The following is a 72,089-nucleotide window of genomic DNA, read 5'->3' on the forward strand; positions in this document are numbered from 1 at the left end:
GCAACAAACTAAACGATCAAGTGCTAAGCTAACGGAATGGGTCAAGTCAATCACATCATTCTCCTAATGATGTGATCCCGTTAATCAAATGACAACTCATGTCTATGGTTAGGAAACTTAACCATCTTTGATCAACGAGCTAGTCAAGTAGAGGCATACTAGTGACACTCTGTTTGTCTATGTATTCACACATGTATTATGTTTCCGGTTAATACAATTCTAGCATGAATAATAAACATTTATCATGAAATAAGGAAATAAATAATAACTTTATTATTGCCTCTAGGGCATATTTCCTTCACCCCTAGGCGCGCGCCCCTGCCTCGTGGGCCCCTCGGTGGCCCTCTGTTGGTGTCAAAACCTGCGGATCTCGGGTAGGGGGTCCCGAACTGTGCGTCTAAGGCGGATGGTAACAGGAGGCAGGGGACACAATGTTTACCCAGGTTCGGGCCCTCTCGATGGAGGTAATACCCTATGTCCTACTTGATTGATCTTGATGATATGAGTATTACAAGAGTTGATCTACCACGAGATCGTAGAGGCTAAACCCTAGAAGCTAGCCTATGATTCTGATTGTTTTTGTCCTACGGACTAAACCCTCTGGTTTATATAGACACCAGAGGGGGCTAGGGTTACACAGAGTCGGTTACAAGGGAGGAGATCTACATATCCGAATTGCCAAGCTTGCCTTCCATGCAAAGGAGAGTCCCACCCGGACACGGGACGAAGTCTTCAATCTTGTATCTTCATAGTCCAACAGTCCGGCCAAAGTATATAGTCCGTCTGTCCGAGGACCCCCTAATCCAGGACTCACTCAGTAGCCCCTGAACCAGGCTTCAATGACGATGAGTCCGGCGCGCAAATTGTCTTCGGCATTGCAAGGCGGGTTCCTTCTCCGAATACTCCATAGAAGATTTTGAACACAAGGATCGTGTCCGGTTCTGCAAAACAAATTCCACATACCATCGTAGAGAGTATAATATTCCCACAAATCTAATCTGCTGACAACTTTTCATAACGTGACATCACGCCATGGCCCGGTCATTATTCGAACCGTTTTTCTCAACTAGCTACTACGTGTATTGCGAGGCGGTTTTCTGGGGACGTCTTGTCGAAGCAGAGATGGTGTCCCCTTACACAGGATTCTCATCAATAGGGTGTGGGTAACCCAATCGTGCCATCAATTACGGTGCTTGGGGAATAAGCGAATTTACCAGGCAGGTGGGGAGACGCATAGCTTCTTCCGCCCTTATAAAGGGACAAGGACTCCTCCTTTTCACCCACGCCTTCTTCTTCCCTGCGCATCCATTCTTGCGCACTCGAGCTCCAGCGCCCAAGTTCGCATTTTCTCCGTAAAACCACTCCAAACATGTCCGGAGCGGGAGGCAAGTGGATGGTCTCCTCCGTTACAGAGGAGAACATTGTGAAGCTCCGGGAAGCCGGATACCTGGCTGCAAACATTGCGCACCGGCTCCCAGACGAGGGGCAGATCGTCCCTACTCCAGGACCCCATGAGAGGGTTGTATTCCTCCCCCACTTCGTCCGCGGGCTGGGATTTCCCCTCCACCCGTTCGTCTGAGGGCTCATGTTCTACTATGGGCTGGACTTCCATGATCTGGCCCCCAATTTCATCCTCAACATTTCGGCGTTTATTGTCGTGTGCGAGGCCTTCCTCCGCATCAAGCCCCACTTCGGCCTATGGCGGAAGACCTTCAACGTGAAACCGAAGGTGGTGGTCAGCCAGCAAGCGGAGTGCGGAGGCGCCATGGTGGGCAAAATGCCTAATGTCACCTGGCTCGAAGGCTCCTATGTGGAGACCGTGAAGGGGTGGCAATCAGGGTGGTTCTACATCACCGAGCCACGCGACACCAACTGGGCGGTGGCCCCCGAATTTCGATCCGGCATCCCCACGCGGCTCACCTCCTGGAAAGAGAAGGTCCTATCCTGGGGTTCATCGGTGGAGCTGACCGGACTCCAAAACTGCGTAAGAAATATGATAAGCAAGAAAATCAAGCTCGTCAACGTGGTCCAGGTCATGCTCTTCCGCCGGATCCTTCCGTGTCAAGGACGGACATTCAATATGTGGGAGTTCGACCCGGCTAAGCACCAGACGTTGCGAGAGCTTTTTGACACGACGCACCAAGACGTCTGGAGGGTGCTATTCAAGGCCGTCGAGGTACCTCCTCCCCTTACCGAGGATCGCGGACTCAGCGCAAAGCGCCCTGCCAATCCGGTAAGCTCTTTATATCTCATAAGATGTTTCTTTCCCCGGTATAATAATGTGGGGGATCTAAGCCTCCATGCCATTTAACAGGAATGGGTCGCGACAGCGGAGCAGATCGACTGTCCGACCCCACTGCCCGAGGATCCAGCAGGTGCTCTCTTAACGGAGATGCTGGCTTCGGCGCCCTATGAGGCGCCAGAGAAGAAGGCCACAGGGACCAGGAAAGGTCTCCAGCGCAAGGTCATATCAGAATCATCGTCCGATAACACTGTCGGGGGTTTGGTGCGACATATGCCAAAGGATGGCTTATCATGGTGGGGGCGAGTAGAACGTCGCCGGTGCCTGGAAACGGGATGAGGCGAAGGCATGCACGTCGGCGAATCTTACCCAGCTTCAGGGCTCTCCGGGGAGATAATACCCCTACTACTGCTCTGCTGGGTCTCCGCATGATCACTATGGCAAAGTGTTTACACGGTTGCCCCTTGAGCTGTTTTCTGGTGGTAGGAGAGGGCGAGGCTAGCTCTCTCCCTTCTATATGATCTGGTCTAGAGCTAATGGGTTCCAACCCTTTGCATGGGTGCCCTGGGGGGTTTATATAGGCCTACCCCCAGGGGTACAATGGTAATCCGGCTGGACGCGGGCCCAGCCGTCAGTGCCTCTGGCCTCCGTCTTCTCTGCCGACTGCTGGGGCCCGCCGACTGGCGGGCCCCGCCGACTTGCCTGGTACGGAGCCGACAGGCCGCGTCCGCCGCGGGCGGGTCTTGTTGGCTGCTGATTACTGTAGCCATGCTTCTGATGACGCGAGCTTGACTAGGAGGTCGTGGCGACAGCCCCGCCGCCTGGCGGGCGATCACTATTGCCACTCTCCATCACATCTCGATTAATGGCGCGTGGGCCCCGGGGGAGGGCTCGGCCGACTCCCAGGGGCCGACTCCCAGCGGACCTGACTGGTGGTCCTCTTGCCGTCTCCTGGGGTCTCACTGACTGGTGGGACCCGCTGCCTCTGGGCCGTACAGACAAGCCGTCGTGGGTGCAGGATTCGGTCCTGCGATGCTGATGTCAGGGCCGGCATGGCTACAGTGCCACGCCGCACGGAGATCTTCCGGGGTACGGCGTGCTGTGGCCATGCCTACCCTTGGTAAGGGGCAGGAGCGGGCTTCATTGTTGCCACTCCCCTGCCCTGTCCCACTTGATGAGGTCGTGAGGGGTGTTTGAGTCGCAGGCTGACTCCCCAAAGCCGGCTTCTCTGGAAGTCGCCAATCAGGAGTCGGCTTTCCCTGAAGCCGTCCCTGGGACTCGGCCGTGAGTGGTCAGTCGGCCATCTTGCCGTTGACTTCTCGAAGGCGGCTCTTCGTCCTGGGGTCTTGAGGGGCGCAGCCTGCCCCGATGTCTTGAAAGGTTCTGGGGCTCGGGTTGGCCTACCCGTGGCCCATTACTCCGACAGTAGTCCCCGAAGCTGGTGAGGCGCCGCGGACGATCGGCCGAGAAGCCTCAGCAGTTTCTCTTTCCGGGTGCTCAACACATGGTCTTTGATTGACTTCTGCCGGGCCGACTAGAAGGAGTTGGAGTCGCTCAATTCGGACTTACTCGATATTTCGAACGTCGTGGCGGGATCCAAGTAGCATGCTAGCTAAGCCTCCAGGCCGCCGCCCGTTCTAGGCCTGTCTTGCGATGACACGTGGCTGGGCCGTCCTACCAGCCTACGCGCGCGACGGGACAGGCCCATAGGCGGGGCCCGCCACTACCGCACCTCGGCGCCCGAGCGGATCCGCTGCGGCCCTGGCGGACGGTTGGGATTCCCGTGGAGTTACTGCGCGCAGTAACTTTATCGTGGAACGTGGGGGTCGTGGGGCCGTGGGCACAGTAAATCCCCACATCCGCCCCTCGGCTTCGCAGCCCACGGGGCTATAAGTAGGGGGAAGAGGGGGGCACGCGCGCCCCTCCTTCCCACCACTCCTCGCTTTCTTCCTTCTCACTGCTCCTCGCTCTCCTCCTTCTTCTTCTTCTTCTTCACTCCGCCGCGCTCCCAAGCTCCGGCGAACGCCGCGGCGATCAGCTCGCGATGAGTTCTTCCTCCGCCGCCGCGCCTCCCCCGGTGCGCTCCGGCACTTGGGACGGTTCCGAAGTTCACAACGACCACATCGAGTTCCTTCGCCGGACTCGTCGGCTTCCCGGCGAGGATCACGTGCGGGTGCACCTTGCGCTGAAGGGGGAGATTTCCCCCGCGCCACAGGAGGGTGAGCGGGTCATCTTCCGCTCGCACTGCTTGCGCGGGTTGGGGCTGCCGGCCAGCAGTTTCGTCCGATCTTTCCTGGAGTTCTACGGCCTCCAGCCGCACCACCTCACCCCCAACACAGTGGTGCTGTTGTCCGCCTTCATGGCCTTGTGCGAAGGCTTCCTCGGAGTCCTCCCCACCCTCGAGCTCTGGGGGAGTTCTTCTTCTCCAATCTTGGCACCCAGGCCGCGGGCGTGCCGGCTCAGTGCGGCACTTTCATCGCCGTGCGGAGGTCGGGGGCCGACAATCCCTTCCCCTCCAACTCGCTGATAAATTCGGTGAAGATGTGGCAGAGATCCTACTTTTACGTCAGGAGCGTCTCCGCGAGGGGGGACTGGGTAAACCTGCCAGCTTTCGAAGCCGACCCGCCGGCTGGGCGACTGCCCAACTGGTCGTACCGGGCCAAGTCGCTGACGCCTACGGGAGCCGGCGCCATCGCGCGACTCCGAGTGCTGACGCAGTCGGAGGGTTTGACTGGTCCAGACCTGTTGGCCGCCTTCGTGGCGCGCCGAGTTCTCCCACTCCAAGGCCGCCCCCACATGATATGCCAGATGAGCGGGCACCGCGACCCGAGTCGGATGTGCACCAAGGACATGCCTCACGAAGAGGTGGCCTTCATGGTGAACTACCTCTCGGATAGCAAGCTCCTGGAGGATTGGCGGTTCGGCAAGGAGCCGTATCCCCACGCCAACCCTCCGCCCGTGGTGAGTTGCCTATCCTTTCTTTCTTTGGATTGTCTTCTCTCTCGCCGAGTTTGTTTTGACCAGTCGGCTTTGGTCAGAATCCCCTCCTCCACCCGCCAGCCAGCACCTCGGGGCCTGCCCGTGAGTTCCTCGCCGACCGAGCGGAGAGCAATGTTGACGACCCCGATCTGGGGGCGGCGGCTCTGGAGGACAACATCGAGGGAGGAGGAGGAACACCAGGCGACTTCAGGCCTTCGGCCACTTTCGCCGACTGGCCTGACGACGACGCCGAGGGGGAAGTCGCCCCCCCCCCCGCCATCGGCCAGGAGCTAGCCAGCCTGGCGCGGGCTCTTCTGCCGCGCCGGGTGCTCCAGGCGGTGGGAAGAAGCGCAGGGCCGTGCCGACCTTGTTCGGCAGTCGGCCGAAGAAACCCAAGGGTTCGGCTGCGGCGACCCGGCGGGACGAGGCAGCCACGAAGGCCATCCGCTTCCGTAAGGAAGTGAAGAAGCCACCATTGGTCTCCGCGTGAGTATTCTGTCTCAATGATTTATTATTTCTTTGTGGCTTTGTCTGAGTCTTTGCTTGCTCCCCTTGCTTCAGGGCTCCCCTCACTCTTGAGAGGGTCACCACCGCCTCCGTCATGGGGTCAGCCGAGACGTCTGCCACCACTCGGCGGATTGACCCCGCTGCTGACCTCTGGGAGGCGACGGAGCGGAATGCGCAGGAGAAGCGCAACGAAGAAGAGGCTGTTCGCCTGGAGAAGGCGGAGGCCGACAGGGCGGAGGCCTCTGCCAAGAAAAAACTGGCGGAGGCCGAAGCCGCCGCCGCGATGAAGCGGCAGGCTGAGGAAGCCGCACGCCGCCAATCGGCGGTGTTCGTCACCCCATTGAACTCTGCGCCGCCGCCTCCGAAGTTCACGGGGCAGACTGGGGAAGCCGGCGGTGAGAACACCGTCGTAGAGAGGGAAGGCGGCGACCCCTCTACGCCGGACGTGATTGTTCCGCCGCCGCCTCCGCCGCCGTCTGCGAGTGCGCAAGGGGAGCAGCCAGCGGACCATCCGGTGCCGCCGACCGAAGACGAGGCCGTGGCGAGGCTGCTCCTCCGAGTCGGCTCACCAACGCGCCGCCGTCTGGAGAAGGCGACTTCGGCGCCCCGCCCCCTGGAAGCCGGCACCGCCAGCTCGGCGATCCCAGACGCCGAAGCGACAAGCGCCGCGCCCATTGGGTGGGTGGGAGGAGGCGGCACAGGGCCGCTGAACCAGGCGCTCCTGGACGTCCAGGCGAAGCTTCGCACTGAGGGCGACGCTCTCCAGAGTTGCACCAAGGCGTTCCTGGCGTCGCGGGCAGCCGTCCGGGTATGTTTTTTCCTTTGGTCTTTGTTTTCATGTTCCTCTCTGTGGGGGCGCGCCAGCGCACCCACTGGGTGTAGTCCCCGAGTTTCGGGCTGGCTGCTGAGCAGGCGGCTCGGAACTCCAATTGATGAACTCTGGGTATTAACTTTTTGTCTGAAACATTTGACGCAGGATTACCACAACCTCCGCGTCACTGCCTTCAACCGTAACGTTGAAGAGCTGGGCAAGCGGACCGCCGATTTGTCGGAGAGCCAGAGTAAGTCCTTTTCCTTCTTTGCGGGGGCGCGCTGGCGCACCCGCGGGCTGTAGTCCCCGAGATTCGGGCCGACTGCTGAGCAGTCGGGCCGGATCTCCCCGGTGACCTTCTTTACTTGATGACTTAACGCCTTCTTTCTTCCTTCTTTTCAGGATCCAACACTTCTCTTCAACAGCAGCTGAGCGACGCCAACTCCGCTTTGCGCGCCAAAGAGGAGGAGTGCGGCAAGCTCGCCACGGAGCGTGACCTGCTAGCCACTCAATTGGCAGAGCAGAAGGAGCTACTTGTGAAGACGCAGAGGGAGGCGGAGGAGACGGAAACCGCCCTCTTGGCCGAGTTCGCGAGCGAGCGCTCCTCCTGGTCTGACAAGGAGGCGATGCTGGCCTCCGGCTTCCATGAGATTGAAGACATCGTTGATGGTGGGTTTCTTTACTTTCTTTCTTCGAGCTGCCGATTTAAGTCGTGCCGACTTTTGGTTTTTGACTTGCTTCTTTGTTTCTTCCTGTCTTTGCAGACTTCTTTCCTAGGCAGTCGCAGGCCGCCCTCCAAGCCATCGAGGATGACCATGAAGGTCGGAGGGCGGAGGGTGCAGAGATTGCCGCCAACGCCCCCCGAACTCTTGACGAGCACATCCTGAGCATCGAGGCTCGCCTTCGACCGGCTCATCGGATGTTGCGCCGGCTTCAGCGTGTCGGTGCCCAGGCGATTGCTGCCCTGTGGCCGGATATGCAGGCTCCGCGCACCCCCAGCCTGACGGACGACTGGCTAGAGGTCACGGCTGGTCGTCTTGAGGCCTGGAAGGGCTCTTCGGCCCGAGCTGGAGCATGCCGGGCCTTGGAGTTCGTCAAGGCATGGTATCCGGGGCTGGATCTAGACCGGCTGGCCACGCTTCGGTCAGAGGCCCAGCCGGAGCTGGCAGCTGCGGAAGACGCCCTCGTCAAGCGTACTGCGGCGATCGCCGAGTACACCGACACCAGTATCTTCGTCCCCGAGCGATCTGAAGACGGCGAGGAGGTACCGCCGGAGTGGTTTGGGATGAACCCAGACTACAGCGAGGACTCGGCGGAGGTGATTGGCTCCAGCGTCGAGGAGGAGGGCGAGGCGGAGGACGGAGGCGAGGCGGAGGCACCAGAAGACGGAGTAGACGGCCAACCTCAGCTCGACCGCGCCTCCAGCAATGAGCCGCGTGCGACCGAGTCGACTGCCACAGGAGGCGATCAAGCTGAGACTACCCAGCCGGCCGCTCCAACGTCTGACGCTGCCGCCTCCTCCGACCCTCCGAATCCGTCTGCTGCTTCCTAAGTTGCCGCTTTTTCTTTATTTTATCTGCTTCAGTAGTCTTTGAAGAACTTGTTAATTCGCACAATTCCACCCGCGTGGTGTATTTTGAACTTCTGCTCGAAGATTCGGCCAAGGGCCTATGTTATGTAAATATATTTATCCGAGTTCTATCTTTTCTTGCTCATTGCTCTTTTGGCTTTTTTCCTTTGCCGCTTTCTCTTAGTTGCCTGCCTTGCCAATCGGACAGCCGCTCTGCGGACTGTCGCTGGATCAAATGCTTGGATACTTTGAGAAGGCAAGTACTTAGCCATTTTTAAGAGTTTCTGAGCAAGTTGAATAGAAGGCGGCAATCCGACTATTCGAGAGTCGGTTTGCGAAAAAGGCTGGAAGCCGTCTTGAGCTATGTTTTATGCTTTGAGTCCTTAACCATTTTTCATGCGAACACCCATTCTACCTTACCTCTACCCACCGTACAGTCGCTCTGTGAGCTGCGACTTCTGACAGAAGACGGTTTAGGTGTTACACACTACTTGTCTGGCTGCAGGAAGCATTTCATAGTGCAAGGCAGCAAGTCCCCGGGCCGACTTGTCGAGCCCGGTGCCAAGCGGTATGACAAAGAGTAACATACTTGTAGGCATAATTTTTATCATGCAGACAAAAGAGGGCAGTCCCCAAGCTCGTCTCGGGGGGGCCCAAAGTCTTGGTACTTTAATACAAAAGGTAGCATGGTACATACTGCATCAATTGTAAAATCTTCGGAGGAGATTTGCATTCCATGGCCGCTCTGTCTCCTTGCCGGAGTTGTCCCTCTTGAGTGCTTGGGGCTTCTGAGCATCAATCAGGTAGTAGGAGTCGTTGCCTAGTACTTTGCTGATGATGAAAGGGCCTTCCCAAGGCGCCGACAGCTTGTGCTGGTCGGCTGTTCGCTGGATCAGCCGGAGCACAAGGTCGCCTTCTTGGAAAGATCTTGGCCTGACCTTCCTGTTGTGGTATCGGCGCAGGCTTTGCTGGTAGATGCTGGACCGGCTGAGTGCCAACAGCCGGCCCTCTTCCAGCAGATCGACACCGTCTTGTCGTGCTTCTTCTGCTTCCTCCTCGGTGTACATGGTGACTCGTGGGGAGTCGAACTCTATGTCCGTTGGGATGAGGGCTTCGGCACCATAGACGAGGAAGAAAAGTGTGAAGCCGGTTGACTTATTTGGAGTCGTGCGTAGACTCCAGAGGACGGCTGGTAGCTCATCGAGCCAGCAGCCAGCCGAGCGCTCCAAAGGCTCGATCAGCCGGGGCTTGATGCCGGATAGGATGAGGCCGTTTGCTCGCTCCACCTGGCCATTTGACTGTGGATGGGCGACGGACGCTAGGTCCGGTCGGATGCCCTGTGTTGCGCAGAAACGGGCCAAGGCGCCTTTGGCGAAATTTGTGCCATTGTCGGTGATGATGCTGTGTGGTATGCCGTACCGAATTGTGATATCAGCGATGAAAGTCACGGCAGTTGGACCGTTTAGCTTCTTGATTGGCTTCGCTTCTATCCACTTGGTGAACTTGTCCACTGCGACAAGTAAGTGAGTTAAGCCACCTTGTGCTGTCTTGAATGGTCCCACCATGTCTAGACCCCAAACTGCGAAAGGCCAGGCAATGGGGATGGTCTTGAGTGCGGAAGCTGACTGGTGCGGCTTGGAGCTGAACTTCTGGCACCCTTTGCATTTTTGGACCAACTCCTTGGCCTCTTCCAAGGCAGTTGGCCAGAAGAAACCGTGTCGAAAGGCTTTGGCGACGAGTGCTCTTGAAGCCGCATGGTGGCCGCACTTGCCTTCATGGATGTCTTTGAGAATCGATTGGCCTTGCTCTGGCTCTACGCAACGCTGGTAGACACCAGTGACGCTGCGCCTGACCAACTCTCTGTTGACTATGGTGTAGGCTGCCGCCCGGTGTTGTATTTGCCGAGCTGAGGTCTCATCAGTCGGCAGCTCTTTGTTCACCAGGAATTTGAGGATGGGCTGGGCCCATGAGGGTGCTGCTATTTCTTCGACTGCCAGAACTGCGACTTGGACGAGGGCGGTTGGGCTGGGAGGCGGCGGGTTGCAGTCAACAGCCGCTTGCTGGGTTAATGAAGTCCCCAGGCCGACTGGCGTGACCCTTGGGCCGAGTTCTGGAGTCTTCGAGTCCGCCGTCGCGGTCCCCGGGCCGGGTTCGACTGTGGCGGCTTTGGAGTCATCCGCCAAAATCCCCGTACCGACTGCCGGAGCTCTGGAGTCGGATCCGACGTCTTCGGGAGGAGCCAGCACAAAAATGGAGTCTGATTCTGGTGAAGGCTTGACAGACGGCTTGAGGAGGCGCTGAAGGGCGACGCCAGATGGTATTGCTTGGCGGGTAGAGCCGATTCGTGCCAAGGCGTCTGCTTGGTCGTTGTCGTTTCTTGGCACATGGAGGAACTCGCACCCTTCGAAATACCCGCTGAGTTGCTGTATGAGGAAACGGTAACTCGCCATGTTTGCGTCTTTCGCGTCCCAATCGCTAGATGACTGCTGGACCACTAAGTCCGAGTCGCCATAACACAAGATCCGGCGGATGCCAAGTTCTTTGGCAAGCCGGAGCCCGTGAATGAGCGCTTCGTACTCGGCGACGTTGTTGGAGGCGACAAAATGGATTTGCAGTGCATATTTGAGCTTGTCGCCTTTAGGAGAGGTGAGGACGACGTCGGCTCCGAAGCCGGTGCGCATCTTGGAGCCGTCGAAATGCATCCGCCAACGGGTGGAGTCAGGCGCTGGAGGTAGGTACCGGGTCTCGGCCCAGTCGACGAGGAAGTCGGCCAGTGCTTGTGACTTGATAGCGGTGCAGGGCTGGTAGTGGATGGTGTAAGGAGCCAGCTCTATGGCCCACTTGGCCACTCGGCCAGAAGCATCTCGGCTACCAATGATCTCGGCAAGTGGGGCCGTGCAGACCACCGTGATTAGATGCTCTTGAAAGTAAGGCTTCAATTTCTTGGCAGTAAAGTGCACGCCGTAGCACATCTTCTGGTAGTGGGGGTAGTTCTTCTTGGAGGTCGACAATACCTCGCTCAGGTAATACACCGATCTCTGGATAGGTAGCGCCCTGCCTTCCTCCTTGCGTTCCATAACAATGACCGTGCTGACTACTCGGCTGGTGGCAGCGATGTACAGGAGCATAGGTTCCTTGGGAGTCGGAGCCGCCAGGACGGGTGGAGCAGTCAGCATCTTCTTCAACTGGTGAAAAGCTTCGTCCGCCTTATGGTTCCACTTGAAAAAATTTGTCTTCTTCATGAGTTGGTATAAGGGGAGACCTTTCTCGCCCAGTCGACTGATGAATCGGCTGATGGACGCCAAACAGCCGGTGAACTTTTGCACATCCAACAGTCGGCTGGGTACCTCCATTCTCTCAACGGCCTTGATTTTTACTGGGTTGCATTCTATGCCACGTTCAGAGACCAGGAAGCCAAGGAGCTGGCCCGCTGGTACTTCGAAGACACACTTCTCGGGATTGAGCTTGATCTGGAATCGGTGCAGGTTCTCAAAAGTCTCCTTGAGGTCTTCCAGCAGTGTTCCATGCTTTTCTGTCTTCACCACCACGTCGTCCATGTAGACGTGGGCGTTCCTGCCGAGCTGCTTGAGGAGGCACTTCTACATGCAACGCTGAAAGGTGGCACCGGCATTCCTTAAGCCGAACGTCATGGTGAGGTAGCAGAAGGCTCCAAACGGCGTGATGAAGGCGGTCTTTAGTCTGTCAGCCGGGTTAAGCTTGATCTGGTGATATCCTGGGTATGCATCCAAAAAACTCAATAGCTCGCATCCGGCTGTGGAGTCTATCACCTGATCGATTCTTGGTAGAGCAAATGGGTCCTTGGGGCAGGCCTTGTTGAGGCTCGTGTAGTCAATACACATTCGCCACTGCTTGTTCTTCTTCAGTACCAGGACCGGATTTGCTAGCCATTCTGGAAAGAACACTTCCATAATGAAGCCGGCTGCTAGGAGTCGGGCTATCTCTTCTCCGACAACTCTTCTCTTCTCTTCTGATAGGCGATGCAGGGGCTGCCTGACCGGCTTTGCATCAGATCGGACATGTAACTTGTGCTCGGCGAATTCCGTCGGTACACTTGGCATGTCTTTGGGGGACCATGCGAAGATGTCCCGATTCTCACGGAGGAAATCGACGAGCTCGTCTTCCTATTTGCTGTCGAGGTTTGCACCTACGACGGCGTACCTCTCTGGGTGCTCTGGATCCAAGGGTATCTTCTTTGTCTCTTTGGCCGGCTTGAACGAACCCTCAGCCTCCGACTCTTTTGGGTTGGGCGATATCTCAGGCTGCTTGCCGGCCATCGCCACAACTCGCTCAAGGAGCCGCTTCTCGGCCGCGATTACCAGGGCCTCGGCCAGCCGACTGCTCTCAGCCGCGCAAGCAGACGACTTCCGGTAGTCGCCAGCCACAGTCAGAATTCCCCTAGAACTGGGCATCTTCATCTTGAGGTAGGCGTAGTGGGGGACCGCCATGAACTTGGCCAAGGCGGGTCGGCCAAGTAGCGCATGGTATGGGCTCTCAAGGTCCACCACCTCAAACCAAATAGACTCTCTGCGGAAGTGATCTTTGTCTCCAAAGAGGACGTCCATCAGGATCTTGCCGATTGGCGAGCAGGAAAGCCCAGGAACAATGCCGTGGAACACAGTTCGGCGGTTCTGAAGCTGTCTTTGCTTGATTCCGAACTTCTCCATGGTGTCCTTGTACAGGATATTGCTGCTGCTGCCTCCGTCTATCAGAACTCGCGAGAAACGCGTGGCTCATCTGTCCGTAGCAAAGGTGGCGTCCAGGACCAAGGCATAGGAGCCCGGACTCAGCATCACTTCTGGGTGGTCGGCCCTGCTCCAGCTGATGGGCTTCTCGGACCAGTGCATGAACTCTGGCATCTCCAATGCTATGGCATTCACCTCTTGTCGCTGCAGCCGCCTGCTGCGTCGATCATCAGCCACACTGGTGAACACCACGTAGGCTCCGTGCTCTTCAGGGTATTCGTCTTGTACTGCGCCGACTGGCCTGACAGCCGGCTGCTGGGGCGGAGGCGGAGGCGGCTGCCCAGCAGGCGGGGGAGGCAGGAGGCCGTCTCCCTTAGCGATCCTGGTGAGCCAGTGGCACTTCTGGGTGGTGTGATTCGACGGCTTCGCGCCGCTATGGAACTTGCAAGGTCCATCCAGGGTCTGCTCATAGGAGAAGGCCGGCAACCAGTTTGGCTTGCCGCCTTTCTGTCGCTTGGGCGGAGGCTTCTCATCTGGCTGCTGGGCTTCAACGGTCGCGATCTGCCGGCTGCTGGAAGCCAGCTGCGGGGTCTTGCGCTTGTGGTCGCCCTGCTGTTGTCGCCGGCTGGCGTCTCCTGCTGGAGTTCTTGGAGCTTGCGGGGCCACTTTGCCAGTTGTGTTGATTTGAATCTCCGCCTTCATGGAGGAGTCGGCCGTGGCGTACTTGTCCGCTATGATCAGCAGCTCGTCGAGGGTTTCTGGCTCGTCGCAGAGGAGCTTGTGCTTAAGGAGGGTGCCTTCTCTGCACCCGGCTGTGAAGTACTCGATGGCCTGCACCTCATGCACGCCCTCACAGGAGTTCCGAAGCTCGGCCCAACGCGTGAGGTAATCGCGAGTCGACTCGTCGGGGCCTTGCACGCACAAGGAGAGCTAACGGGGCTTGGGAGGACGCTTGTACATGTTGGTGAAGTTGCAGATGAACGCTTCGGTGAAGTCGACCCAGCTACTGATGCTGCGGGGCTTTAGGCTGTTCAGCCATGTCTGGGCCGTGCCCTGGAGCATGAGCGGAACGTACTTGACGGTGACACGCTTGTTGCCGTTTGCTATGCTGACAGCCGTGGAGTAGTCGACTAGCCAGTCTTCCGGCTTCACGGAGCCGGTATACTTGGGCGTGTCTCTTGGGAGCGTGAACCCTCTGGGAAAGGGCTCGTCTCGAATGCGGGGCCCGAAACAAGGCGGACCCAGCTCGTCTTCTTCTTCCAGCGCCAGGGATCGGTAAAGCCGGTCGATCCGGTGGCGGGCGTCATTCTCTCCAACTCCCTCTCGGCGGCCAAGGCGGTCGCCGAGAGTCGGATGATCAACAGGCGGCTGGGAGACTCGCCTCTCCTTGCGAGGAGGGGGAGGCGGACCGTCGTCCCATCGTTCCACTGCCCTCGGGCGGCCATCTCGGTCGCGCTCTATGGTAATGCGAGTCCGACTGTGGCTGACAGCCGGCTCCTTGTCTCTTCTTCCTCGGGCGCCACCAGTCAGCGTCTGAGACGTCGCGCCTTGATCTCGGTGAAGGTCGTCGTTTGGCCGCTGCGGCGCCTCCGTGCGGCAGCCGGCCTCGTTCTGCGCAGCGGCCGCGTCGAGGAGCCGCTGGACTCGCTCCATCATGAGGCGGCGTTCTTCGCCCTCGAAATTGTCCAGCTCATCCGCCGCTGCCTGGGCGGCTCGGATGTTGTCTGCTGGTGTAGCATACACAGGGCGGCTTGCCCCAAACAGGTTGGCGATGGCTACGCCGCGCTGCTGGACCGCACCAAGGCGGCTGGGCCCCGCCGGGGCCGGTGAGCCGCCGACGGCGCGATCCATCTCCCGCTGGTAGGCTTCTGACAAGCACCTCATGCTGGCTAGCTTCTTCGCGCCTTCAACGAGCTAAAGGCGGCGCGCCTCCAACGTCTCTGCGTCAGCGTCTTCCGGAATGGGCGCAGTTAGGTCCTGTAGCGCCGCGCCGAGTGAGTCGTGCGCTCCTCCGTCGGGGAGCTCGTCATGACTGATGACTAGCACCTCGGTGACGGTGCTTCCGTCGCTCTCCGCGTGAGGGAGGGGTTCGTCGTAGACCACCACATTGGTGGGGAAGGCGTCGAGCGACACGGTGTCGGAGTCGACCAGCATCGGGTCGGTGGAGCCCACAGACTCCAAGTCTACAGCAGGCTCGCCGGAAACGTGGAGTTGATCGAGTAGGCCCGCGAGGAGGCTCTCGGGGCCGCCCGTGCCTGCGTTGGATGCAGGTTCGTCGGAGAGGTGGACCTCGCCGACAAGCTCGGCCAGGCAGCTGGCTGCGCAGGCGATCTCAACGCCGCTTAGCGCGTCGGCGTAAACTCCGTCTGGCATGCCTAGCTGGCTGCGCTCGCCAGGGAGAAAAAGGGTTCCCGTCCAGAATAGGTCTTCGGACAGCGGTGCACCAGGCCCCACGGTGGGCGCCAAATGTCGGGGGTTTGGTGCGACATATGCCCAAGGATGGCTTATCATGGTGGGGGCGAGTAGAACGTTGCCGGTGCCTGGAAACGGGATGATGCGAAGGCATGCACGCCGGCGAATCTTACCCAGCTTCAGGGCTCTCTGGGGAGATAATACCCCTACTGCTGCTCTGCGGGGTCTCCGCATGATCACTATGGCAAAGTGTTTACACGGTTGCTCCTTGAGCTATTTTCTGGTGGTAGGAGAGGGTGAGGCTAGCTCTCTCCCTTCTATATGATCTGGTCTAGAGCTAATGGGTTCCAACCCTTTGGATGGGTGCCCTGGGGGTTTATATAGGCCTACCCCCAGGGGTACAATGGTAATCCGGCTGGACATGGGCCCAGCCATCAGTGCCTATGGCCTCTGTCTTCTCTGCCGACCGCTGGGGCCCGCCGACTGGCGGGCCCCACCGACTTGCCTGGTATGGAGCCGACAGGCCGCGTCCGCCGCGGGCGGGTCTTGCTGGCTGCTGATTACTGTAGCCGTGCTTCTGATGACGCGAGCTTGACCAAGAGGTCGTGGCGACAACCCCGCCGCCTACCGGGCGATCACTATTGCCACTCTCCATCACATCTCGATTAATGGCGCGTGGGCCCCAGGGGAGGGCTCGGCCGACTCCCAGGGGCCAACTCCCGATGGACCTGACTGGTGGTTCTCTTCCCGTCTCCTGGGGTCTCACTGACTGGTGGGACCCGTTGCCTCTGGGCCGTACAGACAAGCCATCGTGGGTGCAGGATTCGGTCCTGCGGTGCTGATGTCAGGGCCGGCATGGCTACAGTGCCACGCCGCACGGAGATCTTCCGGGGTACGACGTGCTGTGGCCATGCCTGCCCTTGGTAAGGGGCAGGAGCGGGCTTCATTGTTGCCACTACCCTGCCCCGTCCCACTTGATGAGGTCGTGAGGGGTGTTGGAGTCGCAGGCTGACTCCCCAAAGCCGGCTTCTCTGGAAGTCGCCAATCAGGAGTCGGCTTTCCCTGAAGCCGTCCCTGGGACTCGGTCGTGAGTGGTCAATCGGCCATCTTGCCGTTGACTTCTCGAAGGCGGCTCTTCGTCCTGGGGTCTTGAGGGGCGCAGCCTGCCCCGATGTCTTGAAAGGTTCTGGGGCTCGGGTTGGCCTACCTGTGGCCCATTACTCCGACAAACACTGAGGCACCCTCCTCCCACGAAAACAAGGAGGAGGAAGAGGAAAATTCTCCCCCCCCCCCAGCCGGGGGAGACAAGAAAAGGAAGGCCGCCCCGTCAGGGGAAGCCGAAGGGTCCAAGAAGGGAAGGACTCTCCTTCCGGACTGCTCCACGGCGGCCACTTTTAGCGACGAGGAGTGGTTGCCCAGGAACAAGCCCCTGGCGAAGTCGTAAGTATCCGGATACCATAATAGCTCTTGGTATGTTGTATTTTATTCTTTCTTATCATGCCGAACATGATGATGCAGCCCCTCCAGAGCCCGTATCGACGTATACTCTTCGGATGAGTCTTTGGGCCCGTCGGAGATGAACAGCGATTCACTCCCGACCGTCTCCTCCCCTCGCCATACGGACGATGTCGAGGTGCTGTCTCGGAGGGTACCGAACCAAGGGGAGGCAGTTTTGGAAGCGCCCGAAGGCGACATTCCGGATGCTGGGCGCACGAGGGGCAAGACTCCCATGGGCTCTCACGCCGGGGGCAGCAAGCCTGTGCCGATGGCCTCTGTCCATCCAGGGTCATCGGACAATTTGTTGGAAGCGCTTAGCGGCGCTTCCATTGACGAAGAGCACCGCACTATTATGAGTGCGGTGGTCAAGAAGATTCAGTCCGCCAAAAGCGGACTGACTGAAGCCTGTGCTAGCCTCCTAACAGGCTTTGAGGTAAGTAATCAAATTGTGAGAAAATGTTACAGCATAGACAGTAGCCCCTGATGCTTTGTTTGGTGTTCGGAAGAAAGGCCGAACAGAGGGTCAAATAATAATCACAGGAGTCTAATCAGAATATGTCTATGTGAATAAGCAGGCTTCACTGCTGGCCACTGCCGCTCACACGGCGGAGGTCTCCGCACTGAAGCGGGACCTTGAGCGGTCCGAGGAAGAGCTCGGCCTTACCAAGAGGAAGCTCGAGGAGAACAAAGGTAAGTGATACCTCATCTGTTCATTGATAAAGAAAGAGGAAACTGGCTATTAAATCACAGGATTGTCATGAATTTTACTAGGGGCCACGACCGAGGTGGCGACCCTGAAGAAGGCGCTGTCCGAGGCCGAAGGAAAAGCGGCCAAGGAGCGTGCCGAGCATGAGAAGCAAGAGGCCTGAGTTGGTGAGGTTCAGCAAGAGCTCCAGGAGTTTGTCAAGAAGTACGAGTCCTTGGAGCGTGACTCTAAGACGCAAGGGTCCTAGCTTGCGAAGGCCCTCGAGAACGCACAAAATGCTAAGGCCGAAGCCCAAAAGACCCTCCAGGACATTGAGGCGGTCAGGAAGATAGCGGCGGGTAAGGCATTCTTTATGCAAAGCAAGCATGTGAAAGAAACTTTCCTTTTACTTACCCAAATTCGGAGCTCTCCAGGAGCGTTCGCAGATCTACCCCGCAGTGTGTCGGATGCCACGGAATTCTACCGGGCCGAGGAAGGGAGCTCGACGGAGAAGTTGTTCTGGTCTCAGTATACTGGGACCGAACATCCGATGCCCTTGAGCGACCAGTTGAAGTAGTTGGTCGAGCTTCACAAGGCGGCCAAACTGGCCATGAAGGGCCTCATAGTCCGGATGTGGCCTGGCGAGCCCCTTACCGGCAGCTATTTTGGCCTGGTAAGGCGGCTTGTAAACACCTGTCCCGGGCTTGAAGTCATAAAGCGGTCCGCCTGCATTAAGGGTGCGCACAGGGCTTTTGCCCGGGCGAAAGTACACTGGGCGAAGATGGACGTCGAAAAGCTGGTGAAGGAGGGGCCACCGGAGGGCAAGGAGCATCGCCACCCCGAAAAGTATTATGACAGTGTCCTGAAGGGTGCTTGCCTTGTGGCAGATGAATGTGCCAAGGATGTGATATTTGAATGAATGTACTCTTTGATCCTGTAATATGAAACGAGTTTATGTGTGCTATGTAATGCTTGTTAATTTAAAATATTACCTTATGTGCGGCCGTTTATAAAATTTGAGAGTTGGCCAGTCGTCGGCTTCTGCCCCCATGTAACTAGTACTGAGGTGTTCGGGATAAACCTGATCACTCTTTATCCCAGTTTTGGGTCCTTCGAAGGAGGTGTTCAGCACAACGAACCAGATAATCGGACTATAAGGCTTTATCACTCTCACTTAACCATAGAAATCTACAATTTTAAATTTTGGTGAAGCCCCTAGTATTCGGAAGGCCGAGCTTGGGGCGCTATGTACGCCTAAATCGGACAAGGCCGACTCCTCGCCCGAAGCGGAAAAAGTCTTTAAGGATTTGAGACCTCTCGAACAGCGACCAGCTCTCGCCGCATCATGACAGTCAGTTTTCGGCTTTCTCTACTGAGGTGCTCGTCCGGAAGAACCCGGGCACAATCACAGTAGTTCTCCCAGTGCTACCTTAGCTGATATAGCGGAACATAAGGCACCAAAACATGGGAGCCGGGAAAACCCAACTATTGACCCAAGACATGATTCAGAGCTGATGCATATAATGCTATAAGTTCGGGGTGCCGCACTGTCGAAAGTGTTCGGACTTTTCATGCCGTGTTATGGGGTAAACTGAAGCCCCTGGCGCACTGGTCATATCAGAATGTACGGGTGCAACTTGTCGTAAGTAAGCAGACAAAAGGAAGAAAAAAATAAAGGAATGCAATAATGAGCTGATGTTGTATATTGTTATTTAAATGATACGTTAAAGCGTATGTATACATTAGTGTAATAAGTAAAGAATAGGACTATTTGACATGTCCTATCCAAGGGCAAGCTGCGTGTGGGTATGTGAAATAGGTATAGTGATCATTATCAGAGATCACCTGGGGATTCCCTTGTACGGCAAAGCTTCTTGCTTCCTTGGTGTTTCCTTCCCGTGACGGGTCCGATAATCAGACTACCGGAGAGGGCCTTTAGAGAGTAGGGGCCTAAAAGGAAGAAAATGTTAAAGGTATACGGGCCCTGAAGCGGTTGAGCCGTATTGTGGGATGTGTCGTGGCCGTGCCTCCGCCTATGCCCATGGTATCTTGAGTGCGTAATTATGTACGCACGGCACTAATTTCACCGCTTGAATGGGACTAGGACGGAGGCCGAATTGCTAGGCGAGCTCTAAACATGCATGGCGATCCTCTTGCGGGGTACTCCAGACTCGCTTGAAGGTGTCCGGGGTCTTTTCGCTAAATTGGCGGTTTGCCTCATAAGGCTGCTTTGCGCTTCTGCTGCGAGGGCCGCGGTGTGTTCCTCCGTGCGGAGTGAGTGCTCTGTGTTTCCATCAACTGTTATAACCTCGCGAGGTCCTGGCATTTTGAGCTTGAGGTATGCATAATGTAGTACCGCATTGAATCTGGCAAATGCGGTTCGTCCGAGCAGTGCGTGATAGCCGCTGTGGAACGGGACGATATCGAAGATTAATTCCTCGCTTCGGAAGTTGTTCGGAGATCCTAAGACCACTTCCAGCGTGATTGAGCCCGTGCAACAGGCCTCTACACCTGAGATGACACCTTTAAAGGTGGTTTTGGTGGGTTTGATCCTCGAGGGGTCTATACCCATTTTGCGCACTGTATCCTGATAGAGCAGGTTCAGGCTGCTGCCACCGTCCATAAGGACCCGAGTGAGGTGAAATCCGTCAATGATGGGGTCAAGGACCAATGCGGCAGAACCGCCATGATGGATATTGGTGGGGTGGTCCCTGCGATCGAAGGTGATCGGACAAGAAGACCATGGGTTGAACTTTGGGGCGACTGGCTCCAACGCATAGACGTCCCTTAGTGCACGCTTCCATTCCCTCTTGGGAATATGGGTTGCGTATATCATGTTTACCGTTTTCACTTGTGGAGGAAATTTCTTCTGCCCTCCTGTGTTCGGCGGCCGGGGCTCCTCCTCGTCGTCGCTATGCAGCCCCTTTTCCTTGTTTTCGGCATTCAACTTGCCGGCCTGTTTGAACACCTAGCATTCTCTATTGGTGTTGTTGGCTGGTTTATCGGGGGTGCCGTGAATTTGACATGAACGATCGAGTATGCGGTCCAAACTGGACGGTCTCGGATTGCTTCTTTTGAACGGCTTTTTCCGCTGACCGGATTTAGAGCCACTGAATCCGGCATTAATTGCCGTGTCTTCGGCGTTGTCACCATTGTTGCGGCGCTTGTGCCTGTTACGACGTGGCCTGCCGTTGCTATCTTTGGCATCTGAATTGCCAGGGTTTCTTGATGTGTTGTTGCTGCGAGCCAGTCAACCATCCTCGCTCGCACAAAAGCGGGTCATGAGTGTCGTGAGGGCTGCCATGGATTTCGGATTTTCTTGGCCCAGGTGTCGGGCGAGCCACTCATCACGGATATTATGCTTAAATGCCGCTAAGGCCTCGGCATCCGGACAGTCGACAATTTGGTTCTTTTTAGTTAGGAACCGAGTCTAGAATTTCCTGGCTGATTCCCCTGGCTGTTGGGTTATGTGACTCAAGTCATTGGCATCTGGTGGTCGCACATAAGTGCCCTGGAAGTTGTCAAGGAATGCGTCTTCCAAGTTCTCCCAACTGCCAATGGAGTTTGCCGGCAGGCTATTGAGCCAATGCCGAGCAGGTCCTTTGAGTTTTAATGGGAGGTACTTGATGGCATGTAGATCGTCACCGCGGGCCATGTGGATGTGGAGGAGGAAATATTCGATCCATACCGCGTGGTCTGTTGTGCCATCATATGATTCAATATTCACGGGTTTAAAACCTTCTGGGAATTCATGATCCATTACTTCTTCTGTTGGGGATATTATTGCTGGGCGTAAACCGGCCTATCTGGGCCGGGTCAACTTCATCAGTAGTTCAAGAGTGATGAAGCCCAAGAAGGCAGATGAGGGCCTAAGGCCCGTAGCCGGTTCAAGATTTGTAGCTATAAACCGGGATTTATATATAAACTTGTATTGTAAGTTAGGAATAAGGAGAGACCAACCCGGAATATGAATATCGACCGGTGTTGGGACTCTGTGAACCGACGGGTGTCACCCGTGTATATAAGGGGACGACCCGGCGGCGGTTCAAAGATAGACAACAACTCGAGACATAGGCGAAGCTTGTTTGCTCCCTAGTCATCGAAACCCCATCAATTCCATCACAACTAGACGTAGGCTTTTACCTTCATCGAAGGGGCCGAACTAGTATAAACTCCCTTGCGTCCCTGTGTCCGCTTTAACCCCTTCAAGCTAACCCGTCGCGATGGCTCCACGACTAAGTCCTTTCTCTAGGACATCTGCCGTGACAAAACCACGATAGTTGGCGCCCACCATGGGGCTATCGCATGATGGTTTCCGGTTCTTGGAGGGCAGCTTTGAAGGACTCGAGGGCTACGCTGTAGGCCGGATGACTAAGAGTCGTCGCGGCAAGTTCTACATCGACGACGCAGGCTGGGGCCCCAAGGCCGGCTCAATTGAGTACGGGTATCGGGTCCCCTTTGGTGGCATTCACGTTTTCATTGGCAAGATAGGTGAACCGGGCCCTGAGCCGGACATCTGCACCAACCTCGTCGAGACGGCTCAGCGTGCGCGATCCGCCCGGGTTAAACCGGCCATGAAGCGTGCCTTCGTGGGAGTCATCCATGGAGGAAGTTATGAGGATGGATCGGAATCTCGCGGCGATACCATTGTTTGTTCCGATGACGAGTCATCGGCCGGAGAAACCGAATCTCTTTATCAGCTACAAGACGGACGGATTGGGGGCTGTTCCGATGGCGACAGTATTCCGGACCCCTCTGATCTGCCCAACCGGGTTGGAATATTCATGACTCGCACACAAGCAGCGCTTCATTCTTCGACGGCTGCGGCAACAACCTCCGGTTCAGCAGCGGCGACGGCTGCCGGGGCAGGAGGCCCTGTGCGCCCGCCGGCTCAAGTTCTATCAGAGCTATTTGATGCATTGGCTGTGCTTATGGCGGAGGCTAATCCGGCGGATCAGGGCGTTCACAACGCAGAGATTGCAAAAGTGAAGGAACAGATCACCCAGGCCAAGGCAGATCTGGCAGCTGAGGACACCAGGATGGCCATGGAGCGGGCCGCTTTAGACGCACAGGCCTACAGGCTCATGTTGGACCAGAGTGCGTCGCAGGAAGTCATGAGGAGGAAGTACCGATCCCGTTTGCCTCCGGTTTTTGAGGCCAGAGACCTTTTCAACACTCCAGGAGTAGGAACCGGCAATCCGCTGGAGGGAAACCAGGCGGAAGCTCCCGGGACCAGTGCACCGGTTCAGCCTCGTCAGATGGACCCGCCTCATCAAAACACCATTATACCTCAGGCTGTTTTAACACCTCCGGGTCACTACTCCAACTCGATGGACAATCTCGTTGCCGCTGCTGCACGGCTGGAGGCCATTCCAATTGAAGGTGATTCGCCGCAGGCAGTAGAGACGCGACGGGTCAAGGAGCTTCTGAGGACAGCTTTGGTCCAATAGGAAGCATACTCGTACAGCCGCGACCGGATCCACTCGACCCCCCGTCCAAGCCGGAGCTATAGCAGACATATGGATGAACCGGCAGTGTCGAGTAAGTAACGACGTGGAGCACCCCATGGCAACAACCCGACGGGTGGTGCTGATAACGCTCAGGAAGTGGTGAACCGGGCCCGAGCGCGCAGGAAGGCTGATGACGCGGCGTGTGCGAAATACTTCACCATGATGCTTGAAGGAACGGCCCGTACTTGGTTAAAAAGCTTGTCGGCTAATTCTATCAGTTCATGGGCCCAATTACGAGCCCGGTTTATCAGCAATTTCAAGGATACATGTAAACAGCCTATGTCGATAGTGGACTTAGCTGCATGCGTCCAGGAGGAAGGAGAATCAACGACTCATTGGGTGCGCCGGGTTTGACAAGTGTTGCACTCATCAGACCGCATCAACTCTGACACCGCAGTATTAACCCTAGAAGGCAACTGCCGGTTTGGGCCCCTGAAGCTGAAGTTGGGACGGATGAAGCGTCATTGCACTAACATGGGGAACCTCATGGCCGCTTTGGTGAAATATGCTGATTTTGATAGTACCAAGGATCCCGAATCTGATGATGACAAGACAGGGAAGGGAAAGAGGAACAGCAACTCCAAAGGTCAGCAGCATCACTGGGCAGGCAATGGTGGTGGAGGCAAGCGTAAAGCGGATGGTAACATGGACTTTGTGGCTAATACCAACGCACAGGACAATGGCCAGCGACGCAAGGGTAAACCGAAAAATCGTAATGGGGTACCCAACCCTAACCTAGACCGCCTAAACTATCTGCTAAGCCAGCCCTGTCCAAGACATGGGACAAAGGAGGCGCCAACAAACCACCTTTGGAAGGATTGCTTTATTATGCAGGAGTTCAAGAATTCTAATAATTTACGGTATGATCACGAATCTGGCGGTGGCTCAGGATCCGGGCCGGGTTACGGTGGAGGAAGTTCCGTTTCAGGATTTAATGGTAATCCGGGCGGACATAATGGTCAAAATAGTCAGAACAACCAGGGTGGTTACAATCACCAGCAGCAACAGTCAGGTTACCAGAGCAACCCAAAGCAGTTGAGTATTGGGCAGTACCATGTCTTCACCACTAGCTTGGACAAGCGAGACCGGAAGGTTCAGAGGCGGGCGGTCAACTCTGTTGAACCGGCCATACCCCGTTATCTACGTTGGTCTGAACAGCCAATCATATGGAGCAGAGAGGATCACCCTCCCCAGGTCGATAATCCGGGTCAGTTGGCTCTGGTGGTGGCGCCTCAGGTGGGAGGTTACAAGTTCACCAAGGTGCTCATGGATGGAGGTAGCAGCATTAATATCTTGTACTATGAGACCTTCCGTCGTATGGGGTTAACAGATAAAAATCTTAAACCGTCTAATACGGTGTTCCACGGTGTAGTACCTGGTAGATAAGCATATCATGTTGGTAAGATAGCTCTGGAAGTGGCCTTTGGTGATGATCATGATTCCAGGTCGGAGACATTGATGTTTGAAGTGGTGAAAATCCAAAGTCCATATCACGCCCTATTTGGGCGACCGGCCTACGCCAAGTTTATGGCACGACCCTGTTATGTGTATTTGCAGCTCAAGATGCCGGGTCACAAGGGGACAATAACAGTTCACGGAAGCCGCAAAATCACTTTGGAGTGCGAGGAAGGTGATGCGGCCTATGCAGATTCGGTTTGTGCCACCGAGGAGCTGAAGTATTATAAGGACAATGTTGATCCGGCGGACATGACTCCATTAAAGAAGCCAACTACGGAGCATGATCCGGCCCTGAAGTTCAAATCGGCAGCAGAAACTAAGCTTGTTGACTTTGTACCTGGCGATTCGTCCAAGCAGTTCAGCATCAGCGCTAATTTGGATCCGAAATAGGAAAGCGCGCTCATCGAGTTCATCCGTGAGAATTGGGACATTTTTGCATGGAAGCCCTCTGACATGCCAGGTGTACCGAGGCAACTCGCTGAGCACACCCTTAATGTGGATCCTAAATACAAACCGGTGAAACAGTTCCTCCGCCGGTTTAACGAAGAAAGACGCAAGGCAATTGGAGAAGAGGTAGCCAGGCTCTTAGCAGCTGGTTTTATTGTTGAAGTTTTTCACCCTGAGTGGCTTGCCAATCCGGTGCTGGTCCTTAAGAAAAACGGCACCTGGCGCATGTGTGTGGATTACACAGATCTTAATAAAGCTTGTCCAGCAGATCCTTTTGCCCTCCCCCGTATTGATCAAATTATTGATGCTACGGCGGGTTGTGAGCGTTTAAGTTTTTTGGATGCATATTCTGGCTATCATCAGATCAAAATGGCAGTTAAGGACCAGGAGAAAATGGCATTCATAACTCCGTTTGGAGCCTTCTGCTATGTGTCTATGCCCTTTGGGCTCAAGAGTGCCCAGGCAACTTATCAACGTTGTGTGCAAAATTGTCTACACATACAGATTGGCCGTAATGTACACGCCTACGTGGATGATATCGTGGTTAAATCCAGGGAGAAGGAGACTCTGATTGGTGATTTAAAGGAAACTTTTGATAACCTGAGGACATACAAGATGATGCTTAATCCGGACAAATGCGTCTTCGGTGTACCGGCGGGCAAGTTATTAGGCTTCCTGGTGTCCAATAGGGGAATTGAGGCTAATCTGAAGAAGATCACAGCCATCACCTCCCTGGCTAAACTGAAGTGTATCAATGATGTTCAACGCTTGGCAGGCCGGATTGCCGCGTTAAGCAGGTTTATCAGTCGTCTTGGTGAGAAGGCAATCCCGTTGTATCAGATGTTGAAGAAGACGGATCAGTTTGTCTGGAGTTCTGCTGCTGATGAAGCATTTGAGGACTTAAAGCGGCAATTGGCCAATCCGCCTGTGCTCGCCGCTCCCATTGACAAGGAGCCGTTACTGCTATATGTTGCTGCTAATGCTCGGGCGGTCAGCGTGGCTATTGTGGTGGAGCAAAAGGAGGCAGGTAAGGAGCATCTGGTTCAACGTCCGGTCTATTATATCAGCGAGGTGCTCATTGAGTCCAAGCAAAGGTATCCGCATTGGCAGAAGCTGGTGTATGGAGTTTTTATGGCAAGCCGGAAGCTTAAACAATACTTCCAAGGGCATCCAATTACGGTGGTCAGTTCTGCTCCTTTGGGGGATATCATCCAGAACCGGGAAGCAACTGGCCGGATTGCCAAGTGGGCTATAGAGCTTGGGCCGCACGATTTGAAGTATGTGCCTTGGACGGCGATTAAGTCTCAAGCACTGGTTGATTTTATCAATGATTGGACGGAAATGCAAGCACCTGAGGAAAAGCCGGATCACACATATTGGACCATCCATTTTGACGAATCCAGGCAATTGGAAGGTTCGGGGGCTGGAGTCATATTAACTTCCCCACGAGGTGATAAGTTTTGTTATGTTCTCCGCTTAATGTTCCCTTGTACTAACAATGCAGTTGAGTATGAAGCCTTGCTCCATGGTCTCCGGATGGCTAAGGAGATGAATCTAGGTCGAGTTAAGTGCTTCGGTGACTCGGACCTCGTGGCTCAGCAAGTGTCTGGCACTTGGGACTCCAAGGATCCACTCATGGCAGCATATCGTCGTGAGGTGGATGTTGTTGCAGGTCACTTCAAAGGCTATCAGGTGGACCACGTGGACCGGCGGAAAAATGAAGCGGCGGGCGCTTTAAGCCGGCTGGGCTCTCAGCGCAAACCGGTTCCGCCCAATGTTTTTCTGGATGTGCTGCACAACCTGTCGGTCAGGATCCCTGGTGAAGCGGATTTGGCTATTCCTGATCCAGAGGCTCAATTGGTGGCAGCTCTTCATGTTATTCCGGATTGGGCGCTTCCCTACCTGGCGTACAAGAACCGGGGCGAGTTACCAGAGGATGAGACTCTGGCCAGACAGATAATCCGGCGATCCAAGTCCATGACTATTATCAACGGCGAGTTGCATCATTGCAGTGTGTCAGGAGCATTTCAACGCTGTGTGTCTCCTGAAGAAGGCCGTGAAATTTTGCGTGAGATCCACGCAGGAGATTGTGGTCACCACGCCAGTTCAAAATCTCTGGTGGCTAAAGCGTTTCGCCATGGCTTCTATTGGTTAACTGCTCATGCTGATGCAGAGGATCTGGTCAGACGATGTGATGGTTGCCAAAAGTTCTCAAGACGTGCTCATGTACCAGCTCAAGAATTGAGAATGATTCCAATTACTTGGCCGCTTGCGACTTGGGGGCTGGATATGGTTGGGGCCTAATGTTGGGGATATTACTGCTGGGCGTAAACCGGCCTATCTGGGCCGGGTCAACTTCATCAGTAGTTCAAGAGTGATAAAGCCCAAGAAGGCAGATGAGGGCCTAAGGCCCGTAGCCGGTTCAAGACTTGTAGCTATAAACCGGGATTTATATATAAACTTGTATTGTAAGTTAGAATAAGGAGAGACCAACCCGGAATACGAATATCGACCGGTGTTGGGACTCTGTGAACCGACGGGTGTCACCCGTGTATATAAGGGGACGACCCGGCGGCGGTTCAAAGATAGACAACAACTCGAGACATAGGCGAAGCTTGTTTGCTCCCTAGTCATCGAAACCCCATCAATTCCATCACAACTAGACGTAGGCTTTTACCTTCATCGAAGGGGCCGAACTAGTATAAACTCCCTTGCGTCCCTTTGTCCGCTTTAACCCCTTCAAGCTAACCCGTCGCGATGGCTCCACGACTAAGTCCTTTCTCTAGGACATCTGTCGTGACAAAACCACGACATCTTCCATGAAGCATAGGGGGTGTGTGGCGCCTCTGTGCCGGGCTATATCATGACACAGTTCATACGAGTCTTGTCTGCTGTATTCGGCCCGGCCGGATTTGATTTTAGTGTATCCGACGTGACAGACGTCGTCACGCGTTGGGGCGCGCCCCCGTGATCCGTAGATCGATCTTGTATGTCCTGCTTTGTTTTCCAATACATCTCGCAGGTCCTGCGTGTTGCCCCAGGCCTTTGTGTTTTTAATTGACTGGCGACGGGGTGCGAGCTGGACTTCGGCCTGATATGCCGCTTTGTCTCGGCCACTAGGTGGTCGGTCAGCCGCATCATATGCTGGGAGCGTAGGCTTTAATGCTTCCTCCTCGAGTTGGGGTAGCAACCTGCGCTTTGGGTAACTTTTGGTTGGGCGTTCGAGTTCATATTCCTCGGCCACCAGGACCTCGGTCCATCTATCCGCTAGCAGATCTTGGTCAGCTTGAAGCTGTTGTTGCTTTTTCTTCAGGCTTTTTGCTGTGGCTATAAGCCGGCGCTTGAAGCGCTCCTGTTCGGCGGGATCCTCAGGCACAATAAATTCGTCATCGCCGAGGCTCACCTCGCCTTCGGAGAGAGGCATGTAATTATCATCCTCTGATTCTCCGTCTGCTGCCTGTTCCTTAGGGCTGGCTTGCCCATCCTCCCGCTCGAGGCCTGGTTGGAGGGGATTGTCCTCGTCTTCAGCACTAGCAGCGTTATTGTCTCTTGTGTCGGTATCACCATTTTTGCTGTGGCGGGGCTTAGAGCGGCGCTGTTGACGCCGGTGCTTAGATTGCTTCTCGGGGGGATTATCCTCTGTTGCCTTATTTCCATCGCTTTCTTTAGGGGTGTCCACCATGTATATATCATATGATGAGGTGGCAGTCCAGCGCCCTGTGGGCGGTGGTTCCTATTCTTCTCCTACATCGTCGTCCATACCGTTGATGTCTTTGGAGCCGAAATCAAGCATGTCGGTTAAGTCGTCGACAGTGGCTATTAAGTGTATTTATTCTACTCTATCGGCGCTGAGTGTGCGGCCTCCGTGGTGGGGTCTATCCACCCATCCCCAGACGGCACGATCTGCTATGGATCGAAGGCCGGAGTAGCCACAGGTGTGATCTCCCAGACACCGTCCGACGGCAGAGCTAAGTCATGCTCGTCGAGACTGTGTGGCGCACCTGACATGGGCTCGAATCCGTTGAAGATCAAGTCTCCTCGGATGCCGACAGTGTAGTTTAAGTTTCCAAACCTGACCTGATGGCTAGGGGCGTAGCTCTCGATCTGCTCCAGATGGCCAAGCGAGTTGGCCCACAGTATGAAGCCGCCGAATACGAAGATCTGTCCGGGAAGAAAAACCTCACCCTGGATGGCATCGTTGCCGATGATCGAAGGATCCATCAAGCCTTATGGCGACGGCACAGTGGAATTCTCAATGAAAGCACCAATGTCGGTGTCAAAACTGGCGGATATCGGGTAGGGGGTCCCGAACTGTGCGTCTAAGGCGGATGGTAATAGGAGGCAGGGGACACAATGTTTACCCAGGTTCGGGCCCTCTCGATGGAGGTAAAACCCTACGTCCTGCTTGATTGATCTTGATGATATGAGTATTACAATAGTTGGTCTACCACGAGATCGTAGAGGCTAAACCCTAGAAGCTAGCCTATGATTCTGGTTGTTGTTGTCCTACGGACTAAACCCTCCGGTTTATATAGACACCGGAGGGGGCTAGGGTTACACAGAGTCGGTTACAAGGGAGGAGATCTACATATACAAACTTCCAATCTTGCCTTCCACGCAAAGGAGAGTCCCACCCGGACACGGGACGAAGTCTTCAATCTTGAATCTTCATAGTCCAACAGTCCGGCCAAAGTATATAGTCCGGCTGTCCGAGGACCCCCTAATCCAGGACTCCCTCACCCTCTGATTCCCATCTTCTGCTATATGGAGTCTTTTGTTGAGGAAAAAATCATAAGCAAGCTTTCGGGACGAGACTCCGCCGCCACGAGGCGGAACCTTGGTGGAACCAATCTAGGGCTCCGGCGGAGCTGTTCTGCCGGGGACACTTCCCTCCGGGAGGGGGAAATCATCGCCATCGTCATCACCAACGATCCTCTCATCGGGAGGGGGTCAATCTCCATCAACATCTTCACCAGCACCATCTCCACTCAAACCCTAGTTCATCTCTTGTATCCAATTCTTGTCTCCAAGTCTGGGATTGGTACCTGTGGGTTGCTAGTAGTGTTGATTACTCCTTGTAGTTGATTCTAGTTGGTTTATTTGGTGGAAGATCATATGTTCAGATCCTATATGCATATTAATACTCCTCTGATTATGAACATGAATATGCTTTGTGAGTAGTTATGTTTGTTCCTGAGGACATGGGAGAAGTCTTGCTATTAGTAGTCATGTGAATTTGGTATTCGTTCGATATTTTGATGAGATGTATGTTGTCTCTCCTCTAGTGGTGTTATGTGAACGTCGACTACATGACACTTCACCATTATTTGGGACTAGAGGAAGGCATTGGGAGGTACTAAGTAGATGATGGGTTGCTAGAGTGACAGAAGCTTAAACCCTAGTTTATGCGTTGCTTCATAAGGGGCTGATTTGGATCCACATGTTTCATGCTATGGTTAGGTTTACCTTAATACTTTTGTTGTAGTTGCGGATGCTTGCAATAGAGGTTAATCATAAGTGGGATGCTTGTCCAAGTAAGGACAACACCCAAGCACCGGTCCACCCACATACCAAATTATCAAAGTACCGAATGCGAATCATATGATCGTGATGAAACCTAGCTTGACGATAATTCCCATGTGTCCTCGGGAGCGCTTTTCTCTATATAAGAATTTGTCCAGGCTTGTCCGTTGCTACAAAAAGGATTGGGCCACCTTGCTGCACTTTATTTACTTTTGTTACTTGTTGCTCGTTACAAATTATCTTATCACAAAACTATCTGTTACCTATAATTTTAGTGCATGCAGAGAATACCTTACTGAAAACCACTTATCATTTCCTTCTGCTCCTCGTTGGGTTCGACACTCTTACTTATCGAAAGGACTATGATAGATCCCCTATACTTGTGGGTCATCAAATCCACTATCTTGGATTTCAAGGAATTTAATTATGATAATTGCTCTTTGATAGATTGTATTTCCTTGTTGCAATCCGTGCTAAGTTCTCCTCATGCTTATAGTCAAAATAAAGCTTTTAAACATATCGTTGATGCTTTGATGAAATCTTATGAAGAAAAACTTGAGTTGGAAGTTTCTATCCCTAGAAAACTTTATGATGAGTGGGAACCTACTATAAAAATTAAAATTAAAGATCATGAGTATTATGCTTTGTGTGATTTGGGTGCTAGTGTTTCCACGATTCCAAAAACTTTGTGTGATTTGTTAGGTTTCCGTGATTTCGATGATTGTTCTTTAAACTTGCACCTTGCGGATTCCACTATTAAGAAACCTATGGGAAGAATTAATGATGTTATTATTGTTGCAAATAGGAACTATGTGCCTGTGGATTTCATTGTTCTTGATATAGATTGCAATCCTTCATGTCCTATTATTCTTGGTAGACCTTTCCTTAGAATGATTGGTGCAATTATTGATATGAAGGAAGGGAATATTAGATTCCAATTTCCATTAAGGAAAGGCATGGAACACTTCCCTAGAAAGAAAATTAAATTACCATATGAATCTATTATGAGAGCCATTTACGGATTGCCTTCCAAAGATGGCAATACCTAGATCTATCTTCGCTTTTATGCCTAGCTAGGGGCGTTAAACGATAGCGCTTGTTGGGAGGCAACCCATTTTATTTTTATTCCTTGCTTTTTGCTCCTGTTTAGTAATAAATAATTTATCTAGCCTCTGTTTTGGTTGTGTTTTTTTGTGTTTAATTAGTGTTTGTGCCAAGTATAACCGTTGGGAAGACTTGGGGAAAGTCTTTTTGATCTTGCTGTAAAAAAACATAAACGTTAGCGCTCACGAGAATTGCTGCCATTTTTATTTGGAAAGTTATATTTAGTTAATTATTTTTGAAGATGATTAATATATAAATTCCTCACGTCCAGCATATTTTTAGAATTTTTTGGGTTCCGGAAGTTTGCGTTAGCTACAGATTACTACAGACTATTCTGTTTTTGACAGATTCTGTTTTTCGTGTGTTGTTTGCTTATTTTGATGAATCTATGGCTAGTAAAAGAGTTTATAAACCATAGAGATGTTGGAATACAGTAGGTTTAACACCAATATAAATCAAGAATGAGTTAATTATAGTACCTTTAAGTGGTGTTTTGTTTTCTTTCGCTAACGGAGCTCACGAGATTTTCTATTTTGAGTTTTGTGTTGTGAAGTTTTCAAGTTTTGGGTAAAGATTTGATGGATTATGGAACAAGGAGTGGCAAGAGCCTAAGCTTGGGGATGCCCATGGCACCCCAAGGTAAAATTCAAGGACACCAAAAAGCCTAAGCTTGAGGATGCCCCGGAAGGCATCCCCTCTTTCGTGTTCGTCTATTGGTAACTTTACTTGGAGCTATATTTTTATTCACCACATGATATGTGTTTTGCTTGGAGCGTCTTGTATGATTTGAGTCTTTGATTTTTAGTTTACCACAATCATCCTTGCTGTACACACCTTTTGAGAGAGACTCACATGCTTTGAAATTTATTAGATTACTCTACGTGCTTCACTTATACCTTTTGAGCTATCTCTATGCTTCACTTATATCTTTTGAGCTATATAGTTTTCGCTCTAGTTCTTCACTTATATATTTTAGAGCACGGCGGTGGGTTTATTTTATAGAAACTATTGTTATCTCATGCTTCGCTTATATTATTTTGAGAGTCCTTTAAGAACAACATGGCATTAATAAAAAAATTCATACAAGTGCATTGAATACTATGAGAAGTTTGATACTTGATAATTGTTTTGAGATATGGAGATGGTGATATTAGAATCATGCTAGTTGAGTAGTTATGAATTTGAGAAATACTTGTGTTGAAGTTTGTGATTCTCGTAGCATGCACGTATGGTGAACCGTTATGTGACGAAGTCGGAGCATGATTTATTTATCGATTGTCTTCCTTATGAGTGGCGGTCGGGGATGAGCGATGGTCTTTTCCTACCAATCTATCCCCCTAGGAGCATGCACATAATACTTTGCTTTGATAACTTGTAGATTTTTACAATAAGTATGTGAGTTCTTTATGACTAATGTTGAGTCCATGGATTATATGCACTCTCACCCTTCCACCATTGCTAGCCTCTCTAATATCGCGCACTTTTCGCCGGTATCATACACCCACCATATACCTTCCTAAAAGCAGCCACCATACCTACCTATTATGGCATTTCCATAGCCATTCCGAGATATATTGCCATGCAACTTTCCATCGTTCCGTTATTATGACACGCTTCATCATTGTCATATTGTTTGCATGATCATGTAGTTGACATCGTATTTGTGGCAAAGCCACCGTTCATAATTTTCATACATGTCACACTCTTGAATCATTGCACATCCCGGTACACCGCCGGAGGCATTCACATAGAGTCATATTTTGTTCTAAGTATCGAGTTGTAAGTAAATAGAAGTGTGATGATCATCATTATTAGAGCATTGTCCCAAGTGAGGAAAGGATGATGGAGACTATGATTCCCCCACAAGTCGAGATGAGACTCCGGACGAAAAAAAAGAGAAAGGCCATAAAAAAAGAAGGCCCAAAAAAATGAGAGAAAAAGAGAGAAGGGACAATGTTACTATCCTTTTTCCACACTTGTGCTTCAAAGTAGCACCATGATCTTCATGATAGAGAGTCTCCTATGATATCACTTTCATATACTAGTGGGAATTTTTCATTATAGAACTTGGCTTGTATATTCCAATGATGGGCTTCCTCAAATTGCCCTAGGTCTTCGTGAGCAAGCTAGTTGGATGCACACCCACTTAGTTTCGTTTGTTGAGCTTTCATACACTTATAGCTCTAGTGCATCCGTTGCATGGCAATCCCTACTCACTCACATTGATATCTATTAATGGGCATCTCCATAGCCCATTGATATGCCTAGTTGATGTGAGACTATCTTCCCCTCTTTTGTATTCTCCACAACCACCCTTCTATTCCACCATATAGTTCTATATCCATGGCTCAGGCTCATGTATTGCATGAAGATTGAAAATTTTTGAGAACATCAAAAGTATGAAACAATTGCTTGGATTGTCATCGGGGTTGTTGATACGTCCATTTTGCATCATGCTTTTATATCAATATTTATTGCATTATGGGCTGTTATTACACATTATGTCACAATACTTATGCCTATTCTCTCTTATTTTACAAGGTTTACATAAAGAGGGAGAATGCCGGCAGCTGGGATTCTGGGCTGGAAAAGGAGCAAATATTATAGACCTATTCTGCACAGCTCCAAAAGTCCTGAAACTTCACGGAAGATGTTTTCCAAATATATAAAAAATACTCTGCGGAAGAAACTCACCAGGGGGGCCACACCCTGCCCACGAGGGTGGGGCGCACCCTACCCCCCTGGGCGCGCCCCCCTACCTCGTGGGCCCCCTGGTGGCCCTCCGGTGGCCATCTTCTGCTATATGGAGTCTTTCGATGGGAAAAAAATCATAAGCCATCTTCTCAGATGAAACTCCGCCGCCACGAGGCGGAACCTTGGCGGAACCAATCTAGGGCTCTAGCGGAGCTGTTCTGCCAGGGAAACTTCCCTCCCGGAGGGGGAAATCATCGCCATCGTTATCACCAACGCTCCTCTCATCGGGAGAGGGCAATCTCCATGAACATCTTCATCAGCACCATCTCATCTCAAAACCCTAGTTCATCTCTTGTATCCAATTCTTGTCTCTAAGTCCAGGATTGGTGCTAGTAGGTTGCTAGTAGTGTTAATTACTCCTTGTAGTTAATGCTAGTTGGTTTAATTGGTGGAAGATCATATGTTCATATCCTATATGCATATTAATACCCCTCTGATTATGAACATGTTTATGCTTTGTGAGTAGTTACTTTTGTTCCTGAGGACATGGGAGAAGTCTTGCTATTAGTAGTCATGTGAATTTGGTATTCGTTCGATATTTTGATGAGATGTATGTTGTCTCTCCTCTGGTGGTGTTATGTGAACGTCGACTACATGACACTTCACCATTATTTGGGCCTAGAGGAAGGCATTGGGAAGTAATAAGTATATGATGGGTTGCTAGAGTGACAGAAGCTTAAACCCTAGTTTATGCGTTGCTTCATAAGGGGCTGATTTGGATCCATATGTTTCATGCTATGGTTAGGTTTACCTTAATACTTTTGTTGTAGTTGTGAATGCTTGCAATAGAGGTTAATCATAAGTGGGATGCTTGTCCAAGTAAGGGCAGCACCCAAGCACCGGTCCACCCACATACCAAATTATCAAAGTACCAAACGTGAATCATATGAACGTGATGAAAACTAGCTTGACGATATTCCCATGTGTCCTCGGGAGCGCTTTACATCATATAAGAGTTTGTCCAGGCTTGTCCTTTGCTACAAAAGGATTGAGCCACCTTGCTGCACTTTATTTACTTTTGTTACTTGTTGCTCGTTACAAATTATGCTATCACAAAACTATCTGTTACCACTTATTTCAGTACTTGCAGAGAATACCTTGCTGGAAACCGCTTATCATTTCCTTCTGCTCCTCATTGGGTTCGACACTCTTACTTATTGAAAGGACTACGATAGATCCCCTATACTTTTGGGTTATTGTCTTGGATCTTCCAACATGATGATCTTGCCTTTCCCCCTCATGCTAGCCAAATTCATTGCGCCAAGTAGAGATACTACTTGTGCTTCCAAATACCCTTAAACCAGTCTTGCCATAAGAGTACACCATATCTACCTATGGATTGAATAAGATCCATCAAGTAAGTTGTCATCGGTGCAAGCAATAAAAATTGCTCTCTAAATATGTATGATTGATTGGTGTGGAGGAAATAAGCTTTATACGATCGTGTGATATGGAAGTAATAAAAGCGACAGACTGCATAATAAAGGTCGATATCACAAGTGGCAATATAAAGTGACGTTCTTTCGCATTAAGATTTTGTGCATCCAACCATAAAAGCGCATGACAACCTCTGCTTCCCTCTGCGAAAGGCCTATCTTTTACTTTTATCTCCTACATTGCATAAGAGTCGTGGTGATTTTCACCCTTCCTTTTTACACTTTATCATTTGGCAAGCACAGTATGTTGGAAAGATCCTGGTATATATGGCTAATTGGATGTGAGTTTTCATAAACTATTACTGTTGACATTACCCTTGAGGTAAAACGTTGGGAGGCAAAACTATAAGCCCCTATCTTTCTCTGTGTCTGATTAAAACTCCATACCCATAAGTATTGCGTGAGTGTCAGCAATTGTGAAAGACTATATGATAGTTGAGTATGTGGACTTGCTGAAAAGCTCTTATACATTGACTCTTTCCTATGTTATGATAAATTGCAATTGCTTCAATGACTGAGAATGTAGTTTGTTAGTTTTCAATGAAGTTTACGATTCATACTTGATATTGTGATTGAATTATTACTCTAGCATTAGAGATTATATGACAAAGAATTATATGAGTTGCTGTTCTAAGAATGATCATGATGCCCTCATGTCCGTATTTTATTTTTATCGACACCTCTATCTCTAAACATGTGGACATATTTTTTTGATTTCGGCTTTTCGCTTGAGGACAAGCGAGGTCTAAGCTTGGGGGAGTTGATACGTCCATTTTGCATCATGCTTTTATATCAATATTTATTGCATTATGGGCTGTTATTTCACATTATGTCACAATACTTATTCCTATTCTCTCTTATTTTACAATGTTTACATAAAGAGGGAGAATGTCGGCAGCTGGGATTCTGGGCTGGAAAAGGAGCAAATATTAGAGACCTATTCTGCACAGCTCCAAAAGTCCTGAAACTTCACGGAAGATGTTTTCCAAATATATAAAAAATACTCAGCGGAAGAAACTCACCAGGGGGGCACACCCTGCCCACGAGGGTGGGGGTGCGCCCTACCCCCCTGGGCGCGCCCCCCTACCTCATGGGCCCCCTGGTGGCCCTCCGGTGGCCATATTCTTCTATATGGAGTCTTTCGATGGGTTATTGTCTTGGATCTTCCAACATGATGATCTTGCCTTTCCCCATTATGTGGTGTTATGTGAACGTCGACTACATGCCACTTCACCATTATTTGGGCCTAGAGGAAGGCATTGGGAAGTAATAAGTAGATGATGGGTTGCTAGAGTGACAAAAGCTTAAACCCTAGTTTATGCGTTGCTTCGTAAGGGGCTGATTTGGATCCATATGTTTCATGCTATGGTTAGGTTTACCTTAATACTTTTGTTGTAGTTGCGGATGCTTGCAATAGAGGTTAATCATAAGTGGGATGCTTGTCCAAGTAAGGGCAGCACCCAAGCACCGGTCCACCCACATACCAAATTATCAAAGTACCGAAGGTGAATCATATGAACGTGATGAAAACTAGCTTGACGATATTCCCATGTGTCCTCAGGAGCGCTTTACATCATATAAGAGTTTGTCCAGGCTTGTCCTTTAATACAAAAGGATTGGGCCACCTTGCTGCACTTTATTTACTTTTGTTACTTGTTGCTCATTACAAATTATGCTATCACAAAACTATCTGTTACCATTTATTTCAGTACTTGCAGAGAATACCTTGCTGGAAACCGCTTATCATTTCCTTCTGCTCCTCGTTGGGTTCGACACTCTTACTTATCGAAAGGACTACGATAGATCCCCTATACTTTTGGGTCATCAGTTGTGCATGATTTAAATATTTTGTGTGGTGAAGATGGAGCATAGCCAGACTATATGATTTTGTAGGGATAACTTTCTTTGGCCATGTTATTTTGAGAAGACATAATTGCTTAGTTAGTATGCTTGAAGTATTATTATTTTTATGCCAATATTAAACTTTTGTCTTGAATCTTACGGATCTGAACATTCATGCCACATTAAAGAAAAATTACATTGATAAATATGTTAGAAAGCATTCCACATCAAAAATTCTTTATTTTATCATTTACCTACTCGAGGACGAGCAGGAATTAAGCTTGGGGATGCTTGATATGTCTCCAACGTATCTATAATTTTTGATTGCTCCATGCTATTATATTATCTATTTTGGATGTTTATAGGCGTTATTTTACACTTTTATATCATTTTTGGGACTAACCTACTAATCGGAGGCCCAGCCCTTTTTTGCCTATTTTAGGGTTTCAAAGAAAAGGAATATCAAACGGAGTCCAAACGGAATGAAACCTTCGGAAACGTGATTTTCTCAACGAACATGATCCACGAGACTTGGAGTGTGCGTCAAGAAACAAGGGAGGAAGGCACGAGGCAGGGGGCGCGCCTACTCCCCCTGGGCGCGCCCTCCACCCTCATGGGCCCTCCGTTGCTCTACTGACGTACTTCTTCCTCCTATATATATCCACGTACCCCCAAAACATCCAGGAGCACCACGAAAACCTAATTCCACCGCCGCAACCTTCTGTACCTGAGAGATCCCATCTTGGGGCCTTTTCCGGAGCTCCACCGGAGGGGGCATCGATCACGGAGGGCCTCTACATCAACTCCATGGCCTCTCCGGTGATGTGTGAGTAGTTTACTTCAGACCTACGGGTCCATATTTATTAGCTAGATGGCTTCTTCTCTCTCTTTGGATCTCAATACAAAGTTCTCCTCGATTCTCTTGGAGATCTATCCGATGTAATCTTCTTTTGCGGTGTGTTTGTCGAGATCCGATGAATTGTGGGTTTATGATCCAGATTATCTATGAACAATATTTGATCCTCCTTTGAATTCTTTTATGTATGATTGGTTTATCTTTGCAAGTCTCTTCAAATTATCAGTTTGGTTTGTCCTACTAGATTGATCTTTCTTGCAATGGGAGAAGTGCTTAGCTTTGGGTTCAATCTTGCGGTGTTCGATCCCAGTGACAGAAAGGGAACCGATATGTATTATATTGTTGCCATCGAGGATAAAAAGATGGGGTTTAAATCATATTGCATGAGTTTATCCCTCTACATCATGTCATCTTACTTAAAACATTACTCTGTTCTCTTGAACTTAATACTCTAGATGCATGTTGGATAGCGGTCGATGTGTGGAGTAATAGTAGTAGATGCAGAATCATTTCAGTCTACTTGTCACAGACGTGATGCCTATATACATGATCATACCTAAATATTCTCATAACTATGCTCAATTCTATCAATTGCTCGACAGTAATTCGTTTACCCATCGTAATACTTATGCTCTTGAGAGAAGCCACTAGTGAAACCTATGGCCCCCGGGTCTATCTTCTATCATATTAATCTTCCAATACTTAGTTATTTCCATTGCCATTTATTTTACTTTGCATCTTTTATTTATCTTTATCATAAAAATACCAAAAATATTGTCTTATCATATCTATCAGATCTCACTCTCGTAAGTGACCGTGAAGGGATTGACAACCCCTTTATCACGTTGGTTGCGAGGTTCTTATTTGTTTGTGTAGGTGCATGGGACTCGAGCATGATCTCCTACTGGATTGATACCTTGGTTCTCAAAAACTGAGGGAAATACTTACGCTACTTTACTGCATCACTCTTTCCTCTTCAAGGGAAAACCAGCGCAGTGCTCAAGAGATAGCAATGACCGAGGTGGATTATGGTGGAGGGGGCACCGCACACGGCTAAGGGATCAATGATCAACTTGTGTGTCTATGGGGTGCCCCCTGGCCACGTATATAAAGGATTGAGGGAGGAGGAGGCCGGCCCTCATAGGGCGCGCCCAAAGTGTCGAGTCCTACTAGGACTCCCTAGTCCTAGTAGGATTCCACCTCCCACATGGAACAGGAAAAAGGGAAGGGAGAAGGAGAAGGAAGGATGGGGCGCCCCCTTTCCCTAGTCCAATTCGGACAAGTCCATGGGGAAGGGCGTGGCCACCCTTGAGGCCTTTCTCTCCTTTCCCGTATGGCCCATTAAGGCCCAATACGAATTCTCGTAACTCTCTGGTACTCCGAAAAATACCCAAATCACTCGGAACATTTCCGATGTCCGAATATAGCCTTCCAATATATCGATCTTTACGTCTCGACCATTTCGAGACTCCTCGTCATGTCCCCGATCTCATCCGGGACTCCGAACAAACTTCGGTCATAAAATCACATAACTCATAATACAAATCGTCACAGAACGTTAGGCATGCGGACCCTACGGGTTCGAGAACTATGTAGACATGACCGAGACTCATCTCCAGTCAATAACCAATAGCGGAACCTAGATTCTCATATTGGTTCCTACATATTCTACGAAGATCTTTATCGGTCAAACCGCATAACAACATATGTTGTTCCCTTTGTCATCGGTATGTTACTTGCCCAAGATTCGAACTTCGGTATCTAAATACCTAGTTCAATCTCGTTACCGGCAAGTCTCTTTACTCGTTCCGTAATGCATCATCCTGCAACTAACTCATTAATCACAATGCTTGCAAGGCTTATAGTGATGTGCATCACCGAGAGGGCCCAGAGATACCTCTCTGATACACTGAGTGACAAATCCTAATCTCGATCTATGCCAACTCAACAAACACCATCGGATACACCTGTAGAGCATCTTTATAATCACCCAGTTATGTTGTGACGTTTGATAGTACACAAGGTGTTCCTCTGGTATTCGGGAGTTGCATAATCTCATAGTCCGAGGAACATGTATAAGTCATGAAGAAAGCAGTAGCAATGAAACTGTAACGACCATAATGCTAAGCTAACGAATGGTTCTTGTCTGATGTGATCCCGTTCATCAAATGACAACACATGTCTATGGTTAGGAAACATAACCATCTTTGATAAACGAACTAGTCAAGTAGAGGCATACTAGGGACACTTTGTTTTGTCTATGTATTCACACATGTACTAAGTTTACGGTTAATACAATTCTAGCATGAATAATAAACATTTATCATGAAATAAGGAAATAAATAATAACTTTATTATTGCCTCTAGGGAATATTTCCTTCAGCAAATGGATGTCAAAACTGCATTCCTTAATGAATATCTTGAATAAGAGTTGTATATGATGCAACCGGAAGGTTTTGTCGACCCAAAAGGTGCTAAAAAGTATGCAAGCTCCAGTGATCCGTTTATGGACTGGTGCAAGCATCTCGGAGTTGGAATATATGCTTTGATAGTGTGATCAAAGCATATGGTTTTATACATACCTTTGGATAAGCCTGTATTTACAAGAAAGTGGCTAGGAGCTCTGTAGCATTTCTGATATTATATGTAGATGACATATTGTTGATCAGAAATGATACTGAATTTGTGAATAGCATAAAAGGATAATTGAATAATAATTTTTCAATGAAAGACCTCGGTGAAGTTGCTTATATATTGGGCATCAAGATCTATAGAGATAGATCAAGACGCTTAATTGGACTATCACAAAGCACATACCTTGATAAAGTTTTGAAAAAGTTCAAAATGGATCAAGCAAAGAAAGGGTTCTTGCCTGTGTTACAAGGTGTGAAGTTGAGTCAGACTCAATGCCCCACCACTGCAGAAGATAGAGAGAAAATGAAAGTCATTCCTTATGCCTCAGCCATAGATTCTATCATGTATGCAATGTTGTGTACCAGACCTGATGTGTGCCTTGCTATTAGTTTAGCAGGGAGGTACCAAAGTAATCCAGGAGTGGATCACTGGACAGCGGTCAAGAAACATCCTGAAATACCTGAAAAGGACTAAGGATATGTTTCTCGTTTATGGAGGTGACAAAAAGCTCGTCGTAAATGGTTACGTCGATGCAAGCTTTGACACTGATCCGAATGACCCTAAGTCACAAACCGGATACTTATTTTTATTGAATGGTGAAGCTGTCAGTTGGTGCAGTTCTAAGCAGAGCATCGTGGCGGGATCTGCATGTGAAGCGGAATACATAGCTACTTCGGAAGCAGCAAATGAAGGGGTCTAGATGAAGAAATTCATATCCGATCTGGGTGTAATACCTAGTGCATCGGGTCCAATGAAAATCTTTTGTGACAATACTGGTGCAATTGCCTTGGCAAAGGAATCTAGATTTTACAAGAGAACCAAGCACATCAAGAGATGCTTCAATTCCATCCACGATCAAGTGAATGAGGGAGACATAGAGATTTGCAAGATACATACGGATCTGAATGTTGCAGACCCGTTGACTAAGCCTCTCTCACGAGCAAAACATGATCAGCACCAAGAATCCATGGGTGTTAGAATCATTACTGTGTAATCTAGGTTATTGACTCTAGTGCAAGTGGGAGACTGAAGGAAATATGCCCTAGAGGCAATAATAAAGTTGTTATTTATATTTCCTTATATCATGATAAATGTTTATTATTCATGCTAGAATTGTATTAACCGGAAACTTAGTACATGTGTGAATACATAGACAAACAGAGTGTCCCTAGTATGCCTCTACTTGACTAGCTCGTTAATCAAAGATGGTTAAGTTTCCTAGCCATGGACATGTGTTGTCATTTGATGAACGGGATCACATCATTAGAGAATGATGTGATGGACTAGACCCATCCGTTAGCTTAGCACTATGATCGTTTAGTTTATTGCCATTGCTTTCTTCATGACTTATACATGTTCCTATGACTATGAGATTATGCAACTCCCGAATACCGCAGGAACACTTAGTGTGCTATCAAACGTCACAACGTAACTGTGTGATTATAAAGATGCTCTACAGGTGTCTCCGATGGTGTTTGTTGAGTTGGCATAGATCGAGATTAGGATTTGTCACTCCGGTTGTCGGAGAGGTATCTCTGGGCCCTCTCAGTAATGCACATCAATATAAGCCTTGCAAGCAATGTGACTAATGATTTAGTTGCGGGATGATGAATTACGAAACGAGTAAAGAGACTTGCCAGTGACAAGGTTGAACTAGGTATGATGATACCGACGATCAAATCTCGGGCAAGTAACATACCGATGACAAAGGGAACAACGTATGTTGTTATGCGGTTTGACCGATAAAGATCTTCATAGAATATGTAGGAACCAATATGAGCATACAGGTTCTGCTATTGGTTATTGACCGGAGATGAGTCTCGATCATGTCTACATAGTTCTCAAACCCATAGGGTCCGCACGCTTAACGTTCGATGACGATTTGTATTATGAGTTATGTGATTTGATGTAACGAAGATTGTTCGGAGTCCCGGATGAGATCACGGACATTACGAGGAGTCTCGAAATGGTTGAGACATAAAGATTGATATATTGAACCATGTTATTTGGACATCGGAAGTGTTCCAGATAATTTCGGATAAAACCGAAGTGCCGGAGGGGTTACCGAAACCCCTCAGGGAAGTAATGGGCCTTAGTGGGCCATAGGGGAGAGAGAGGGCAGCTGCCAGGAGGTGGCGCACGCCCCCCCCCCCCAAGGGGAGTCCGAATAGGACTAGGGGAGGGGGCGCGGCCCCTCTTTCCCTCTCCCTCTTCCTCTCCTTCCTTCTTCTCCTACTTGGACTAGGAAAGAGGGGACCGATTCCTACTTGGAGTAGGATTCCCCCCCCCCTTGGGCGCGCCCCTTGGGGCCGGCCGGCCTCCTCCTCCCCTCCTTTATATACGGGGGAGGGGCACCCCATAGACACACAAGTTGATCTTTAGCCGTGTGCGGTGCCCCCTTCCATAGTTTTACACCTCGGTCATATTGTCTTGGTGCTTAGGCGAAGCCCTGCGTCGGTAACTTCATCATCACCGTCAACACACCGTCGTGCTGACGGAACTCACCCTCGGCCTCAGCTGGATCAAGAGTATGAGGGACGTCACCGAGCTGAACATGTGCAGATCGTGGAGGTGCCGCGCGTTTGGTACTTGATCGGTTGGATCGTGAAGACGTTCGACTACATCAACTGCATTACTAAACGCTTCCGCTTTCGGTCTACGAGGATATGTAGACACACTCTCCCCTCTCATTGCTATGCATCTCCTAGATAGATCTTGCGTGATCGTACGATTTTTTTTGAAATACTGCGTTCCCCAACAAGACCAGCTTCCATGGACAAGATTCCCCATGCGGAACTCAAGTGCTCCTTGTCTTAGGACTTGCGGAGGAACTCTATCATGGTCCATCTCTCTCTTGTGGACGATTTGGTTCAAGGATTTACCAATGCGTATCTTGTACTGAATCGATGTGTGTTGATTTGTGCTTGTTTCCCATATGATTCCTCTTGTTTTCATCCATGTTCTTCCTAACCCCCCTGCAATTCGTGAAGATCGGGCACCCCTAGCAACTTGTCCCGTACGATTTGGTATCATGAGCAAAGTTTCCATGAATTGGACCCCCTCCCCTCCATTTTCTAGTCTTATTTTGATTTGTCTGGCCCAAATTCAAAATTTTCCACACAAAAATAGTCATACGCAATTTCTTGTGATTTGTTAGATTTTGTGCGAATTTGTCGGTTTTGATCCATGGATCCATTCCAAAACTATTTCATCTACCTTCCTTGGCCCTTGGCCATTGGCCCTTTTTTCCTTCAATTTTCCCTTCGGAGTCGTGTTTTTTCAGCCACCCCTATGCCCTATGTTTGTATCCTCTATGGATACCTCATGCCCTTGGGGCTCCTGGACCCCGAGCCCATGGGACCCGAGAGCAGCCGACATTCGTTCATCATTTTGGCCATAATATCCACTCCCATACTCTGATTTGAGCATCCTTGGGCTCGTTTTGAAGATAGTCGTGTTATTGATCATCATGTTGATTTCCAGCTCATTTGGATGGCACAAATTTGGAGGAACTTCATTGACACCCAACACTTCCACCAACCACCGCACTCGTGCCATCGCTTCATCACCCAAGCATCAACTGAGTGACCATTAGGCACTGCCTACATCGACAACCACAAAGTACATCATCCATGCTATCATCGACTACAACCATTTAATCCATTGACACCTTCAATTGGAAGCAAGGTCGGTTATCCCTGACTTCATGAAAAGGTTAAGTGTGATGAAGGTATCCATTCCATCACAAGATTTGCCTTCCCTTGCCATTACCTTGGTGAGTCATTCTACCCTTTGTGACATCCTCGATCATATCAAGCCTATATATTTGAATATTTCCAGGGGTCATACACTTGAGCACTGTAGTGACATCTTCATCATGTACATCGTTGCTATCTTGAGCATCGCATAGTAAGATTTAATGATATATACATTTCGCATCACTTGGTATCTTGTATACATGTTAGCCATATCTCATGATTGTTAGTCTTGTATCTTGGATTTTGCACAAAGAAAAGGCAAAGGAAGAAAAGTTGTAAAAAATGGAAAGCTTATAGCAAAAGAGAAAGACCAAAGAGATACATGTGCCAAAGATACTTCATATAGGTAGATGTCAAGTTTTTGAGTGGTTAGAGTGGTGCCAAATTTGTGAATCCGTTGCCCTCTACATGCAATCAAGCTAGAGTATCTTCTTGTGTTTGTGCAACACGAGCTTAGTCTTCACTAGGAAAAAAAGGTTGATTGTTCCTTTGGTTGCACAAGACCCATTATCTTTGGGCGTGTGTTCCTTTGTTTCCTATTTACTCCACATTTGAGATCAACGTTGCATTGCTTTGAGTTCATTTGTGTATTGCCTAATAATTTCAAGATATTCAATATCTTGAACCACTTATTGCTTGATTTTGGTCCACTAACCTTACCAAGTTCCACATATAGCTTTTTTGTGAGTTTGTAGGTGTGTGTTGGGGAACACTTATCAACACCATTTTGCTCTCTGGTACATATTCGTCAATCTTTGATCCTTTGCCCCCAAGGATTGGAGAAGTAACTTGGTTTTGTTCTCTCCATTTAGCCACTTACTATTTGCACTAGTGCCATCATGTATAGGGAAAATTTTGTGGAAAAATTTGCGACGGCGCCTCAACAACTTTATCGCCTACACTCCATGCAAGAGAACCACATAAGAAATAAGGATGATGGTGGCCTTGGCGACTCTGCCAACAAGTACAATAAGTTAAGTACATCTTCAAGAGGTGTAGCGACAACAGCCACCCCCAAAACTCGTCGACAAGAGTGACATCGACAAGCCCCTCAAGACTATGGACAAGAGAAGCTTCCCAAGCTCAAGTCCACTACTCCCACGAGCTACTTTGACTTCAAGGACAGCATTGAGATACCATTCTACGGGACACATGACCCCAAAAAATACCTTCGGTGGGACGGAAGAATGAACGACTTACTCAGCCTCCAACAAATTCTCTTCGGACAAAAAGTGATGCTCATCGCAAGACACTTCCATGACTATGCTTCTATTGTAGGGGAAACTGACGCTTCGGATTATGTCATAGGGGTAGTGTTGATCCAAGATGGACCTCCTTTGGCTTTCCCAAGTCGAGCTTTGGGGCTGCGCAATGGAGGTATCTCAACTTATGCAAACAAATTCATAACTATTTTGCCCGTTGTCGATCAGTAGCGACCTTATTTGCAAGGGAAAATTTAGCTTGACCTTATGGAAAGATTAATGGCACGCTCGACATTGCTTTCCCTTGAACTACTAGATAAGCACACTGTAAAAATGGTGTGTATAAGATGTACTCTTGTATAGGAGCAGGAACTAACCAGACTTTCGAATGCTTTCTTTTCCTCCAAAGATCATTAAAAATATATATACTAATTGATGGCAACAAACTAGTTTTTTTACTTTAACATCTTCAAATCAGTTGCTTGAGGATTGATGAGTATGGGTTGGCATGTGTGTGTATGTATGGCTCAACTCAGTGCACCATTGGAATTATATAACCATTAGAAATGTAGCTATTGTAAATGTAGTTCAAATAGTAGTTGAAAAAGATTGAATTTCGAAACATTGCATTGTGACATAGCTGAAACAATAGTTGAATTTGTACTCATTTGAAACATTGCTTTCTCGTGCCTTTTTATTGTGGTTCCATATCAAAGCGTGTGCACTATGGTATGGCAAGTAACCACGGTGACTGTTTATAAAATATTTATGTCCTCGTTGCAACGCACAGGCAATTACCTAGTCCACTAAAAAATAAGTTTCTGCAATTTTGAGTGTACTCACATGCTCACATAACTGGTTTTTACTTACTTTTTCATTCAAAGGCATGCTTTAATTGACAACAAAAGATCGTGTATAACTTTACAATGGCCCCAACACTCCGACAACATTTTGGCTACAATGGGGAAAGGGGATCTGAGTTTACAAGAGGGAGTTTGTTGCGGGATTAAACTTAAAAGATTTGAATTTAATTCAAAACCCATGTATGGTGTGGGATGAAAAATAGTAGTGAAAATTTGAAAGGAAGTATCATCTCGCGTAAATTAATCGGGGAGAACGGGGATATACGTTGAGAATTGACCTCTTTAATTCCTTTTCTCTCCCCAACTTCCTTTGCCCCAACCAAACAATGGATCATATGTCTTGTACCTCTTAAATCTTCATTCCCTACCACTACTTTTCCCACAATTAAACAAGTCCTGAAGTAATTATACAGGCATTTTGGCGGATTCCAATGAGAGAAGTGCATATTTTAATCCCTAACTCTTGCCCTAATCTAATTTACAACCCCAACTTCAATACAGTCGTATATTATAACCTCAAACTCTTAAAACGGGCCAGGATTCTACCCTCCCCTCCCCTCCCCATTGTCCGGTTTTGACCTAGTTGACCAGTTTTGACTCGTTGACCATCCAGACACCAAGCCACGCTAGCAAACAATTCAAAATTTGTAGAAAAAAACTATAAAATAAAAATTCAGGAAAAAAGCTATAATTTTTTTAAAAAAATCTAAAATAAAAATAAAATAATCAATACAATCAGGAAAACAGTACTAAGCATCTGGAGTTTTCAGAATTTTGAATTCTTTTTTCAGATTTTTCAGAATACAACCCCCATTTTTTTCCAATTTTTTACATTTTTCCCTGACTTTTTCGGCTTTTTCTAGAAATTTTGAATTTTTCTGCTGATGAGGCTTGGTGGCTTGACACGCTGACTGGATGGTCAAGGGTCAAAACCGGTCAACTAGAAGGGGAGGGCTTAATGCTGGTCGGTTCTAAGAGTTCGGGGCTGTAATGTAGACCATATTAGAATTGGAGGTTGTAAATTGGACTAGGGCAAAAGTGAAGGGTTAAAATATGCACTTCTCTCAATTTCAATCCATAGGAATTTTTCCTATAAAAATCCTTTGGATCATAGGAATGGTTCGTCAGATTCCTATGGAGTCCGTATTTTTCATGAATATGCAAAGTTATCGTGTCTTTTCATTGATACAGAAAATAGGAAAAATACAAGAAAATATACAACACGCTACACAAACATAAGGAGTTGCGAGCATGGTGCTTGGAGCAGTGAGGAAAGAGATGCTCAACCTAAACAGAGGACCAAACATAGCTAAACTCGCCTAGGCCGACCTTCGGCCACAATAGGCAAGGAGATGGGGCTCAAGACACCCCGACCACGTGTGCATTTCAATTCACCCCATTCCATACAAATCTAAACATGAGCTTAATTTTTCTTTCTTTCAAAAGTCCAATGCACTAATACTTTATCCATCTCCATTCTATCTCAATCTTCTTGCGTGCATTTTCTGCGCACCATTCAAGACACACATATTGTAAAATTTTCATTTTTTATAGATACTACAAGAACTCATTGTACGTCCCCTCAAAAAAAATTCATTGTACGTGACATCTCATTTTTGCTTCTTTTTTTCATTCCTAAGTTTCTAAATTCCTGAGATACAAAGAAAGCCCTTGATATGCACCGTGTGATCTGAATCCTTTTGCTCATCTGGCCGTCGACAGTCTCCCTCCCTATTTCCTTCCGCTGGCGACCCACGCGCCGGCCGGCCGCCTCCCGCCCTCCTCTTCTTCTCGGCCGGCAGCTGGAGTGGCCGCACGCCCAACACCCGCACCGGCACGCCGCGCGCCCGCTCCCGACGGCCCGAGGCTCTTCCTCCTCGGCTTCTGGGCGGTTGGAGCCGCACCGCCCGCACGCGGCACGCCCACGCTGGCACGCCGCGCTCAACGCCCTAGAGCACTGCCTGGACCCCTAGTTTTGGTCAGGTATGTCCATTGCACCGATGCCTATTTCTGATTAGTGCAAGCGCCCATGTCGAGTGTGTCCTGTTCTGAATGTCATGTGACGAATTGAGCTGTTCTGGAAATTTAGATGTGCACCCCACCCATTAATTTATAGAGATGTTGATGCACTGTGAATTTTTTATTTAGGCAGCAATGGCGAAATAGCAGGCGACACGGTCTTTCTTTAAAAGCAAATTTTGATTCTAGCATTGGTGGAAAATGTGAATCAAAGGCATAATAATTTCTCTCTCGGGTGCTTCCTTTTTACATATCGGAAGTTTCTTCAGCTAGTATGCAGTCTGTGTCAAAGTTCGTTAAGATTATAGTGCCGGCTAGGAGGCTATCAGGATCTATCAGTGGTACAACTGTGGGTTCTAGTAAGAAGGTATGCGGTGCTGAAAAGCTTGCTCTGCTGGTCCAAAGCTGTTCAGATGTTCGGTCTCTAAAGAAGCTGCATGCTCGTGTTTTGGCACACGGACTTGGCTGGGATGCGATCCTTGGATCTAAGATTCTTGGCTTGTATGCACATTTAGGCGCCTTGCCCGATTCAAGGCTTGTTTTCCAGAGTATTGTGAATGGCGATCTTGCCCTGTGGAATTCTGCCATGGTTGATTATTTCAGAGCTGGTTACTTGGAGGAAGTTATTCTTTTGTACAGGAGATTGAAGTTGCTTCAGTTTTGTTTGAATGAGAAAGCTATTACATTTGGTTTGAAGAGCTGCACTCAGCTCAGGAATTTGTTTTTGGGCAAAGGATTGCATGTAGATTCGCTGAAGCTTGGCCTGAGTGGGGATAAATTTGTCGGTTCCTCGCTGGTTGGGTTATACTCCAAGCTTGGCAAGATTGATGATTCACAGCGAGTGTTTGAAGAGATCTTTGAGAAGGATATTGTTGCTTACACTTCAATGATCTCTGGCTATTCTGATGTAGTGGATTCGTCTGCATGGAATGCATTCGAAATTGCCAGTGAAATGATAAGGAATAACTTGGAAGTAAACCGTGTGACACTGGTAAGCTTATTGCAAGTTGCTGGGAATTTGGAAGCCTTCCGACTGGGTAAATCAATGCACAGCTATGCCATAAGAAGAGGAATTGGCGTCTCAGATGAAGTCCTAGAGACAAGCCTTGTTGACATGTATGCTCGATGTGGAGCTTATCAATTAGCATATGCTCTTTTGAACAATTCGAAGGGAACCGTGGCTTCGTGGAACGCTGTGCTTTCTGGTCTTACTAGAACTCAAAAGAGTAGGGATGCAATCCAGTATTTTTCTGTTATGCTTCATCATCATAAAGTAACTCCAGATTCAGTAACCTTTGCAAATGTGCTTTCTGCTTGTGCTGAATTATGCTATTGTGGCTATGCTGCTAGTATTCATGCCTACTTGATCAGAAGAACTATAGCCCTGGATCTTGTTTTGGCCACTGCTCTTATCGAGGTGTACTCCAAGTGCAAAAGAGTTGTGAGATCCAGGCATCTCTTTGATCAACTGACGGTTAAGGATGCAGTCTCCTATAACGTGATGATACATGGTTATCTGCAAAACGGCCTGGCAGATGAAGCCACCACATTACTCAATCACATGATGAAAGAATGTATTGCACCAAATTCTGCAACTGTTGTTTGCCTGCTCGCAGCTTTTGCTGATCAAAGGGATTTAGTAAGAGGAAGGTGGATTCACGGATTTGCAATTAGACATGGCTTTTCTTCAGATGTGGACATTGCAAATCAAATTCTGCATATGTATTCAATTTGCAGAGAAATTGTCGCAACAAAAATTGTATTTGACTCATTGGAAAAGAAAACCTTGTTTTCATGGACAGCCATGATGAAGGGGTACTTATCTTTTGGGTGTGCAGATGAGGTTGTTCGATTATGTCAATTAATGCAGCAAGACGGGGAGAAGCCCGATTCTGTCACTCTTATGTATGCAGTTCAGGCTGTTTCTGAGCTTGGACATCTGAAGGGTGTAAAAGAAATTCAATGCTTTGTTTACCATGCCTCCATGGAGAAAGATACAATTACCGCAAATTCTTTGATAACTGCATATGCTAAATGTGGAAGGTTGGATTTGTCAGAAGCTCTTTTCTTCAGTATGGAACACAAAAACCTGGATTCATGGAATGCGGTGATCAGTGCTTATGGGATGCATGGATTTTATCTTAAGGTTCTTGAAATGTTTCAGCAAATGGAAGAGGAAAAAATTAAGCCTGATGAGTTAACATTCACTTCTGTGCTTTCTGCCTGCAGTCATGCTGGCCTTGTTAAGGAGGGTTGGTGTATTTTTCAGTCAATGATTTCGCTGTATTCAGTTCATCCACAAGAAGAGCACTATGGTTGCATAGTTGACTTATTGGGTCGGGCAGGACAGTTAGAAGAAGGATACAAGTTTATAAAGCTATTGTCGTTGACTGATAAATCAAGCATGTATTGTGCTCTCCTCTCTGCTTGCAGAACATATGGAAATACACTGCTTGGGCATATTATAAGCAAAGAGCTCCTTGAGCACGGACCACAGGACCCAGGTACTTGTGCTTTGATTTCAGAAGTGTATGTACAGGAAGGACAGTGGAATGAATCTGCTAATTTAAGGGCTAGCGCTAACGGAAGCGATTCAAAGAAACTTCCTGGCTCTAGTTTGATGGAATCAGTCTAGGAAGTAGGGAGGGTGTTTTGAAGCCCAAGCACACATGCTCCTGCAATCTGGGCTGCTGGAAATCGAGTCGAGGTCTGTAGAGGAAGATGGAGTTCTTGCTGGATCCTGTTGACAGGTAAAGTGATGTTCAAGCTGTGCCGTAGTTCATTTGCCTCCCTATTCAGGCATATCTCTTATTCTCAGGGAGATGCAACCAGGTTCCCTTTTCTTGAAGCGATGGGGGATGGTGAGACCCCGATCGATCCATGTGATACAGTCGACGCGAGCGTCGTCGGTGGAGCCGCAGCAGAGCCATCATCAGTAGGACTATTGCAGATGACAGGAGCGATCCGCGAACAGCCGGCGAGATTGGAAGGGGGCTCTGACTGTTGTCGCGGGAACGGCAGAATCCAGTGACAAAATTCCCTGATTGGACGAAGAGGTTAGTACTTGTTAGCGTGTGAACAAATTCCCTGCACTGCTGTTTAGCACTGAGCTTGATTCTGGTACTATCTGTATCTAGTTACATTGAATTTGCAAATGTAGACGCGTCATATTTTCACTGCTGAACATCTGTTTTTGCCGGCTGCAGAATTAGAGCTGGGTCGGTTCCGCCAGAAAGGACCCATTGTCCGAGCAGAGTAGGCACCCTGGAGAAATCTACAGGGGGGTTCGCAGAGAAGAGAGAACCCGACAGAAAATGTCATCAAACCTGCTCTTGGCACCAGCTTCAACTCCTTGAGGCCTTGTTCGGTTGAGGTAGTTTTTGAAGGGGAATGGCAGGGTTTGAGGGGGATTAGATCTCCTACAAGCCAAAATCCTCTCCAATCCACTCCAATCCCCTTGGGAGGAGGATTAAACGAACAAGGCCTGAGCGAGTTTTATGACTTTTACAATCTTTATTCTTGGGAGAATTATTTTGGAATCAGATATGGGAAAAGCAGGTCGAATGACACAGATGACAAAATGCATGCAGAAAGTAGCGTGTGTTTGTGTGGTGAGGATGTCAACAAGTATATGCAACAAAACTGATCTAGGGAGTAGGGGGTAGTTCTCTGATGGTGCATTTTGGCACGTTGATTTTTTTCAGGGGAACCTGAGTGCCCAGAGCACACACTCATGCTGGAAATACTGTGATTTCATTTTCCAGTGATTTCCTTGACAGGTTAGAAAGATAAGGATATGCGTCCATGCTGAAAATATTTTTAGAATTTTTCGTCTGATGGTTAGAAAAAGTCTGCTCCTCCCTTTGTCCCTCCTCCAAGAAAAGGCGGTTAGGGTTTCTGCCTCCTGTCGACGGCGCCGCCGATCTCCCACGTCTCATGTGGCCTTAGGGCCATGGGTGCGCGGTGGATCCCGGCCCTTGCCGACGGGAGGGCTCCGTTTTCAGGTGCTTTTTCAAGTTTTGTTAGGGTTTGTGTCCTGCTCAAGAAGACGAGTCGGCGGCGGCTTCTTGAAGATGGAATAAGGTTCTCCCCGCCTAGCCCCCGTCTCAATGGTGTGTCTAGCATCATCCAAGGGCGTGTGGAGGTGTGTCTCCGGCGGATCTCGCGGGATTTAGTCGGTGGTTGTCTTTGGTGGATCTGCTCGGATCCGGTCTTTGTTCGTCTTTGTTCATGTATCTTCAGGCGGTTGCTGTTCTGGGGCGTTGGTCCTATGGGACCTTAGCACGACGACTTCCTGACTGTCTACTACAACAAGTTGTACCCAGCTCCGGCAAGGGAGGGGCGATGACTGTGGCGCGTCTTCGGCTCGCTTCAGTGATTGTAGTCGTCGCTAGGTGGTCTATGAATCTGGATGTAATTTTTATTATTTCTGGTGTTCGTTGTACTACCATGATTGAAGATGAATAGATCGACAGTTTTCCGCAAAAAAAATGTTAGAGTACCTGGTTTTAGTATATTACCTTTTTTTAGAAAGAAACATTTTTTCAGAAAAACTTCCGATCTATTCATCTTCAATCATGGCGATACAACGAACACTAGAAATAATAAAAATTGCATCCACGTCGTAGACCACCTAGTGACGACTACAAACACTGAAATGAGCCGAAGGCGCGCCGCAGTCATTGCCCCCTCCCTTGCTGGAGTCGAGCAAAACTTGTTATGGTAGACATTGGGAAGTCATCGTGCTAAGGCCTTATAGGACCAATGTAGAAGAACAACAACCGTCGCTGATGAAGAGTAGCGTAGATTGGAAGGATCCAACCTAAAAACACATGAATGTAGATGAACTACGACTAGATCCGGGCAAATTCACCAAAGACAGATCCGCCGGAGACACCTCCACACACCCATCGATGATGCTAGACACACCATCGGGATGGGGACTAGGCAGAGAAAACCTTATTCCATCCTCCAGGGAGCCGTCGCCGTCTCATCTTCCTGAACAAGACACAAACGCTAACAGAACGCAAAGAAATAAATGAAAACAGAGCCCTCCCGCCGGTAAGGGACGAGATCCATCGCGCCTCCATGGCCCTAACGCCACCGAAGACGAGGCGGACGGACGGTAGCGCCGACAGGATGCAGAGGAACCCTAGACTTTTCTACAGGAGGAGGCAGGCCGTCTTGGGTAATGACCGCTTAGAAAGAAACATTGAAAAGGCATTTTACATTTGATAATCATCAAAGAAAAAAAATAGTCAATGCAATGGAAAGATCGATAAAAACAAATTTACATGGGAAATCGTCCCCTTCAACCGACGGATTACAACGCAGGCATCACCTCTATCGAACAACACGTGTCATTTTCTTCTTTCCTTCTGTTGGTTTCTCACCATCGCAAGGCAAGATTCCAGCACACCGTTGCTATTTCTACAACCCGCCGGAGATTACTAAAACACGGCAGATGTTGCAGGATGTAATACGTCACCCAACAACTATTACAAAAAAAAAACAAGACCTTAGTTGTAAACAAATTGCAACAAGATCTTAGTTGCAAAACTTTTTTTTGTAACAAAACTTTTATTTACAAAAAATTATGCAACATGACCCGTGTTGCAGAAAACTACTGCAACGCGATGTTGGAATTTTGCTAGTAGGCCTTTTGGCCCAAAGCCCAACTAAAATTCAGAAATTCTCTTGGCCTATTCATGTACAGATGTGAGTGGAGTGGGTGAGGCTAAAGTTTAGTTTTACCCCGGAAGTTGAGAGAGAGTTGCACCTCTTTATAAGGTGAGCTCTTCTACCACTTGTATGAGCATGAGAAGAGGAGACCTACACGCGCGCTCCTCCTCCTCGCTCGCCGCGCCGCGGGATTGAGCCGAGCCGAGGACAGAGCTATGCACGTTGTCTATATTTTTGTTGCTCGGGAAAAAATAATGAGTCATTAATTAATAATTAACGGACGCGTTAATTACTGAACCGTTTCCGATTCTTTTGGATCGTGACGACTCGGACGTGGGGTTTACTCCCACGACCTACCCGGCCCGCACTATATAGTCAGGCAGACGTCTACCTTAGCCGCCGCCGCTTCGTATGGTTTCTCACCATCGTTCCAGATCATTGCACCGCCAAGCAAGTCTTCTCCATCCCTCCTTTCGGCGTGCACCGGGAGAAGGGACAGCAGGCCTCCGGAACCCCGCCTCTCGTGATCCTGTAGGGAGAGGGGCGATCAGGTTTTTGGGGAGTGCACTCGCGCGACTGCTGGCAGCGACGACTTCGTGAACGACGACTTCTTCCCCGACCTCGGCAACCTCATCCTCGATGACATGGGCGACAACGTCAACGCCGGCGGTGCTGCTCCCGCTGCACCGTATGTGATTCTATCCTTCATGTTCGAGATCGTGGTAGAATTCATATTTCTAGTATGTGCCCTACATGTGATATGTTCATCTGCTATGTTAGTTCGCATGATTAGTTTAATCTCTGCTACTGTAGTCATGATTTATCTTCTAATTATTCGGATTAAATCTCGTAGTAACTTGCTCATATTTCCAACAATCCAAAAACCTGATTATAGGCAATTTACTCCGAGTGGTTTTGCTGCGCATCTGAAGCCGCCTGCCTTTAAGGGGGCGCAATATAAGAGGTGGCGCACGAGAGCAGTCTACTGGTTTCAGACCATGGGCTGCTATGATGCCACCAAGGGCAAGTCTGAGGGCGATCTTAATCCAGCACAGCTGGAAGCTTTCGAGAAGATCGATACCCTCTTTAAAGGCGCTCTTCTGAGTGTTCTTGATGACTCCATTGTGGATTCGTATATGTCGTTTGACAACGGCAAGGACATGTGGGCTGCGCTCGAGGCCAAGTTTGGTGCCTCGGACGCCGGCAGCGAGTTGTACGTCATGGAGCAATTCTATGACTACAAGATGACTGATGAGCACCCTGTTGTACAGCAGGCTCATGAGATACAGTCGCTTACAAAAGAATTTGAGTACTTCAAGTGTGTGTTGCCGGATAAATTTGTTGCCGGAGGCATCATTGCCAAGCTACCACCTTCGTGGAACAATTTTGCTACTTCCCTGAAACACAAGAGACAAGAGTTTTCCGTTGCGGATCTCATTGGTACTCTTGATGTTGAAGAGAAGGCGAGAGCAAAGGACACACATGCTCGAGTCGCTGAGGGAGGTTCTAGTGCCCACATGGTACAGAAGAAGAACTCCCAGCCCAACAAGTTCAAAAACAATAAGAACAAAACTCAGGGCAAAGGCAAGTTTGATACAAAGAACAAGCCATCACATTCTACCAACTTCAAGAAGAATTCTCATAAAAAGGGGAAGGGACTTTGCCATGTCTGCGGTGATCCTAATCACTGGGCTCCGAAGTGTTCTAACCGCTTTAGGAGCGTGAACATGAGAAGAGCGGCAAGTCCGCTAATGTTGTCATCGGTGATATTGATATGAAGGAATCAGGGTACGGTATTTTTCCTACCATCCTTTCAGTATTTCAATCCCTGATTGGTTAATTGACACCGGTGCCAATGTACATGTTTGTGCTGACGCCTCCATGTTTTCTTCTTACCAGGCAACAGGGACTTCACCCGTGCTGATGGGGAACGGATCACATGCCATCGTTCGAGGTGTTGGTATGGTCAATCTGAAGTTTACTTCGGGGAAGACTGTGCATCTGAAGAACGTTCATCATGTGCCGTCCATAAATAAAAATCTCGTTAGCGGTTCCCGTTTATGTCGAGATGGTTTTAAGTTGGTTTTCGAATCCAATAAAGTTGTAATTTCTAAGTATGGACAATTTGTTGGAAAAGGCTATGAGAGCGGAGGCTTGTTCCGCTTGTCTTTGTCAGATATTTGCACTAAAGTTATTAATAATGTTTGCCACAACAATGAGTCTGATATTTGGCATTCACGACTTTGTCACATTAACTTTGGTTGCATGACGCGGCTAGCCAATATGAATTTAATTCCGAAAATCTCTACTGTCAAAGGCTCTAAGTGCCAAGTATGTATGCAAGCTAAGCAACCTCGCAAGTCCCATAAGACTGCAGAAGCAAGAGACTTGGCGCCACTAGAGCTTATACATTCTGATCTTTATGAGATGAATGGCGTGTTGACAAAAGGTGGAAAGAGATACTTCATGACGTTGATTGATGACTCCACTAGATATTGTTATGTGTATCTCCTAAAATCAAAAGATGAGGCTTTAAATTTCTTCAAAAATTATAAAGCTGAGGCAGAGAACCAACTTGATCGAAAAATTAAACGGCTTAGGTCCGATCGTGGTGGAGAGTATTTTTCCAATGAATTTGATCTGTTTTGTGTGGAATATGGTATAATCCATGAGAGGACGCCTCCCTACTCACCTCAGTCAAATGGGATAGCCGAAAAAAAGAACCGAACTCTAACTGATATGGTTAACACCATGTTAGACACATCGGGTCTTTCCAAGGAATGGTGGGGGGAGGCGCTAATGACTGCGTGTCATGTCCTAAACCGAGTTCCCACAAAGCATAAGACCATGAGTCCGTTTGAGGAATGAGAAAGGAAAAGATCAAAACTCTCTTACCTACGTACTTGGGGTTGTTTGGCGAAAGTCAATATACCAATTCCCAAGAAGCGCAAGCTTGGACCAAAAATTGTGGATTGTGTTCTTCTGGGCTATGCTTTTCATGGCATCGGCTATAGATTTTTGATAATAAAATCTGAGTTATCCGACATGCATGTTGGTACGATTATGGAGTCGAATGATGCAAATTTCTTTGAGGACATATTTTCTATGAAGGATATGTCGAGTTCATCAAATCAGGAGATACCTACTCCATCTAGTGAGGAATTCACTATAATTCCTGAACCCACCATTGCGATGGAACACGTTGAGAATCCCATTGAGGGTGACAATGGAACTCCTGTGAGGAGTACGAGACAGAGGGCTGCAAAGTCCTTTGGTGATGATTTCATTGTGTACCTCATGGATGACACACCCAGGACTATTTCATAAGCCTATGCATCTCCTGATGCTGACTACTGGAAGGAAGATGTACGTAGCGAGATGGATTCCATCTTAGCTAACGGTACCTGGAAGATCACTGACCGTCCTTATGGGTGCAAACCTGTAGGATGTAAGTGGGTGTTCAAGAAGAAGTTTAGACCTGATGGTATGATTGAAAAGTACAAGGCACGGCTTGTGGCCAAGGGTTATACCCAGAAAGAAGGTGAAGACTTCTTTGACACTTACTCACCCGTGGCTAGACTGACCACAATTAGGGTGCTACTATCACTGGCTGCCTCACATGGTCTTCTCGTTCATCAAATGGACGTTAAGACAGCTTTCCTCAATGGAGAGTTGAAGGAGGAAATTTACATGGATCAGCCAGATGGTTTTGTAGTACCTGGTCAGGAAGGAAAGGTGTGCAAGTTATTAAAGTCTTTATATGGCCTTAAACAAGCTCCTAAGGAGTGGCATGAAAAGTTCGAAAGAACATTAACTGTTGCCGGCTTTGTAGTAAACAATGATGACAAGTGCGTGTACTATCGCTATGGTGGGGCGAAGGAGTTATTCTTTGTCTGTATGTCGATGACATACTGATATTTGGAACCAAACTTGATTTAGTCAAGGAGGTTAAGGATTTCTTATCTCGCTGTTTTGAGATGAAGGATCTAGGAGTAGCTGATGTTATCTTAAAAATCAAGCTGTTGAGAGATGAGAATGGTGGGATCACACTGCTTCAGTCTCACTATGTGGAAAAAGTCTTGAGTCATTTTAGGTATAGCGACTGCACGCCTTCTCCAACTCCATATGATACTAGTGTGTTGCTTCGAAAGAACCGACGGATTGCTAGAGATCAACTAAAGTATTCTCAGATTATTGGCTCGCTTATGTATTTGGCGAGTGCCACGAGGCCTCACATCTCTTTTGCTGTGAGCAAGCTGAGTTGGTTTGTGTCAAAACCGGGAGATGATCATCGGCATGCGCTTGAGAGAGTTATGCGCTATTTGAAAGGCGCCGCAAGCTATGGGATTCACTACACCGGGTATCCAAGGGTACTGGAGGGTTATCTATATCTATACTACTTATAAAAGAGCAAACATTATCTTCTCTAAATGCACCCCACAAAACGTAAACAAATACATTACCACCGCATGATTAGTCCCATTAAACTCAATCTAACGGCTAGCCTTAACCTAATTTGTTCTCTGTGTGCACTTAGCAATTTACATTGACTAACCGTACTTCACCGCGGAGGAAAATATAAAAGTCCACGTCCGGTCAATTAGGAAACTATAATCACGGACACTCGTATTAAAAAACTAATCACGAACGCATCTAATTATTAGGAAACTAATCACAAACGCATCTTATCAAACGCATCTTATTATTAGGAAACTAATCACGGGCGCATCCTATTATTAGGAAAATAATCTATATCTATACTACTTATAAAAGAGCAAATATTATCTTCTCTAAGTGCACCTCACAAAACATACACGAATACATTACCACCGCATGATTAGTCCCACTAAACTCAATCTAACGGCTAGCCTTAACCTAATTTGTTCTCTGTGTGCACTTAGCAATTTACATTGACTGATCGTACTCCACCGCGGAGGAAAATATGAAAGTCCACGTCCGTTCAATTAGAAAACTATAATCACGGACACTCCTATTAAGAAACTAATCACGGGTGCATCTAATTATTAAGAAACTAATCACAAACGCATCTTATTATTAGGAAACTAATCACGGACGCATCCTATTATTAGGAAAATAACCACGCGCGTATCCTATTAGGAAATTAATCATGGATGCATCTAATTATTAGAAAACTAATTACGTACGATTCTTATTAGATAACTAATCATGAATACATCTAATTATTAGAAAACTAATCGCGAGGGCGTCCTATCGTCTCGGGAATCGCGATCGCGAGTCGCCTGCCGTCACCAGCCCACCACCCACGCGAGCCACAGTGGGAGACACGCGAGGAGGAGCCGCGGCTTCCACCGAACACACACACGTGTCGTCGCCGCTTTCGTCTTCTGCCTGGAGGCCAGGTCACTTTTCTACTGACTGCAACGACTTCGTTCACGTCCCGGCATGTTCTCCGGGAACCATCGACATCCGTGTCGACTTCAGCTCCGTCCACAATACCCATGCTGACAACCACCCACCGCCGACGCCCTTCAAGTGGGGGCAACGCTGAGTATCCTGGATCAGTATAAGCGGGCCAAAAAGTTCGAGTGGGGGGCGCCCCGGTGCATGGAGGGAGCTGCCTCAAAGCTGGACGACTGATTCACCTGCATCGACAACGCCGCCCAGCTGGTGAGAGTGCACGGTCGCCGCGGCCGCTCGCAGGCCTGAACGACGGAGATGCTCGCCTTCACGCGAACGCGCCGCACGCACGCGCTAATCAGATAAGCACTGAGTGTTGTTTTTTTACTGTCATCGCTACCTCGCCAGTGATGACACATCTAGAAGTACACGAATTAGAGATGAGGCAATGAGAAACAGAGGTGCGCTGGAGCACACACAGTTGGGTTTCAGGCAACCAATGCCTTCTTTCTTTATTTATTTTTTCACTGATTTTCGCGTACTTGCAACAGACATCCCTGTTTTTATAAGTACTGACTATCGGTTATTACATGGCCAACTCACGACTACATAGTGAACTCACAGACAAATTCGCTGAACCAAGACCTTACTTGCAGTCATGAAATTACGTGAAAAAAACCCAGAAGTTTGCATAAGTTTTAGTGAAAAAAAAAGTTCGCATAAGTTTTACTAAAAAACCCTGAAGTTTGCATAAGTGTATTTGCTTGTCCAGCAGATACATGGCAATTGTAATTTTACATGAGCATTTTCATACCGTCCTTATCTATAGTTGAGTTAACATGTTTTCCTAATAGAAAACTTGGACCACATACAAGAGAAGCAAAAAATGCATGTTGATTATGATGATGACGAATGTAGGATATTTTGTGGTCATGGTAAATTCTCATATCATTTATTTTATTTCATTATCGCACTCTACATTACATACTACGTACGACCACTTTGGTAGAGTTGACGAGTTCGCATCATACAGAGAGACCAACCATGTTTCTCCGAATATCTTGAATCAATGATCCTTATGACTTCATCTCTACTACTTATAAGAAGTACATTTTTTCATTTGACTATTTCCTGATTTGAGAGGTAAGGTATGTTTTATCCACTAGAGTTGCTAAAATTGGAAGCATGTCTGCAGTTTTTTTCTTTCTAAACCGGCATTTGTTGGCCTTTTTTTGCCACTGTTATTCTTACAAGTGGTAGCCTATGCATGTTGAAGACCATTTCCAAATTATTTATCTTCGTATCATTATTACTACAAACTGAGAGGATATTTGTTATATTGTCAAAATTTTAGAATGTTGAGCCCTTAAAGAAAATGTGTAGTACTGAAGTAACTGTTCCAAGTTGTCGTATTAATGCTTTTGTCTTGTAATAATAATTCTTGACTGGAGTTTGTTGGCACTGAAACGGTTCCTTAGCTTGTCCTAAGTGACATTTTCATGTGTGATTATACTTGCATAAATGTGTGCATATGGAGAATCATGATGAATCTTTTAAATAATTTTGAGTTTTATACATTGGGAACACTGGGTGGTCTTTTAATACAGGAGACATGTTGATTAAGGAGAAACGATATTTCAAATTGTTTGTACGAGTAGGGAATAAGATATTGTGTATTTTATAGGGAAAATTCAAATTTATGAATAAATTGTCTTGTATTAAGTTTAGTATAGTGTGCTAATCCAAATAGACGTGTGTTGCACGTGCACACTTATTAGTTCAAATAGACGTGCGTTGCACGTGCACACTTACTAGTAGTGACTCAAACTGGATATCTGATGCTGATGAGATTAAGGCCACAAGTGGTTATGTTTTCACACATGGTGGTGGCGCTGTTTCGCGGAAGTCTTGCAAGCTGACCATCTTAACGAGGTCAACTATGGAACCAGAACTCACAGCATTAGACACTGCCACTGTTGAAGCAGAGTGGTTTCGTGAACTCTTGATGGACTTACTGAAGGAAATATGCCCTAGAGGCAATAATAAAGTTATTATTTATTTCCTTATATCATGATAAATGTTTATTATTCATGCTACAATTGTATTAACCGGAAACATAATACATGTGTGAATACATAGACAAACAGAATGTCACTAGTATGCCTCTACTTGACTAGCTCGTTGATCAAAGATGGTTATGTTTCCTAATCATAGACATGAGTTGTCATTTGATTAATGGGATCACATCATTAGGAGAATGATGTGATTGACTTGACCCATTCTGTTAGCTTAGCACTTGATCGCTTAGTTTGTTGCTATTGCTTTCTTCATAACTTATACATGTTCCTATGACTATGAGATTATGCAACTCCCGTTTACCGGAGGAACACTTTGTGTGCTACCAAACGTCACAACGTAACTGGGTGATTATAAAGGTGCTCTACAGGTGTCTCCGAAGGTACTTGTTGGGTTGGCATATTTCGAGATTAGTATTTGTCACTCCGATTGTCGGAGAGGTATCTCTGAGCCCTCTCGGTAATGCACATCACATAAGCCTTGCAAGCATTGCAACTAATAAGTTAGTTGCGGGATGATGTATTACGGAACGAGTAAAGAGACTTGCCGGTAATGAGATTGAACTAGGTATTGAGATACCGACGATCGAATCTCGGGCAAGTAACATACCGATGACAAAGGGAACAACGTATGTTGTTATGCAGTCTGACCGATAAAGATCTTCGTAGAATATGTAGGAGCCAATATGAGCATCCATGTTCCACTATTGGTTATTGACCGGAGACGTGTCTCGGTCATGTCTACATAGTTCTCGAACCCGTAGGGTCCGCACGCTTAAAGTTCGGTGACGATCGTAATTAGGGTTTTTGTGTTTTGATGTACTGAAGGTTGTTCGGTGTCCCAGATGTGATCACGGACATGACGAGGAGTCTCGAAATGGTCGAGACATAAAGATTGATATATTGGAAGCCTATATTTGGATATCGAAAACGTTCCGGGTGAAATCGGGATTTTACCGGAGTACCGGGGAGTTATCGGAACCCCCGGGGGTTATTGGGCCTACATGGGCCATAAGGGAGAAGAGGAGGGCCGGCCAGGGCAGGCCGCACGCCCCCTCCCCCCTAGTCCGAATAGGACAAGGAAGGGGGGGCGGCGCCCCCCTTTCCTCTTTCTCCCTTCCCCCTTCCTTTTCCAACAAGGCAAGAAGGGGGAGTCCTACTCCCAGTGGGAGTAGGACTCCTTGAAAGTGCAACTATCCCTAGGTGGTTTTGGTAATTCATAACAACATATTGTTGGAAATATGCCCTAGAGGCAATAATAAATAAGTTATTATTATATTTCCTTGTTCATGATAATCGTTTATTATCCATGCTATAATTGTATCGATAGGAAACTCAGATACATGTGTGGATACATAGACAACACCATGTCCCTAGTAAGCCTCTAGTTGACTAGCTCGTTGATCAATAGATGGTTATGGTTTCCTAACCATGGACATTGGATGTCGTTGATAACGGGATCACATCATTAGGAGAATGATATGATGGACAAGACCCAATCCTAAGCCTAGCACAAGATCATGTAGTTCGTATGCTAAAGCTTTTCTAATGTCAAGTATCATTTCCTTAGACCATGAGATTGTGCAACTCCCGGATACCGTAGGAGTGCTTTGGGTGTATCAAACGTCACAACGTAACTGGGTGGCTATGAAGGTACATTACAGGTATCTCCGAAAGTGTCTGTTGGGTTGGCACGAATCGAGACTGGGATTTGTCACTCCATGTAAACGGAGAGGTATCTCTGGGCCCACTCGGTAGGACATCATCATAATGTGCACAATGTGATCAAAGAGTTGATCATGGGATGATGTGTTACGGAACGAGTAAAGAGACTTGCCGGTAACGAGATTGAACAAGGTATCTGGATACGGACGATCGAATCTCGGGCAAGTATCGTACCGCTAGACGAAGGGAATTGTTTACGGGATTGATTAAGTCCTTGACATCGTGGTTCATCCGATGAGATCATCGTGGAACATGTGGGAGCCAACATGGGTATCCAGATCCCGCTGTTGGTTATTGACCGGAGAACGTCTCGGTCATGTCTGCATGTCTCCCGAACCCGTAGGGTCTACACACTTAAGGTTCGATGACGCTAGGGTTGTAAAGGAAGTTTGTATGTGGTTACCGAATGTTGTTCGGAGTCCCGGATGAGATCCCGGACGTCACGAGGAGTTCCGGAATGGTCCGGAGGTAAAGATTTATATATGGGAAGTCCTGTTTTGGTCACCGGAAGAGTTTCGGGGTTTATCGGTAATGTACCGGGACCACCGGGAGGGTCCCGGGGGTCCACCAAGTGGGGCCACCAACCCCGGAGGCTTGCGTGGGCTAAGAGTGGTGAGGGACCAGCCCCTTAGTGGGCTGGTGCGCCTCCCACAAGGGCCCATGGCGCCTAAGAGGTGGAAAGGGGGCAAACCCTAAGGGATATGGGCCTTAAGGCCCATATTGGTGCGCCTCCCTCTCCTCTCCCTCTCTTGGCCGCCACCCAAGACCCATCTAGGGCTGCCGCCCCTCTAGGGGTGGGAACCCTAGAGGGGGCGCAGCCTCCTCCCCTTCCCCTATATATATGAGGCCTAGGGGCTGCCCATAACACACGCGATTCGATCTCTCGTTGGTGCAGCCCTGCATCTCTCTCTCCCTCCTCTTCTGTGGTGCTTGGCGAAGCCCTGCAGGATTGCCACGCTCCTCCATCACCACCATGCCGTTGTGCTGCTGCTGGATGGAGTCTTCCTTAACCTCTCCCTCTCTCCTTGCTGGATCAAGGCGTGGGAGACGTCACCGGGCTGCACGTGTGTTGAACGCGGAGGTGCCGTGCGTTCGGCACTTGGTCATCGGTGATTTGAATCACGACGAGTACGACTCCATCAACCCCGTTCACTTGAACGCTTCCGCTTAGCGATCTACAAGGGTATGTAGATGCACTCTCCTTCCCCTCGTTGCTAGTCTCTCCATAGATAGATCTTGGTGATACGTAGGAAAATTTTGAATTTCTGCTACGTTCCCCAACACATATAGCTCATTGAGCTAATGCTATTCCAAGATGACTATTTCAGGAAAGCTCAATGATTGGCATGGCATGGATGTGAAAGTGGAACCCTCAAAATGCTAAGGACAAAGGATTGGCTCAAGCTCAAAAGCTCAAGACTCTTCATTTTATATTTTAGTGATCCAAGATCACATTGAGTCTTTAGGAAAAGCCAATACTATCAAGGAGGGATGAGGTGTTGCTTAATGAGCCTCTTGCTTCATGTGCTTAGTGATATGCTCCAAAACCCTCAACTACTTTCCCATATCCACATATGAACTAAACCCTAAGCCAAACTCGGTCCTATCGATTCTTTCTATCCGGCGCCACCGAGTTTCACTTGTTATAAGCCACTGCCAAACCCTAGCAATTCGGTTCTACCGATAGGGATCTCGGTCTCACCGAGATGGGATTGCAAACTCTCTGTTTCCCTTTCGTAACTTTTCGGTCTCACCGAAAGAGCGAATCGGTCCCACCGATATTGCAATGTAAACTCTTTGTTTCCCTTTTGTAACTTTTCGGTCTCACCGAAAGAGCAAATCGGTCCCACCGAGTTTGCCTGACCAACTCTCTGGTTAGCTTATTACCAAACTCGGTCTCACCGAGTTTGTGTAATCGGTCTCACCGAGATTACGTTATGCCCAAACCCTAACCATATCGGTCCTACCAAGTTGCATGTCAGTCCCACCGAAAATATCTAACGGTCACTAGGTTTACCTTTTCGGTCCGACCGAGTTTGTTGATTCGGTCCCACCGAGATTGGAAAACTGTTTGTAACGGTTGGATTTTGTGTGGAGGCTATATATACCCCTCCACCTCCTCTTCATTCGTAGAGAGAGCCATCAGAACACATACACAATTCCAACTCATATGTTCTGAGAGAGAACCACCTACTCATGTGTTGAGACCAAGATATTCCATTCCTACCATATGAATCTTGATCTCTAGCCTTCCCCAAGTTGCTTTCCACTCAAATCTTCTTTCCACAAAATCCAAATCCTATGAGAGAGAGTTGAGTGTTGGGGAGACTATCATTTGAAGCACAAGAGTAAGGAGTTCATCATCAACACACCATTTGTTACTTCTTGGAGAGTGGTGTCTCCTAGATTGGCTAGGTGTCACTTGGGAGCCTCCGACAAGATTGTGGAGTTGAACCAAGGAGTTTGTAAGGGCAAGGAGATCGCCTACTTCGTGAAGATCTACCGCTAGTGAGGCAAGTCCTTCGTGGGCGATGGCCATGGTGGGATAGACAAGGTTGCTTCTTCGTGGACCCTTCGTGGGTGGTTGCTTCTTCGTGGACCCTTCGTGGGTGGAGCCCTCCGTGGACTCGCGCAACCATTACCCTTCGAGGGTGGAGCCCTCCGTGGACTCGCGCAACCGTTACCCTTCGTGGGTTGAAGTCTCCATCAACGTGGATGTAGGATAGCACCACCTATCCGAACCATGGGAAAAACATCCGTGTCTCCAATTGCGTTTGAATTCTCCAAACCCTTCCCTTTACATTCTTGCAAGTTGCATGCTTTACTTTCCGCTGCCAATATACTCTTTGCATGCTTGCTTGAATTGTGTGATGATTGCTTGACTTGTCCTACAATAGCTAAAAACTGCCAAGAACTAAAATTGGGAAAAGGTTAAGTTTTTATTTGGTCAAGTAGTCTAATCACCCCCCCTCTAGACATACTTTCGATCCTACAAGTGGTATCAGAGCTTTGGTCTCCATTTGCTTTGATCTCCATAGCTTTTGGTGGTCATAGCCTTGGTTTCACAACCTAGGAGAGTATGGCGTCTAGCGAGGGAAATTATCACCGTAGAGGTCCTTACTTTGATGGTACTAATTTTGCTAGTTGGAAGCATAAAATGAAAATGCATATTCTTGGACATAACCCCGCCGTTTGGGCTATTGTGTGTGTTGGTTTGCAAGGTGACTTCTTTGATGGGAAAGAACCAAACCGTGAAGCTACCGCAGATGAGTTGAAGATGTTGCAATACAATGCTCAAGCTTGTGATATTCTCTTCAACGGATTGTGCCCCGAAGAATTCAACAAAATCAGCCGTCTTGAGAATGCAAAGGAAATTTGGGACACTTTGATTGATATGCACGAAGGTACCAACTCCGTCAAGGAATCCAAGTTGGATGTGCTTCAAAGTCAACTTGACAAGTTCAAAATGAAGGATGGCGAAGGTGTCGCTGAAATGTACTCTAGGCTTGCTCTCATCACAAATGAGATTGCCGGCTTAGGAAGTGAAGAGATGACCGATAGATTCATCATCAAGAAGATTCTAAGAGCCTTGGATGGAAAATATGATACCGTGTGCACATTGATCCAAATGATGCCCAATTACAAAGATCACAAGCCAACGGAGGTGATTGGAAGAATTGTTGCTCATGAGATGTCACTTAAGGATAAAGAGGAACTTCACAACAAATCAAGTGGTGCCTACAAAGCCTCATGTGAAGCCCCTACATCATCAAGTGAGAAACAAAACTTCAATGAAGAATTGAGCTTAATGGTGAAGAACTTCAACAAGTTCTACAAGAGTAGAAGCAAAGATAGAAGCTTCAAGTCAAGGTCCTACAATGACAAAAGATCTTCTAGTCGAGAGCGAAACTGCTACAGTTGTGGAAGACCCGGACACTATTCCAATGAGTGTACGGCTCCCTACAAGAGAAGAGAAGATTCTCCAAAAAGAAGAAGCAAAGAATCACCACCAAGAGAGAGAAGGAGTAGAGATGATCGTTATGAACGAAGATACTCACGGAGAAGCAAGGATTCGGAAAGGAAGGAAAAATCATCAAGGAGCTACACAAAACGAAGACATCAAGCTCATGTTGGTGAATGGGTATCCGGCTCCGACTCCGACAGCCACTCCGAGAGAAGTTATCACTCCGACTCCGAAGATACTCAAGATGAAGGTGTTGCCGGTCTAGCACTTGTGTCAACCAACTCCTATGACATATTTGACTCACCAAATGAAGGAATTGGAAGATGCTTCATGGCCAAAGGTCCTAAGGTAACACACCCCGAGTATGTTGATTTCAATAGTGATGAAGATGACTTGTTAGGTGATGATTTGCTTGTTGACAACTCTAGTGATGAATACTATGATGAAACGTCAATTAATCATGCTAATCAAGATAAAACGAATGACAATGATAAGGAGAAGATTGAGGCTCTAACTAAAGAACTAAACACTCTTACGTTAGCTCATGAAACTATCTTCGAAGATCATCGAGAACTTTTAAGAGCTCATGAGAAATTATGCTTTGAAAAGCTCAATCTTGAGCAAGAGCATGAGTTCTTAAAAGCAATCAATGATGATCTCCGCAAGAAAAGTTCTTCTTACATTGCCAAGCGTTTACTCTTATCCACTTACATGCCTCAAGTCAAGTCTAGTAACAAGAACAAGAAAGATTCTTCCTCTAGCAGTAACAATGATCATGCTAAATCCAATATTGTTGCTTCTAGTAGTTCTCCTGATTCCACTAATGATTCTCTTAGCCAAGTTACACTTGAGCAAGAAAATAGCTTATTGAAGGGAATTATAGAGAAAGGAGTGTACAAAAGCCTTGCCGGGAGTAAGCAATTCGAGGAAATTGTGCGCAAGCAAGGAATGCACCGAAAGAATCAAGGTGTTGGTTTTGAATGAAAGTTCAATGCCAATGGAGTTGAGTGGGAAGAAGATCAATACCCCAAGACAAAGTTTGTTCCTCAACAAGAGAAGTATGATACTTCTTTCAAGGGGACACAAGATCAAGATGATCTTCCACCACAAGACTACAAGCAAAAAGGCAAGGACAAGCTTCAAGAGGAAATTGATGCATTTGAAGAAGCTCCTAAGACCTTAGTCAAGTGGATTCCCAAGACTACTTCAAGTTCCACTTCATCAAGTACGACTACAACTCCAAGGGTTCCCATCAAGATGGTGTGGATCCAAAAGAAGAAGAACTAGAGAGTTCTTGAGGGTGACTCCGCCAACATACTTCACTCTTATCATTTTGGCAAGAACAAGTGCAATCAACTTCCACATCTTGCACTAATTCAAGGAGTCACAAACCCTCTTGTTGGTAAGACAATGGACAAGGTAACCTAAAAGTTTTCATGGACATCATCTTGTGTGTGCATCACTCTATGTCTATTGATATCCTTGTTTCTTCCTTGTGGGACTAACCCATGTAGGTATTGAAAGTGCAATTCACTCAAATGGATAGCTCCAAGTGATCTACATCAACATTGAGCATCCACATCTTCAACATCTACATGAAGTCATCATCGACAAAACCCGAGGTTAGTTCATCCCTCTAAGGGGGGATATCACATCTAGGGGGAGCTTTACTCTAAGACTTGAACTAAAGCAACTCTAAAGATGTGAACACAACAATGCTTTATGTAAAAGTGGTAACCCCACTTGAGCTTAAACGATGAGTATGACCTATGATCAAGTGTTCTCACTTGACTCCTAAGTCAATATACTCATATATAGATGACCTTGTCATCGCAAATTGCTTGATAGATGCTAGAATTGGTTGTGCATGCCTTGTCACATATTTCATTTGCCATCTTATTGTGTGAGCATGCTGGTTGCATATTTTACTCATTCGAGGACATCCACTTGTTGTTTTGATTGTTTGGTTTTATTTCCTTTTGCCAAGTGGATGGACAAGAATGCCTAAGAACCTCCTCTAGCTATCTATGCTTTTCTCGTCTCAAACTCTATTCATGCTGCATCACAAAATTTGATCAAGTCAGATTCGAACCACTCTGTGTGAGGAGCGCTCGGAGTCCCCGATTCGTCATAGACTTAAACTTCCAAAACCTCTTTATGATTCTCGGTCTGACCGATACCCTACTTTCGGTCCTACCGAGATCATTAAGTTGATCTAGGTTTTCGATCTCGGTGCAACCGATTTGAACCATTCGGTCACACCGAGTTGCAACAACTGTATACAGTTTTGCATCTCGGTGCCACCGAGTTGTTCCACTCGGTCACACCGACAGGGTCGGGCTATATACAGTCACGGGCAAAAATTTGGAAATTTCTCCGAACCCCTTCGCCCGCGCGATAGCCTGCTCTGCCAACTTGGTCTCCGGATCGTCTCCTCGCCGCCAGCCGCCTCCAGTCGTTGGTCTCCGTCGCCGTCAACGGAAATTCAACCCCGCCGTTGCCGCCGTAGCGAGTCTCCGCCGAACTAGGGTATGGACTCGATCTTTGTGCTATTCCCCAATCCGATTCTTAGCACATTGTGATCATCATGATTCTTGCCACGTTTGTTAAACTTCTATCTAGTCAATGAACTCGTAGATTAGGTTTAATTCGAAAATTTTAGGGTTAGGTTTCCGCCGAAACCATCTCGGACCCACCGAGTTGAAAAACTCGGTCCCACCGATTTGGCTTATGCCATTGCACAAGTGAGACTCGGTCTGACCGAGAATTACTTATCGGTGTGACCGATTTTGGAACTCTGCGAAACCCTAGCAGTCTCGGTGCCACCGAACTGTGACTCGGTCTGACCGAGTTCACTAGTTTAGGTGCCAAAACTGCTTCGGTATCACCGAGTTTAGAAATCGGTAGATCCGAGATGCTTTCAGTGGGAAACTAAAACTAAGTTTTTGAATTATTCTTTTGCAAAAATCTCTGCATTTTGTGATGCTTATCCACTCTATCTCATCTATAACCTATTCACAGGGTCAGCAGTCAGAGTTTGCATCATGTCAGACCAAAGTGATAGCCAGAACTTGTCAGAGCAGCAAGTGCAGATGAGTGAGGGCACTAGTCCCTCAAGTTCCTCAGATGATGGCAGCAGGAGCACCCCTAGCAATCTGCCTAAAGCTGCCACAAGACAGAGAAAGAAGAGAACCTCAGACTCAGAAGATGAGGATTATGTGGCAGAAGAGGAAGCAACTTCCAAGAGAGTTGAGCCAGCACAGGGCATAAAACCAGGGATGAAGATCAAAAGGCCAGCATGCACGCAGCCTATGTCAAAGGCCAGAGCTTCAACTGAGAAGCCCACTCCCATTGAGCCAGTTGCTGCTGAAGGCAAGAAGAGGAAAGAAAGGGTGAAGAAAACTGTAGCCAGAGTGCTTGGCAAGGCTTCCATCATGGAAGATGAGGAGGAAGAAGAAGAGGTAGCTGCACCAGCACCTAAGGCACCCAAGCTGATGGGTGATGCCATAAGAACAGGGGCAGCTGCTTCCAAGGCCAAGCCAGCTCCAAAGCCAAAGCCAAAGAGGAACACAAGAAGCATCCCAGCTACTGAGAAGAACAAGGCCCCAGTGCCTGAAGCTGCAGAAGAAGAAGAAGAAGAAGAGAATGTTCTTAGAAAGCTCAAGCCCAAGATCCCAGACCACAACGATGCTCATCCTGTGGCTGAGGATATGAAACTCAGGAGAGATTCAGGGCTCCGGAAGTGGAGAGAAGCAGACCCGTATGCTTCAAGGAGAAGGACTGCAGTTGACTACAGGTTTCACACCAAGGAGCAGCAAGACTTTTATGAGACAGTGCTGCTAGACAAGAAGCCAATTGTCTATGATATGAGATGGGTTGATTGGCAATACATCAAGGACAACGAAGAGTACTACCCTGGAGTGCAGGACAGCTTCAAGGCATGTGGAGTAGAGGACTTTGTTGGGCAGAAGCTCACAAAGTGAAACGAGGAACTCATCATGCAGTTCTACTCCACAGCCCATTTCTATCCAGATGGCAGGATTGTATGGATTTCAGAGGGTACGAGGTACCAGTCTACAGTTGCTGAATGGGCTCAGCTGATTAATGCCCCAGAAGAGCATGACGATGACTTGGACATTTATGCCAAGAAGAAGATGGACCACAACTCAATGTCAAACATGTACAAGGAGATTCCAAATGAAGCACTTGATACGTTCAAGTTTGGCTCAGTACACTATCTTCTGTTAGGGCTGCCAACCATCAACTGGATTCTTAGGCACACCCTATTGCCCAAGTCTGGAGATCACAAGATGATCAGGGGCCACGCGATCAACTTGCTTCATATCTTTGACATGCCACAGAAATTCAAAGTCATGAGCCTTATGATTGAAACAATCAAGAGGACAGCAGCAGACCAGAAGAGGAGCTGTGGATATGCCCCACAGATTCAGG

At 48.3% G+C, this 72,089-nt stretch overlaps 1 protein-coding gene across 2 annotated transcripts; it reads left to right on the forward strand.

Moving 5' to 3' along the window:
• Window positions 1–48,476: 48,476 nt before the first annotated feature.
• LOC125530978 (pentatricopeptide repeat-containing protein At4g21300) lies at window positions 48,477–52,575 on the forward strand. Of its 2 annotated transcripts, none has more exons than XM_087536381.1 (4): window positions 48,477–48,776; window positions 48,942–51,562; window positions 51,631–51,868; window positions 52,019–52,575. In XM_087536381.1, the coding sequence occupies exon 2, from the start codon at window positions 49,087–49,089 to the stop codon at window positions 51,445–51,447; it is 2,361 nt and encodes a 786-aa protein (XP_087392507.1). In that variant the 5' UTR covers window positions 48,477–48,776; window positions 48,942–49,086; the 3' UTR covers window positions 51,448–51,562; window positions 51,631–51,868; window positions 52,019–52,575. The 2 variants fall into 2 exon arrangements, with proteins under 2 accessions (XP_087392507.1, XP_087392508.1); XM_087536382.1 differs by having other exon boundaries at window positions 51,645–51,868.
• Window positions 52,576–72,089: the final 19,514 nt, after the last annotated feature.

Source organism: Triticum urartu, chromosome 7A (genome assembly GCF_056163025.1).
Source record: "Triticum urartu cultivar PI428250 chromosome 7A, HENAU_Tu73, whole genome shotgun sequence".
Taxonomy (NCBI): domain Eukaryota; kingdom Viridiplantae; phylum Streptophyta; class Magnoliopsida; order Poales; family Poaceae; genus Triticum; species Triticum urartu.

What these genes read in the sequence shown, in the direction of transcription:
- LOC125530978 (XM_087536381.1), top strand. Translation starts at nt 49,087, where the DNA reads ATGCAGTCTGTGTCAAAGTTCGTTAAGATTATAGTGCCGGCTAGGAGG.